Genomic DNA, 72,089 nt, shown 5'->3' with positions numbered 1-72,089 from the left:
GATCTTCCCACAGCAGCCACTAAAACCTTTCCTATGCCAAAACCAAAAATCAATATTCATCTCTCTGCTGATGGTGGAACAGAAAAGCGAGTAACCCATGGAGGGAAAACAAATAAGAAGAGACAGAATAAAAAAGTAATTTCATAAAAGACGGCATTCAAGATGGATTGCCCTTAGGCACAGGGTAGGACCCTAAGACATGAGTGGCAGTTATATGTGCGGCTATGTGCAGGGACAATGACACATGGATAGGTCTGATCCTGACTGTGATGAAATCAATGGGAAAAGCCTCCCTTGACTTCTATGACACAGGATTAAGCTCACAAAGGAATGGGCTTCTTGTACGTATAAATTTAGACATCTTTAATTATTACAGAAAAACACACTTCGTCCCTCTACAGGTTTTCATGAATACGCTTCTCACATCCTTCAAGGTTTTTTTTGTATGAGAGATCTCCAGACTTACATTGCTCAAATAGATGACACTTGCATGAAAAGTAATTGGACATGCATTCTTTTTGGTGATTTCAGTCTGTCAACATCTGTTTAGACTGACTTCATTTAAAATAAACGTTTCTTTTGGCAAATGTATTTTTGCCATCAGCTATAGTTCTTTAATATAATTGCAGCCAAAACTTGGACTTGCAAGCCTGAAAATTTTATAATTAAACCAAAATACATACACACACACACATTCAGAATAGATAGTGACAGCATACCCTGTTTTGTGTTTGTTTGGGGTTTTTCCCCCCATCCATTATCATGGAAGGATGTTACTTTCTGACACACACATGCAACAACGCACAGCTGTGATCAGCTCTGCCCCTGGACATGCATTCTGGACAACAGTTGTGAGAAATGAAAGGTTCCCAGGGGCAAGAAGGAAAAGAGAACTCCATAGCTCTACGCTGATTCATTAGAAAATGGCTTCTCCATGATGCTGGATTCTGCAGTTGAATATCCTCAAAATGAGTTTGGGTTGCACCAGCCTTTTTTTTTTTTTTTTTTTTTTTTTTTTTCCCCCCTCTTCTCTCTCCCCCATATTAAATTCTATAACCCAAAATAAAACAAGACTAAGCCAACTTGCTCTGTCAACTTCTATGGCGGACACAGTGCCTAGGGCTCTGTTTCATGCAGCATGACTGTCTGCATCACCTCCAGACTATTCTGAAAGTAAGCCAAAAGTAATTTTTGTTGCTCTCTCCATTATTTTCTTCAAGTCCACAATAAAATATGAAGATGAGACTAATTTTAAATACAGAGGAATTACTACCAGCAAATACGAAACATTTCACATTACAAATATGTTGGTTTTGCTCCTGTCTTCCCGTATGTGCCAATACTTTTACCTACCACTAGAGCAGCCTGCTGGATACCCTGCCAACTCAATGCAAAGCACACTACAAACCTGAGCTCCATCATGAGGAAGGGCATTTAGTTCATGCTCACTGTCTGAGGTGGCTGCAGTTCTGAGCCCATTACAGGACAGCTGGGCTAAAGTTATGCCTCTCAGGTTTTTTTTGGACTGAGACTGCAGCTTTCACATGAGCACATCCAGGTTTCTAGAGTGACTCCATGAAAGATAAATCACAGATGTTTAAAAAGTTTCACCCCAGACCCTAAAATTCTATCGCCTTACAGATACTAGCACACAAATCCCAGAACACATATGGCACAACACTAACAGAGTATCACTCAGCCACAATGCTGCACACCTATTCCAAACATATCACTGTCATGAGCACAGATCTGGAGATGTAGGTCATAGCTGTCCACAGGGACAGAATTATTTTCCGAGATCATTATTCCGCTACAGTTAGCATACAAAAGAATAGAATGAAATCAACTTCCTGTATAGTTTCCCTTTCCTGAACTTGGCTTTTCTGGTTCTAGGATTGCTACCGTTACTCCTGAGAATTACTAGCACATTGCTTATGCTTGATTTTACCTTTACCCTTTGCCTCCTGGCAAAATGTTGCAGAGAACTAAATTAACAGAATAGAAAATTGCTAAAAGGTCTTCAAGTTGTTTCTTTGAAACTAGTCAGCAATGAGAACCTTACAAATGAAATGATACTCACTTTCAGGAATGCCATGATCACGATAGAATCAAAACCAGGTATTATTTACAAAAGGAGGACCAGTTTATGATAGGCATCCAAGGGAATGCCCTCTCAAGGAAGAGAGGCTTGAAGAGTATATTCTTTGGGAGGGGAAACACAGCTACAAGCTTTCCCTATCCTGATAATAAATGCAGTATTAAAACATCGAAAATTTTTCCAAAACTACATTTAAAATTTATTTAGTGGGTAAAGCTTAATTGATCAGACTTAGTTCTTTGCAATTTAATGACACTGAGAAGAACAGAAAATTGGAAGGGCTGTAAAACACTTACCAGACAACTGTAAAGGTCAAAACAGTACATTTCACTCAGTTTGCATGGGTGTTATGTAACTCACCTGAAATTCTACTCTCAAAGCAAAAAGACTACAAAGGTGTTTTACAAAGTGTTCCTCCTCCCCCTCTCCGACAGTTACTAAAAGAGCAAGGGAGAAATCAGACTTGTATGGAATTAATTCTGACTTTTCTATTCTAAACTTTTTAAGAGTCAATGAAACAGTATTCACCTATTACAGCCCATCATCTCAAAAAAATGCAACCTCCGGGGTACGGCAGCTGTACTGTTTCTCGAAAACAAACCTCCCTCTGCACTCACCGGGATCATCACTGCTAACTCCATCTCACACACTTTATAAGCCTTCATTCAAAGCAAAGCATCAGGAAACAATATTTTATAGCAATCTGTTTCCTACTATCCACATTACATTTCTCTGTGTAACATGAATTTACCTTTCTGAACGAGAAAGATTGAACTTTTCATTAGTCAAATAACCTACCTTGCTTACAATTATCAAGCAAGATAGAATCGTCAGCTAGCTTTGTACCACAGATGTACTTGGGAAGAGAAAACAGATGCACTAATTATCTCTAGCAGATCCCCCATGAGCTTCCTATAGGACACTTCCATTCTCCGTGTAGCTCATGCCCATAAACCAGAAGCAGTGCAATATCCCTACAGGGAGTTTGTTCTCTACAGTTAATCACGAAGGAGTAAAATTTAGATAATAGCTCTTTTCATCACTATTCCAATCTGAAATAGATCCTAATAATGAATTTATTGCAGCAATCTACACTATTTTTATATTTTTAGACACAACTTCCGAGTGAGATATTCAAATTGTGGCGAGACAAACATTTACTTCAGCAGGCCCACCTTTGCACTGTGTGGACTGCTAAAAACTACAGATCATATTGAGGTAAGCATTAGGCCTTAACATGCTGCGATTTCTTTCTTTTATACTACGGTGAAGATTCAAATAGAAAAGAAACCTCATTAATCTACATATATATATATAGTACACAATAAACCTACTGTTAAACCAAAGGTAATAATTTTGCTAGAATTGTACAGAAGCAAAAGTCCAGTTGAAAAAAGAATAATTTGGATATATCCATGTGACTCAGTGATCTTAAAAATTTAATGTAGGGAAGAAACACCAACTCAGAACATATTTAGCCTATTCCACATTTTCAGCGAGGCTGGCCATCTCTTGATGTTTAAACTAGAGATGCATAGAACAAATCATAAAGCTACTTCACCAAAGCGAGGTCTGAGTTTTAAAGCAGATAATTAGACCCATACGTATAATCATTAGAAAGACAGAACTCTGCCAATACCAGGCTATTCAGATCACATTTCAAAGCAACTGCTTCAGGGTAAATCTTGTTCTAAATATCACCACAAGGAGACATACAATAGCATGAAAACCCTTGTAAACCTTCTAGAAGAAATACATGCTCAGGTGAAGCCAAACGAATTGAATTGCCTGGAACTCATTTTAAAAGCATCAGACTTCACACACATCCCCCTTTCTCATTTCCTAGTTGCAAATTTTAAAAAAAGATAGCCTTCAGATGCATTCTGGCAGCTCTGCTTTGGACAAGTTGCACTTTATTGTCTCTTGGACCTCTTTACTAAGATATTAATACAAACAAATGGCAAATCTTCAGACAGTAAACTTATTTTATTTCCACTTATCTCATCAGCAATAGCATAGCTCCCTGCTCTTCCTAGAAGATACAGTCTTCTGCTGTTTATGATTTTCTTATTGCCCCCTGGAGGGGTGGACACCCAGGTCTCTTGACCCAAACAGCCCTGAGCTTTGCTGGTTGGGTCTTGCAAAAGACCTGAATTTGGTATTGTCAAGCTCTTTCCTTGACCCTCCACCACTACAACTCCAACCTAACCTTATCAGACCTGCAGTATTATCACAGTCTCAACCTAGTATTTCATAGGCTTCCAGCGGATCTACTAGAAATACCATGCATTTCATGAAGCAATGATGTTGATGAACAATAGTTTGCTTTTTAATACAGAAAAAAGAAAACTCTTCTCATTGTTTCTGTGTGTTTGAGAAAAGGGACTATCGTTCATTTCAGTCTCATTCTCAGTCAAAGCCTAGATACATACCAAGTTGTTTTGCTTGCCTCAGTGAAAAAAAAATCCAGCAGGGTGAGCAGCCTCACAGGTTTGCTGGAGTGCAGGCCAGACAAGGTTGCATGCTGCCCTTCTAAGGCACACCGCTGCCAGAAGAGTTACTGCAGGGAAAAGCTGTCCAGGCACCAAAGCAGCATTAAATGCAACGTCAATAGTGAGCAGAGCAAGATAATGTTTACAGTTACATACCCATTAAGATGACACACATACTCCAAAAAGCAGACTGTCCAAAACAACATCAGCTGCCACCCATTGAATAATTACAAAAGTCTTCAATTAAGTCTTCAATTCTGTGAGTACATAATACTCCTTAAGGCCTCTAATGGATAGATTCAAAGAAGCAATCTTCATACTATTTTTTGCTGAATTTTTCCAGGAATGCACTGTGAGGCACCTCATAAAAATTGAATGTTTCAGCCCAAAGTGTGTCAAAGTTATAAGGAAATGGGGAGCTGTTTTACAATGCAAAGCATCTGACAACCATAACAACCTATTCTGTAATGTACACAAGTACTACAGTACAGCATTACTCCATCTCGGTTGTCTCTCTTTTCAGAGCCCAATTCCAGTGTCAACTGTAATGTGGCTTTTCCCAGTGGCAGTCCCAACAGGCAAATGCAAGGTGCTGCTTCTTCCATGGGTTGGAGTGCTGGGTTTGTGCTGATTGCCACCTGCCCTGTCAGTGCTTAGTAAAAAGGGAAGTAATTCAGAAGGACTTTACTGGAGTGATTGGGGAGGGCCTCACTGTAAGAACTGCCCTGACCAGGACCATAACAAACGTCTATTTCTGAAAGGAAGAGAGGCTATTTTGTAGGGCTTTGCAATTGAAGAAAACTGTACAGAGCCGCAAAGAGGAGGCCATCTGCTTCTACACCAAGAAAACACAAAAAAAGCAACAGAGACTCCTCCATTTATCATCTGCCTTCCCTATTTCATCTACTCCAATCGTACTCTTTCTTTCAGTATTAAGTGGGCTAAGTTTCAGCCACCTGAAGCTAGCCATAGGAACATTAGCTCTTATTAGCATATTTTACTGTGTTAATCCACTGTTTTCTGGCATGTCTGATTTTTTTGCTCTGCCCACAAGAGTTTGTGTCATTCTTTGCTTTATTTAAAATCTACTTTTCTGTAAATCGAGACAGGAGTTAAAAAGTGAAGGAAATAACACAGATTACTCTAAGTCTCCATTCAATCATTTCTGTTAAGTGACATGCCTGCAGTCCCTTAGCGTATCCATTATTCTAGCTTGAAATATGTTTCCCACCAGTTTAAGCTGCTGGTACCTTGCACAGGATAATACAAAGAAGGCATTACCCCGCAACAGGAAGTAGTTTAGGAAGAAAATCATTCATATGCAGACAACTGGGTGGGGACCATCATATCATAACTGCCCAATACATTCTCAGCACTACATGCAAACACCTCTTCAATCAAAAACAGCAGGTAGGCAGCCAACAACACTGCAGCTGAGGAAAGGATGAAAAAGTATTTAACAAACTGAAAGGGAAGTTCACATAGGCAGAAGTTGATTTTGGTCAGTACGCAACAATGTCCAGGATATTTCATGCTCACCAAGGGCAGCCACTATTGCTTTGAGAATGAGTGACCAGAACTACACCTCTCTGTCAGGATCAAGGACTTCCATGAAGCAGAAGAAAGAAAAGTAGAAACATGTCCTGCCAGTTTGGATTGCTTCAGGCACATGCTGTTCCATAACAAGCCAACAACTGTGTATTCATCTGCGGGGGAGAGTCCTGTGTCATCGCTAAGGATGGTTCAGCTGAAAGCACTAGGAGGGAATCTATTACTAGCAAATAAGAAATGAAAGAGCCACTGGTGTTGAAGAGAAACATTTTAAAAGGTACATGGCTTGTGAGTATTTTTGCAATGAAGGATCATGATTGCTGCATTTTGTAGAACCAAAAAGATTACAGTCAGTGTTGGTAGGAACTGACTGAGGGTCCTGACAGATGCTAAATGTGCTACATTTGAGGGCCCAAATACCCTTCCCAAACAAAAGTGTTTCTTCAGGCCTCCGCATGTGTGGATCTTTCACTAGACCTGCTCTGCTTCACATGCACAGCACTACATGAAGTGAAATAAAGATTCGATCTGCCTTCCTTGGAAAAAGGGGGACCTCTGTTACCCCGATACTTATCATTATTTTTTTAAAGCATAACATAATTGTGGTTTTTTCCTAAAGAAAAAAGCTTTAAGGAATTTACAATATAGACCTTTATTGGATACTATGCTAGCTTAAGCACGTTTTGCAAGAGAACAACAAACAACTGGCTAGAGTAACTGCATTTGAAGAAAAGAAGATGTAAGAGAGGTCTTTATCCAAAGAAAGTTACTGAAATGGTATTTTTCTTATTTCACGTGAAAAGCTTGTGTTACAATTTGCAAGGACAGGCTAAAGTGCTGTCTGAACTTTAACTCAATCTGACACAATCCATGATAGACCTTTTAATTTTTTTTTTATTTTTTTTTTTAAGTAGGCCACAACAGCAAAAAATGAGCAGAAGTTTTAGAATCAACTATTTCAACATTTGGGGAAAAAAAATTAAAATGGCATTTCTCAATTAAAAAGAAAGTTTACAGAATTTTTTCCAGTCTTATTTCTCACACACATGCACCCACACAATTCTAGTTCTAATGTTTTCTAATAGAGATGTTAATGAATAGATAGTTGCTTATTTAAAAGCATGATCAGAGAGTCCATCTCATGACTGCATCATTCTCAACTATAGCACTTAATCGTCTTGTATAAATACCAGTCATATTTCTCCCATAAGAACTTTTTCTTAAGCACTTAAAATTATATTACACTATTTAAATCAGAAGCAGAAAAATGTGATACAAAATGTAAAACAGTATTAGGAAGTGGCTGGAGAACAGTTGGTTTGCTCTGTATCTTATACCTTCAAAATGGAAATCTGAAAAAGAGAAAGATTGACTCATAATAGCAGTTAGTGAATATATAAGTAGGCTGCAATTAATTAAGCAGATATGTTGCTTTTTTAAACCTCCCTTCTGTATTATAGTCTTCCTTTTTATCTCATTTTGCTCAGTCCAACTCTTCTGACAGCTATTGACAGCAATAACCAAAAATACCACAGGTTTTCCTACAGAAAACTCTACTGATACTGACTGCTAAATCCAGTGGCGCATGTCAATTTGATGACTCACATCTCTTACTTCATTTTAATCTCCTTTCCTTTCATGTTGAGGACCCGAAGTTTTACAGTTTCATTACAGCCTGCTCCTTTGCCTTCTCTCATATACCTAAGACTAAGTAGGACAAGCAGAAAAAGCCCACAGTGGCTGTCACTAGCAGCATTTGTGCTGTTGTGATAGCAGGCTTTAACAATTTACGATTTCTGTAGAGCTTAAAAGGAAGAGAGACAGGAACAACTTTCAGTAATGCCACTCTACTTGCCACAGAGTAGTAAGGTTTAAGAGGGAAGTATCCTGTTTCCTCTTTCCTCTTGCTTTCTTCCCTAAAATGCTGAAGTCTGTAGAAATTAGAGGAATAGCCACATTCCCATTTTAAGCTGTGCATTAAACAGAACCAAAATAGACATTCAAATGTTAAGACTTGAGTGCTTGATATTGTGGTTTTTAACTTTCCTGCTCAAACAGAATGACTACACTTACATGTGGCCATGGTAAAGGCTGCTGTCATTTATGCTATTTAAAACAACCATACCAGTTTGGTTTTTTCATTAGTCATTTAAAGGTCATGCCAGTTTATCTTGTCATGTGTTCTGGTAGAGACTGGAACTCAATTTGGACTAATAAAAAGATATTTCTATTGTACATTTCCATTAAACATCTGCAGCTGCCTCTGACTTAGGTTGGGTTTGGATACTTAAACACAGGCATATGAACTCCGGTGTGCAGGCAGGCCTCCAAAACATCTAGTCTTTAAAATAAAAAAAACCCAAAACACCAAAAAAAAAACCCAAACCAAAAAAAACACAACAAAAACCAAACAAAACACAAACAGAAAGTTCCTAGAAATTATGCTACTTCTTTCAGGACTAGTAGTGCTAAATCAACTACTATGCACAGTTACAGTTTAAGAGATGGTGGGATCTAAAAATTTAGTCTCATGCTGGTTGATATTCTTTGACATTTGTGCACTTACACCTACAAATGTGCAAGTCTACAGTTGTAACATGAACCCAGTTCTCTTCTCATTCATCCAAATAAACGTGAGAGGGGAAAACTGAGTACATGATATACTAGCATATGGTATATGTTTTCCAAAAGCAAACCAAAGCTAGTTGTTCTAGGTACTTTGACATTTATGAATATAGTTTACTTCCTACTCTAAGTCCTTAAGTCAATGACCTGTATCATACAGCCACCTACAGCAACCAGGTCATCAGTGAACTTGAGAGATAAAAGCAGCATTTCTTCACAGAAAATTGGGTTTTTTGGTTTTGCAAAAGATTAGTGACAATATAATTAGCTTCTGACAGTCAAATTAATTCCAGTTTTTTTTTTTTTACTATGTTGCAATAAAAACCAACAAACTCTGAAAATGTCAGGTAACCATCAAGCTATATTTAACTACCATGTTTCACTTATGAGGAAACATCATTTGAAAAAACAGATGGTGTTGCTATGGGGTTGCCATCATTAGTAGAAGCTGTGGAAGCACACATTTGACTCTGAAAACAGCAGATATAAAGGACAAGAAAACTGTATGTCATATTGGGCATTTCCAGAAGCAAAACCATGGTTATACTAAATCTTAATTTGTTTCATTCCTCCACGGAGTAACATAGTTTTACTGTCAGGGTTGCTTGAATTCCTGACAACTGAATAAGAACTCAATCTTGCTAACCAATTCTCAGTTAATTTCAGTATTTGCATTCCTAGCTCCCTTGCTCCCTCCCACGAAAACCAAAATTATACGTTCACTTTCCCATGGATACTACATCAAATCATTTATGTAGCTGGGAGTCTATTGAAAATAGATTGCCATGCTATTTCAGGAACATGAACGCCACTAGCCAGCTAACATATTTAGTCAATGTTATTTAAATGTTATTTAAACAGCGAGCGTGGAATAAAAAAAAAAAGCTATGAAAATAAAGAAAGAGTATTCCACTTCATCCAAAGAAATGCAAATAGAACTGTAAAGATGTTTATGATACATGTCATTACTTGTATGAGGAGTTGAACTTTACTAAAGATGGACATCACACTAGGAGAGAGGCACTGTCTTATTTCCAATAATTGCTTTAAAACTGCAACAGCTAGAAATTCTCCAAACTACAACAGAATTTTCATCTGCTTAAGCATTCAAACAAATAACATTTCAAATTCCAAATTAGTACCAAAAGGGAATGAGAAGGTAATCACGGACAATATTTCATGAGCTGATTATATAAGTTAATCATAATTCAAGAACATTGAATATAATTTTGACACTACACTTGTGGATTACTTTGAGATTTAAAAAGTGATTGGTTAGATTTCACTTTGACCTTGCTTTTATTTCACTCATGTACACCTAGAAAAATAATAACAACCAGAACCAATCAGTTCAGCATCACTTAAAAGAGCACTTCCACAAAACTAATTCTGATATGCAGAAAGGACTGTGATTATAACTTACGTCAGAATTTCTCAGTGTACTAACACAAGGATGGACCTGCAGGAAAAGGCTTAAGCTCCCTTGAAAACCTTACCGCTAACATGCCGCCGCGCTACAAATTCTAGCAAAGTCAGATCAGTTGCTAGGAAAGATTAAAATATGGCAAACAGGAAAATCTCATTACTGACATAATGGCCTCATCATAGTTCAGTGTCAGAATCTTAGTAAACTTTAAGACAAATGATAGTATTTTATGTACAACCATCACCAAGGCAACGGGAGGATGGAAGTACTGAGCAAAATGAGGGCACAAAAGAAAAACTGTAACAAGTTAAACTGAATAAAAAACAGACCATAAAAAAATATCGATGGGATCCATCTTCCAAGTGTAATACAGTAAAATAAGAATGTGAAAGGTCATGTATTACATTGGAGAGAGGTAAATATGCTTTCTTTGGTAACAACAAATGTATATAGCAAGGAAACTTACCTACCTTCCTATAGACACCACACAAATCACTCTTCAAAACTTAAATTCTGAGGGTTTTTTTTGCTGTTGTGACAAGCCTGGTTTTGATATGGAGCAGAAGTTTCTATGCATTACAACCGGAAAAGTTTCCTTCTGTGTTTACTAAACATCTGGCACTAATGGCAAAGCAGATTAGATGGGTTTTTTTCAGTACCCAGTATCATAACCTTTGGAAGAGCCATTTCCACTATCAAGGGTATTTCCTTTATAAGGTACAATGTTACTTGTTAACCTAAGGTAGAAGGTGTCATAAACATTCCAATTTGCAAGTGAAAAGGACTTGGCTCAGTCCTTAGCCTTATATATCTAAGGTCCCTGGGTGGAACAAGTCCCCAAACCAAGTTGCTGGCCAATTTTGTTTCCATAGCTTCTTTCATGTTGTTTTGTAGAATTATGAGCACCCTCATGCCCTCATTCCTTCAAAGTGAGATGTAACTGCATTTTATTTGCATTACAGCTGGCAGTGATCATAAAGATTTTATACTTTAACGATAATGAAAAGAGTGCAAGCATAGATAGCTGCATGGAAGTAGAACCTTCTTGCCAGATACAAAGCCTTCTCTATGCAGAAGTACTATTATAGCATCTTTTTAAGCCATAGGTTACAAAGGAGACCAAGTAGCACAATTATTAATTTTAATGATATCATTGTGCCTAGCATGCAGATATCTTTCCAACATGCTCCAGATCATTACCACTAACCAGAGATTAGTGCCCATGACATTTTATCCAAAAAATTAAGCACGCAAACAGTTTCAGTCTACCTGCAAAAACAAAGCCATCCAGGAAATTATAAATAACCTGAATTACATGTTAGATCTGTAATAAAGAATTGTAAATAGCAAGTTACTGTAATGGTTACAAACTACCTCAGAGCATTCAGCCAGGAGTTGGTTTGTGAACAGTTTTTATAATTCTTTCAGCAATGAAAGCAGCAGCACCCTAGAAAAAGAAGCTTAACTTCAGAAGCCAAGTTAATGAATGCATACAAATTGAGATTCCTCCCCACACCTCTCAGAGGCAACACTTCCTGCTCTCACAATTTTATCATGACTCTCACTATTTTTAGTGCTTTTCTTAGAGTCTTTGCTGTTGGAATCACGCCTGACAGTCTTAGCATTAATTTTAAAAGAAAAGATTTCCACTCCCCTGCATCCTGAGAAAAGCTTGAAAGTGTGAAATCAGTGCAGCCTGCAGGCTAAAAAAACTAGAAAGAACACAAGAAATTCAGGCTGGGTTTTGTTTTGTTTTAAAAAAAACTCATGATTTCTAAGCTGATTCCTTGAGTGGCAGGAGCTAGATAACGCACTGACTCCTCATAGCTGATTGTCCACTGGAATCCCTCTAGGCACATCAGCAGTTTTACATGGAAAAAATACGCAATGCCACTTTCACTGCTCTTTCTATGCAGTGGATATTCCTACTCTTCAGAATGCTATTCCAGCTTCTCTTAAAAATCATACTTTTAAAGAAAATACTTGACCTTTTGAACTAAAAATGAATATTATGTTGCGCACAAACTATTTTTGGTTTACAATAAGATAATTTTCTTTTTCTTCTCTGAAAAGCTAACTCTTCTGCAACTAAAAGGATCTTGCATGAGAAGATAAAACTAAAAGTTATGTTACCTGCAAGAAAGGTGTAAACACAAATTAAGGAGGAATATAACATCAGGTTTCCGTAAGGGAAAGATGATGCTTTTACATTCGCCTTAAAAGAGCTAGTTGCTTTTAATCATACATGCACTTGGAATTTGAAAGAGAAATTTAAATAGATTATCTGCTTTTATCTTATGATTGAGCAGCTTTTTTAAAAAGCTACCACTAGATGGTGCAAAAGCTTAAAGAATTCATGAATCTACAGTGCTTCCCCGTGCCTCCTCCTTCCCTGCCCCCAATAAAGTGCACTCAGCAACAGCAGGAGGCAACACACAGCTGGGAAGCAAACTTATCTTCTATAATTTGTATTTGTCAAAACAGCAGTCAAAACTAGGTTTCCCCTAGACATAATAATTCACTCCCTTCTTTGGCATTTCTTTTAAACAGGAGGGAACAACAGTTGCTCATCTGAGCGGAAAATTGAACAGTCATGAAATTGCTGTGACTCCCTATGGCTCTATGACTGAGAGCTACCGGAGGAGGGAAGTGACCAACCACTGCAGACCAGGGTATCCAGAATGGTATTCTTGGACTTGAGAAACGCAAATTCAGCTCCCTCTTCTGCTGGACAGACTAACTCAGCAAACCTAAAAGCAAGTCTCTTAACCTTGCTGCATCTCAGTTCTCATCTGGAAGTAAAAATTATGGAGCTGTTTGTTAGTACTTGCAACCTCAGACAGATGCTGGAAGGACAAATACATTTAAAAATTATGTCATATTCCAGAACTGTGAAGTATTTTAGTATATGTATGTCCTGGTTTCAGCTGGAACAAGAATTCATTTTCTTCCTAGTAGCTGGTATAGTGCTGTGTTTTGGATTTAGTACGAGAATAATGTTTATAACACACTGATGTTTTAGTTGTTGCTAAGTAGTGTTTACACTAATTCAAGGACTTTCCAGCTTCCCCTGCCCTGCCAGGTGCACAAGAAGCTGAGAGGGAGCACAACCAAACTGGCCAAAAGGCTATTCCATACCATATGATGTCATGCTCAGTATATAAACTGGGGGGACTTGGCCAGGGATGAGTGACCACTGCTTGGGGACTGGCTGGGCATCAGTCAGTAGGTGGTGAGCAACTGCATTGTGCATCACTTGTTTTGTCTATTATTATTACTATTTTACTTTATTTCAATCATTAAACTGTTCTTATCTCAACCTACGAGTTTTCTCACTTTTACTCCTCCAATTCTCTCCCCCATCCCACTGGGGGTAGTGAGCAAGCAGCTCTGTGGTCCTTAGTTGCCAGCTGGGGTTAAACCATGACAATGTACAAGAGGCACATAACAGCTTTGGCATTCACTTTCCCTTGGCCTACAGTACTCTATACAGATGCATTTCGATTATTTTAAAATGAGCTATGACAACTTTCAGTAGTCTCTTACCTGCTACTGCAGCGATCAGACCCAGTTACTCATGAAATGCTTCTACTGTGCCCTCACCTTTTCTTTTAGGGCCTACTATTTCATCTTGTGAAGCTCTGGATTTTGAGGAAAGCCTGGTAGGTCAAATGTATTACTATGCAGCTAAAATGGTTAGTTATGCCTATCTTGGTGGTCAAGTACGGCTGGATTTTTATTCTAGTAATTTTGTTTAAACATTCATCAAGAGTGCCAGGAGCCATTTATTACGAATTAAGTTAAACTGATAAATAAAACAAAACATCTTCTCCAGTTCTAGATGCACAGCATAGGAATTCTGAGCTTACCGTGTCCAGCAGAACTAGAAGCCTGAAGTGTATGTTATTCCAAACGTCATGTTTTATGGTCATCAGTAAACAGATTATAACTGAAGTTAGGAGTAACATGCATTTAAGCCTATAAGAAAACGGAAGGTGTTGGGTAGGTAACATTAGAAGTCAGTCATGTAGATAAGGTAAATTTTCTATCAGCTAGTAAACGTCAAATAGACGATTTAATTAATCAGGTATGTGAGAACACACAGAAAGTACACACCTTCATTTCACAGGGAAGAAACCTCCACCCAGCCATAGCTACCCTCCACATGAACCTTAGGGAAAGAGGGGGAAAAAAAAAAAAAAAAAAAGGCTGAGTAGCACATACACCTATGAAATAGACCAGGAACTGCTACAGGAACTATGAAAAATCCCCTACAGAACATGCAACTGGAAGGAAGAACACTAGTTTAGAAAACAGGTTTGAAAAAGAAAGAAGACTGTGCCTAATACACTAACAACTAAGACCTGAAAACCAAGATAACTGAGAAGACTCTTCCCACTGTGGATGCATCATGGGATAAAAATTCCCCCAGGAGACGACAGGACCTCCCCTAAGCTAAGTTAAAACTTTGGTGGAAGTATCATCAGGGTGCTCACATGGGATGGAAGACATTCAAGCTTGTGGCTTTCACTACAGCAAAGAACATTTTTTGGATATAGACAATGCATTTAGCTGTTAAGCCTTTTACTGCTCTGAACACATTTACTCCACTTTACACAAAAAAAAAAACAAACCAAACCAAAAAACCAATCATCAAGTCTGTAACTCTTTGCCAGATTGTCAAAGGGAAATGGAACAACCTCAGAAAGGTACCACAGGATTTATTAGAAATTAAACTGCCCAAAGGGATAGCAAGTGTGCCCTTTTCCCCCTGCGCTGCACTAAACAGAAGCGTGTAATAAATATGTCAGCAATATAAACAACAGACATGAATATAGCTGCAAAAAGATAGAATGAAAGTCCAACAATAATCCAGTAGCTTTATTATTCATGGGGGAAAATGTATAATAATAATGATTATAATAATAATAATTCAGTTACAGACAATTCCTTTTTCAAACACAATACAAATTCTTTATACAATGGAGTAATGCAGCTATATAGTTACTAAATAGCTTCACTGTACAAAATTCAGAAATAGTGATGTAGCCTCTTTTAGTTGGTACTATTCCCATAGGAAGTAGAAGAGAATCTCTTTTTCATTTAAGGATGGCCAGAAAACAATAGAAATAAATATCAAGGGCACATCTACACTACAAGGCCTTTACTAGCATAGCAAGTGATCTATGTCACTACTATTATATAAAGAATGGCCTGTATCACTACATCAGAGTAGCTGTTGGCCAACCTCTGTACTGAGAGGCAGTTTATCCTGAAATGAACCATTATGCCACCTCCTTAAATACCATAAGGAAAGCTGATCTAATCACATACTTCTGTGCTGGCAAAATTATGTTTACACTGGAGGGTTTACTAAGATGAGGATTTTGCCAGGCCAAGCCTAAACTTAAGTTCACACAAAAGCAACTACTCACTATGGTTAATCTTCATCCCAAAGTACTCCTAGGGCACCTCCCTAGCTCAGTACACTTCACTTCCTCTGAGATGGAGGATGAAGCCATTTCAGCAAGATCTGTGCTTTGTAAGATGGTAGATACTCTCAGCATCTAAACTGGATGAGAATCCTGTTCTATTTACTCCCCTTTGCTTTCCTAACAAAGCTCCTGCCACTTGGTTGCAAATTTGGCCTCCATCCTCTTTGTTCTAATGCTGCTACACACATAGCAATATATTCTTATTGCAGACAGGGCCACTACACAGACTAGGGGACCAGTTGAAGAGAAACAAGGAACAGGGGACTCCAGACCCTCTGAATCCCAGCCTCAGCTAGCCCGTACATCCGCTGTGGGAAAGTCGTCTTTGTTGCTCTGTGAGCATGAATGCTGGCAGTTCTCTTTTGAGGCCAGGATGTTGCTTTAAAGACCAGCGACCAGCTGACAGAATTTTAGCTTAACTGCCCCACCACAGGCGGGATGACACTTGTGGCCATTCTGGACAGCAGCAGGGTGGGACCCAGTCTTGCAACCTAAGAGAAGCTGTATCAGAAAGCATTTCATGACCCGCAGCCCAGGTCAACCCACAAGGAATTACATGCAGCACATTGGAACAAACATAGGTCAGAGACTGTGGCACTTGTGCTTTTGCTGGATCCCCCCATCCTCACAGCAAACACAGGATAGCAGGAAAAACAGTTGTCAGTTTCATTTTATATAAGCCACTCCTGAGATATCTGCTGGCTGATAAGCAGCTATCACAAAAGCAAACAGGGAAACTCCAGATGAGAAATGCAATTTCCATGGGAGCCTGTGCTTTGCATAAGACTGAAAAGAATGAAGAGGGGTCATAATAGAGACTACCATGGTTCTGAAGGAGACAGAGAATTTCAAAGCCTGTATTGTATATCTAGTGTTCTGATTAAGTTCATAGATCCTAGTCAGGGAAGATACTGCTGCACATTTTTCAGCAGATCTCTTACATTTGCAGACCTGATCCCGCTGGGTGCCCAAGAATATTCATGAGTCAAAGTGCCAATCTAAACGAGGAAGATTATCTTTACAATTAAGGCTTAGGTACTCACACGGCACCTCATACTGTAAAAGAGATTACATAGTGAAAATACTTAACTTCAGAAAGCCCTGTGAGACATGGAAGATCAGTTCCACAAAAGGAATATGAAAATGAAGTATGAAAAAAATTAAATGACATTGCTTTTCACCATGGCAAAGTCTGCCACTAAACATGAAATTGAATCTTACTCTGCAAAGTCCCAGGCTAGCACTCTGAACATCCTTGTCTTCTCTGAGGCAGAAATAGTCTTTTCTTTTTGCTTACCTTATCTCTTTATTGTTAGAGAGAGTAATAGCACTGGAAGAATACTGAAATGTACATACAGATTGGACCCAAGCTGCACCTTCTCTCAAAATACTAGCTTCCAGATTAGTATTCTGTGAAATCTACAGGATACTTCATTGAAAGATGGCATGACCAAAATTTATGTCAGTCATTAATTAGGATAGAGCAAGATCAGACAACACAGCTATAAAAAGAAATCTGACAAGCATTTTCTCTATTAACAGAAAAATATATAACTTTTAGACTTATAGAAGTTCAGACTTTAGCTTAGTATATGTGCACACTTGTGTTTTACTTGTCAGAAGCGTGGACTTGTAACTGCTATCTAAATAGACATCAGAAGAGGCAACTGAAAGGCTTCCCTTATCCTCACATGCACACACTTTTTTTCTTTTTAATCCAAAAGTTTTCTATTTTCTAATAAAAAACACCACAAAGTATAAGAAAAGATTGAAAGAACTGAAGGAAAGTGTAATCTGTCTGAAAAAAACTTCATTTTAGTTGTTCTAATAACTTTTTCTAAGTATAGGCATGAACTGATGAGCTCATATGAAAAAAAGTATTTCTGGTATATTCCTGTCTGGATTTCAGTTAAATACTTGTGAGAGAAAACATGTGGAATGCAGAGAAAAAACAGTCTGTTGTCCCTGTCCCTCCTCCCCCAAAAAAGGCTTATGTAACCCTGACTTCCAGGTCACTGAAATAATCTGATACAGATAAGTGAATATATGAAGAATATAGTCTGCAGCTGCTGACTGGCTTCTTCATCAAGTTGAAATCTTGACTCCTTCTCTGGTATGACTGCCGTCATTACAGTCATCCTTTCCACTGCTAGCATAGACAAGAGAACATGGAATAAGCAGATCTAACCTTCGTTTAAGCAACAGGTGAGTGGGCTTGTTTCATCCAGGTAAGTACTATGCTAAAAGCCATGGCGTTCTTTAGAAGAAGAAAAAAAAAAAAAAGACATTAAGTTATTCTTGCATTACTAAGCAGGCACTTGCCCAAGAACATTGTATTCACATATTTCAAAAACACAAAACATGTTCTGTAGTAATTTATGATTCTGCAAAGCGACAAAAACTAATTAATGTTGCCTACTCATTTCATAGAATGAATTGGAAATCTGCAAGAGAAAATACACCTGGTTTTGCTTGAACCACATGTATACAGTCAACAATAGGATTTAACTTAAAAAGATAGCCAGATTACTTTGTGATTATTTAAAAACAGTGCTGCACAAAGCAAATAAATCCACCCAGAACGTGTAATGTATCAGAAGAATTCTGACACAAAGTTGTTCTTCCTTTCTAACCAGCAGTACTGGTCTTGGTGATTATTTTAGTCAGGGATTATTTATTTTTTCCCCTTGAAGAAAATAACTTCCTTTTCCTTTTGTTTCCAGTAAAACTAATGCATAAACTCAGAAATTGCCCCACACTAAAAGGAAGCTAGAGTCCTGTGTCTCAGTAGGAAAGAGATTTGGACAGATAGGAATGTGTGTATACAGAAATCAAAGTCATACTAAGGGAGAATATTCAAGGACATACACTGACAATACAAAAGTTAACAGGCAATGTACTATACATAGCTTCAGTGTTAGAGGCAGTGTCTAGTTCAAATAGTCATTGAGAGACAGAACAGGATTTGTTGACTATGGATGAGTTCTCTCTCATAATACTTTCGTACTCATGCTACTCAACAGCATATTGGAAACCCCTTACAGGCTACAAAGGAACATAGGGAATAACTAGATTACGTTTATATTAACTAATAAGACACATACAGCTTTTTCACCATAAAAGAGTGTAATACAATCGACTGTCACATCTGACACTGCTCAGAAGAGGCATATTATCTTTATGTTAAGTATATTTATATGTACACAATATAAAATTATTTAATTGAAGTTCAGAATTAGCAACTGGCAGAATGTCTCACACATTATTTGAATCATCTGCTGGAAACAATAGAAGAATTTCAACTACAGTTGAACTCTTCACCTACAATTGAAGAACAGGGCTAGCGCCAAGGGCACGTAGCCAGTTGCCTGAGCTGTATATTAACTTCAGTTTAGTTAGTAATACAAGTTGACAGTGGAACAGTATGAGAGGCAGATCCTGCAATATATACTGCATTTGCCAGATCCCCTAACTCAGCTGGCAGACAGAAGCTCTTGATGGTACAGCTAGTAAGTTGGAAATGCTACATCTACTTCAAATGGGTCTTTGTCTAATTTAGTCCCACTATTTAGCCCATTCACTTGGTGTTGAGGGTTGCAGAGATATCCACCACCACTGTAATTCTGCCAATTTTTCACGGATCCTGAAGTTGAAAGGAAAAGCAAGCAATGCTAAGATGACTCAGAAATACACAGAAATTGCTTGTTAACAAGTGTAACATGCTTCAATCGTACTTTCTTGGGGGATTTGAAAATAAAAACTTTTTTTTCTTTTTTGGAAGATTTGTATCTTCCCCTCAGCTTTATTCGCCTTGCACTAAAAATGCTAGAGAAACAGTTGTAAAGTGGGACACATGCACTTTGCAGGTATTATTTTATCTACATTTGTAACTTGGCACTCCATCTAAAAGTCTTTTGACCACATCTGCAGTTTTAAACACATTCAAAAAATTAGTAGCAAACAGAAAACTGATGGCATACAGATAATCTGAAATTAATCACTAATGGAAGCTCCAAACACAACTGGAAGTCAAAGAGTTAGACAAACAATTTACATCCATCCCCTTATAAAGGAAGGAAAGAAAAATGGACTTCTGCTGTCAGCCTTGAAGAGAAAATCTCTTGTTCAGTCTTACCAAGAAAACTCTATAGATTCCTGACTATTTAGTGTTTGTTACGGGTTACTTTAGTACCTTGTTTTGAAAAATAACACATTTTTCTAACCCAGCATGCAGCTCACCCCACCTGTGATGGAGGTGACAGACAACTAATATCTGCTCATCTCTCCACATGCAGGACTGTTGCCTTCCTCTCATGTCTCTTCTCTAACTAATGCCTCTCCATATCTTAATTTCTGAATGTAAATAACAAGAATTTTGAAGCTTACAATTCTGACTATACCAGAAATAGTGTTCAGGCCCAGAGAGGCTGAGTAGAATCACTGCATGTATGCACAAAGTCCAACAAGACTACCCACCCAAACCCAGTGTTTAGCTTCTCACTGACAGAGACCATACATAGCTGTGGGTTGTCCAGTCCTACTCTACCTCACCTACATACCCACTGAATCAAAGGCCTCACTGAATATTAAGCACACAGATTTCTCTCCCCACTAGGAAATCCATGGCAACTCTGTAATTGTGGTTTACTAGTAGCTAGGGGGTTCTCTTGTCTCTTTGTCTATAGAGGCACCTCCACTCCCTCAAAAAAAAAATGAAACCAAACAAGCCCCTCCCCCCAACCCCAAAAAATAAAAACACCAGAAAAAAAAAACCCAACCAACTAAAAAAACCCATCAGGTAGGAAAATATGCTGTAGTCCCTGAATTCCAGTGCTGTAACATGATTTAAAAGGCAGTATAAAAATAAACAGATGACTAACATCAAGAACATTACCTATTTTGGTGTCTGCATTGATTAAAAATTGAATTGATGCAACACACTCAAATACATTTCTCACAGAAACACTACCTATCTGAGAAGCAGCCAAACACATAACTTCTTTTTCCCACTACTTTGCATAGCCACAATGGTTTTTATCCTTCGCTTCTTCAGCTGCACCCCTCTTCTACATAGAGTATACATGTAGGCATATATGTACAAGCTAGCGCAGGGCTTTTCTGGGATTCATTTCTTCATTCATGACTAAAGCTTTTTCAATGAGTAAATGTTTGTCACTTCAACTTCCCATTTCATGAAGAAGTGGCTTTGCTTGATTAAGCAAGTCACTGCTGCTCCTAAAACCAAAAAATTAGAGAATGGCAGACTTTTCTCTAGTCTAGCTTGCACACGAAAACTCTGTTATCAAATCCAGTGGTAAAATATTAGTGCTGAAGCTCAACTCGGGGGGGGGGGGGGGGGGGGGGCGACACATAACATGTCAGAAAAAATACCTCTCTGACAGCAAGTTCCTTATTTTTTTAAAACTCTTTTCAGAGTTTTTTTTTTTTTTAAACTCTTTTCAGACTGCATTGCAATCACAAAGATTGTGCATGTGTTTCAACAACAACAACAAAAAGCAGGACTTGCCTCCTCTCTGTGACATACACATAGTTGTAAACTGCAAGAAAACACTGATGGAAGTCTGTATTATCCACAGAAACTGTGTGAAGGGGAAGCTGGACAAGACTACAGAACTGTAAGAGTACTGCAAACTCACTGTGAGTCAAGGAGTATTCCCCTCAAAAGCTCAACTGTTTGTTGCATATTGCCCATATTCTTGTGTTTTTCTGCAGTCACTAATGCAAGTTTTCCTGATTACTGCTATCCTAGAGATTGAGCACTGTCTCCTCTATGAAAGAACACAGGGTTCTCAAGTGTCATTAGCAGGTGACAGATTCAAAACTAAGAAAACACAACGTCCGATAACACACTCTGCTGTGAAACTCTGCACACAAGCCCAGCCATCTTCTGTGGTCCATTCCCTCACACACCCCCAGCATTCACAACTCTAAAAACAGTATAAATATGGCAATCACAAGGGAGAAAGTGCATCACCTATTGTTCTCTACTAATCTGAGGTGAGAACACACATATCAAAAACATGTAATTCCTTAAGGCCTACAGGCATGCAGCATCATTTTCTAAGTAAAACCTGTTCATTCAGGCACACAAAACCTTTTCTGAACCCTGTGTGTGGTTTTGCTGCATTTTTATCTCAGACATTGGCAAGCATTTGCTTTAACATTACATTTGGTCACTTCTGGTAATTCAAAAAACAGGAGAGTCAGGTCTTGCTGACTGATAAAAACTATCATTTTGGTTCCTGTTAGAGTCAACTGTATTTTCAACATGCTCCAGTCAGAAGATGAAGTAATGGCAGAACTACCCAGATACAAAGACTGTAGTTCATATCCTCCTGTATGTGAAAGACTTCTTCCTCTTGTTTGGTGAAAACAGTTTAGGCTGTGATACGTATTTTTTATTCAAATGAACACAACCACAAACATCACATTCACTGATCCAATTTTCTGCTACGTGCTAAATATTCATGCTAGTAAGTACAAATATGCCTGTCAAGTCTCAGCAGTAAAACCATGACAGTATCACTAGTCAGGCTTAGGGTTTCAGTTACACTCACTCCCTTACAAGAAACAATATAAAGCTGTATTTAAACAAAAAAACAAACAAACAACAAACCACCAAACTATTGACTACAGATAGCCTCCATTTCCTCTTGTCCATTAGCCATAATGGCTAACACTGTGTGTCAGCAGCAGATGGACAACGCTATCAGTATTTTGGCAATTCTGTCCTGCAGAGGCATGGCAGAGGGCATCATGCCATAGCATCAGTCAGTATTTATACATCAGTGCTAGGATCTCACCATTTTAAATGCAGAACACTGTAGCCCTTTTTGCTGTATTATTTTCAAGTAGTTTCTAGAAGATCATGAACCATAACCTTCCTGAAATAAAGGAACATTAGTACTCTTAAAGAACACATTGTTTCAATATGTAATCTATTGTTTGCTAAAATACACCCTTGCAAAGCGTGGTGGTTTTTCGTTGTTGCTGTTGGGTTTTGTAAGTCTAACTGGGGGGGTGGGAGGGCAAACAGTTCAAACTTACCACCTTCATTGAACGCAGCCTTTATTGCCCAAGAATTGCTCTATGATTAGTCAAACACATTTTCCAAACATTCTCATCTTTTATGTGCTTACATATGGCAAAGTCTTTCTAGCCTAAACTTTTTTACATATATACTTCAGGAATCTTGACAGAGGAAGAAGAGGGGTATGATTTTAGTGACGATTCCAGCAGCTCTTCCCTGAAACAACCTGCAAAATTTCATCTCAGTTGTGACTAAGAAAATGGCCTTATAAGCTAGCTCAGTTAACTCATGTGAATCGATTTTTAACTGAAAATATAATTTATAGTACCATCTCACTCTTCTGCAAGCTGCCTAATAACTAGAGATGCAAATACCTATTGGAATATATATTTTTATTCCATAACCTTAAAGACTTTGGCTTTATGACTTTCACTTGCCATGACACAGTCCAGAGATAAAGTGATTAATTGCTATTCATGACAACAGCACAATTGTTTTAAATAGGTGGGTGAAATGACCTGGAAATACTGTTCATTGCTGCCAATAGACAATACCAAAGTCATCTAAAAAACCAGCAGAAATGGCTAATCACTGAAACTTTCTCTCATTCAGGTATATGGACTATTCCAACAAGAGGAGTTAAGACTGCACATTTTTTAGCTAACTAATGACTGAGCAAGCTAGAACTAAGCGGTTCAGTATAAACTACTGAAATTATCCCTGTTTGATGTAAAATACAACCCCTCTCCACCTGTCTTCAATGGAAAAAAAGTTCTTAGGTTCATATACCTCAGTTAAGATTTATTGTCACTGCTTGATATATTGTACTCCAACACCATCACTGCTGAACACAGAAGAAGCAAAAAAGACTTCATTCAAGTTTAGAACTGAAAATAACATGAAGACAGGGGCATGCCAGTGTTGTATCTTTTAAAGAATGAACTACTACTCTGCTTCCCACCCTTGAATTTGCAGTTAAGGTGTTTCCCATAGACCTACAGTTTGGTACTCTTGCAGGGCTAACTATTGACCTAAATCAAGTGCCAAAATCATAAAGAATGGCATTTTCTTATAATCAGAAAATAAATGTTAGAATGTTAAAATGTGATGTTTGGTTTTTCCCGTCGTGTGTCGTTCCCCCCCCCCCTCCCCAATAAGCTTACTAAGTAAAAATACATATGCTGCTCTTTGATTTACGAGTCAGGAAATACTGGTATTTAGCACTACCATAAACTACTTTGTTCACATAAAGATATGCTGAGTCGTGCTCACCTGCAAGCACTGACAAACACAACCTTCAGTCAGCAGCCATCAACATTTCAGTCTTTCAACAGTAACTGCTCCTTAAAAAACAGTTTCACCTTAGGCCCCTTCTGTAGGGGCAGGACACCGTAGCCCATAATAGATGCCAGAAGAAAGATGAAATTCCTGCCTGTCTCATTCACACTACTTGTACAGAACCGTTCCACAATCCAGGTCCACATATTCAGGCACTTCTCATTATTTTCAAGTGGGACGCTCAAATACCTTAGTGGTTCTAGACCTCAGTTGCTTACCTACTGTACAGAAAATTTATCTTATGCTATTGCTATCTTTTTCCCTGGAGTTAGTTCACAGCAGTGTGGAACAATGTCCATGGACAGAGAAATACTATGGAGACATGCCACAAACATGGAAGGAATGAAATAACAACCAGTAAAAACCTTAAGGATTTTCTCTGACATGAAATAAGTTTAGCTAATATTTCTTCCAGCTTTGTGTGAGAGGAAGCAAAAATGTCAAGTGTATAGATTTTTAAAGTGCGAAAAATAGGAAGCAAATAGATCACCTGAAGTAAGGATAAAGTAGTACAACACTCCCCCAAAACCACTTTCCCCTCCCCACCCAAAGCAATTTCATATTTGACCATTGCCGTGTGGCAGGTGGTATGGCAGAGAAGGCAGGGGGACTCAAACTACTGTAAAATACTTGGGTTTCTTTGCAGAATAGCAGCCAAAACAAGGACAGCACTGCAGGAACCTCAGATGGAACTGAATAGCCCACAATTCTAGAGTAAGAATCACCTTTCCGCTGCTGATTCCTCTTGTGGCTTTGTTTATACTGCATTTCATGCGTGTGAAGGTAAGAAGTGCTCTGCATGAATCCTACAGGCACTGAAGGAAAATTTACTGGACTCGCTAAGCCCAGGACACACCGATTCAGCAATTGGATAAACTTCCTCCCTGAAGTATTCTTATCCATCTGTGGGACATTCAAAGGGAATCAGATTAACTGTAGCTCTAAACATATTCAGACGCATTTCTGGGCAGCCACAGAGACATGAAAGAAACATATTACATTACACAGAAGCCTTGGACGCAATCCGTATGTTAGCCTTCACTCTGTGCATAGATATCATGATGGCAAACTCTTTATTTATGACCAAAACAGACTGCACAGAACATTGATAAATTAATACAGTTCTACCATACAAGAGAAACACTTGAAGTTCAGAATACTATTTAGACAGCTGCCAACAAGGCAAGAAACAAAGCTAACATGTTTTTAAGGTTATTTTTTGTTCACATAAAAACTCTCTCAGTAACACTTTTGTCTATTTCAGGAAGTCCTTTATCTGTTAAGAAATAATCTCTTCCATAGGTTAGTTATCATGGGTTCCTCATTGTGAGAAATGTACAAAATTAATTTCATTCTTTTTGGTTCTTTATTCCTATGGCCCTGAACTCCTCTATCATCTATCTAAAAGAGTTTTGTTTGCTGTTTTGTTTATATTTCACATGCTGTATGAAGCAATCCTTTTGTAGAAACAATGAGGCATGAGCTAATGTATTTATTATCCCCAGTATCACTGTGTTTTCTTTGTGTTACATCCTTCAAGAAAAATCAGGTTATTTTCTTCCCCGAGGACACAGTCCAGTTTCCAGTGCTGGGCACAAGAGTCAGAAACAGTGCCAGTTTTAAGAGTGGTTTAATGGAATTTTTTTTTAAACACCTTTACCAGCATCATCCCACTTACTTGCCTGTCTCTTCTGCAATCTCCATAAGGTGAGTACGCCTTATTCCCCTATTTTGCTGTACTATACAAAATGTGATTTAGGAAACTCATTATACCTTATCAACAGAGTTCAGCTTTTGTGTAAAACATCAGGTAATAACACCCTGCTGACTGTATGTCAATTATGACTATCTGCTTAAGCTTTCTTCAAAGCCATACTCACTGTTACTCCATACAGTCCAGCTATATTGCCTTGGATAAAAGCAGAAATCCTTCTCCCCTCCAGTAAGATTTCTACAGAGGTCCAGAAACAGCAGAGCAATGAGCCTGCAACTGGAAGGTGATTAGCATCAAGCAGTGCTCCGTTACAAAACAGGAATTGGTATGCGTGCTTCAAAAATGATCGTGTTTTGATTTTTTACTTACTGTATGCTGCCTTTTCATGTTCTTTCTGAATCATGTCCATGTAGTGGCAGACCCACAGGTATCGCATATAGTGCTTTCAAACCATTTGTCACAAACCAGCAATCAAGTAGAATTCTAAAAAGAAAATCGACATCCAACAGTTTCCTCAAAGATTGACCTAATCTCTAATTAGTCATCAAAATGACCAAAAATGATGCTAGTGCAGATGTTGTACTAGTAGCTTGTACAGATACAGGTTGACCTGTTATAGAGTACAGGACTGAGCCACATAATTCCATTGCAATTAAATGGAAAGAAAACCAAAGCTAAAGTCTGTAATTAGACAGTTTTCAATTTCAAAAAGCAAAACCTGCATAAGACCATGTTCATCATGTTAAAGTTTTACAGGTAAGGTGTACACATATAATACATATACATTTGCATAAGGTTTATTATATTTTGAAACCTCAAGGGTTCTTTGTTCGCTTCCCCCGCCCCATCCAGGAAAGCAAGATGTGCCAAAGACTCCATGCAAAAAGAACACTGAACTTTTGGTCTCTGGAGATATATAATGGGACAGTTATCATAATGTTTTCCAAATGTTTGTCAGTAATTTTAAAACTATACATCTTAAAGTAATAATAAATAAGTAATAAATAAGCCAAATATGATTCTATGATTTTGTAGATAAGTATCACAATACCTGCACAGTCAATACAGGAAGTATTGACACAATACCACCATAGTCAATATAGGAAGTATTGATTAAAAAAAAGAACAGTTCTTTTGGAAAATATCCATCTCTACTTGACACAAATAAGAAAATCCCCTATGTGAACACACATGAAAAAAGTGAAATGCAGCTCTTCAGAACAGAATACTATATTTTATTTTAACACAAGGTGTGTACTTAACAGCAAATTACGTATAGAGTATATTTAGGAACAATTTTACTTAATTAGCAGTCAGTGAGAGTATCGCTAATTTTGTTTAATGATACTTTATTACATAACCAAAAATTACAGGAAGATCAGAGCCAGCCCTAAGTATTTTTAGATGCGGGCCTGCAAAATAATTTTACAGGCCTCATGCCAGTAGGTATTTCTCATGTAACTAATCCATATAACTTTGGAGAGAACCGGCAAGCTGATTCTCCATAGGTTTAGGTTACCTATTATCTATAAACCTGGATAATCATCTACATGTCTTTGACATGTTAACTATATCATAAATCATCTTATAGCTGTAAAATATACTAGCTGAGGGGGAGGGGTTTGTGGTGCCCTGAAGTAAGCAGCAGCCAGTGAAGAGAAGCCCACACAGGAGCAGATTTTCTGACAGAAACTGCTGCCTGTGGACGACCCGCAATGGAGCAGGTTTATCTTGAAAGACTGTAGCCTGCATAGAGGACCCACACTGGAACAGTTCACGATGCAAAGTGCATTGCTTTCTGATTATGGTTATGCCTCATGCACGTACTTCCTTCTATTGAACTCTTCACTATTTAGATGACATGTAAAAAACAAACAACTATCAGATACAAAGGTTAAATGAGAGTCATTGTGCTGTGAATATAAAATTCCTCCTGTTGACACAAACGTCCTGGAGAATACAAAAGTCAGCTGCAAGCTAGTAATGCCTACAAAGCAGTTAGCCAATGTAGGAGAAACCACATCACAATGCACACTATGCCTCCAAATGAATCAGCAGGAAACAAGGCTCTCTTCTGAAAACTGAGATGATATAAAATACAAAAGCAGCAGAATGATAAAGACAACAATGCCCTGATAACTTAAACGTGGTATTATAGCTTAGAGATGGCGTCCTTCAAAATCACTACAGGCTGGTCTGTAACAGAATGCACAGATTCCAACTTCCAAAAAACAAACAAACAAAAAAAAAACAAACAAAAAAAAAAAAAAACAACAAAGACTACTATCAAACCATTTGTGATCAAGAAGCTAAAAAAAAAATTCTCAGCCCACCCAAGCAATGGGGTATAGCACACAAGATTTTTTTTGTAGCACGTACAAGCCTGGTCTCAGATATCTATTTGATTAGGCTAACAAAACTTACTACTTCCATATACTTCTTAAAAGTCATGCTAAAGAAGCTGACAGTATATCCAAAAATCCTTTCTTTACACACTTTAGTAACTACCACTTCAGGCTGATTCCTCAAAGTGAGTTCTGTTTGTCCCTCTTTATTAATGCTGCTTTCCCAGGGAAAACCCTGTTCCTTCTACAAGCTAACTGTGTACAGGTGAACCCACCCAGACTATGAGCCTTGCCATCACAATCATCTAAATTTCTACCAGGTGCTTCACCAGGTGCAGCACCATCAGCAAACAATCACATAGTAATTTTTTTTGCCCTTGGAGAAGCAAGCAGAACACACGTTTCTTCTCCACTCTCCAATGCATTTATCTGAACCACAACCTAAAAATTGTGCAATTAGGCGAGTAGGTAACAGGTCACCTTGTGATGATGCTTTTTATCCCTTAACAGGAAAGCTAAAAAAGCAGGAACTTCTGACTTGATATGGCTTATTAAAATGGAAGCAGGTACAAAAAGGCACTAGAGAGATGTGGCACGTAGACTTATCAAAATTGTTTTAACTGAGAGTCTTCACGCTGATGAAGAACTCTTCATTCTTTGATATCAACAGGGGAGTTCTGGAAATTAATAGAAACACCAGTTTGTCTTATGACAGCACAGTGATCTTTAAGCCATGGCCATCACTGCCAAACATCTGAACTCCTCTCTATGCCATTCCTTTGCCATTTCAAATATAAACAACTTTAGAGGGTTGTGTCCTGTTGTATATTTCTGCGAAAAGCATACCACAAGAATCTTACATTGTGTAACTTCTCACAGATAGTGTTCTGCAAGATTATTATCTAAATACGATTAAATCATCCTCCTCTTACATTGTAATCTACTGTCATATCTCCAGGTTATTGGAGATATGACTCTTTATGTAAGTGATCAGGAGGCTGCTAGTTACCCTGTAGACAGTGCTTGCACTACTGTATCCTTACCATAGGACAGTTGTTTTACTCTCACTTTTAAACAGAGTCACTTCTGTATTCATTGAGACATGGAGACGTATCATCATTAAACAAAGCCAAAGCCAGTGATTCGAGCCCACAGTTTAAAGTGAAGTATTTTGGAAGTTACAGTTACACATAAGAATATCAATATTAACAGGTTTTAATCCCTGTTTAGTATGGAAACAAGTTCTCAAGTCTTGGACTTTACCAACAAAATATTATTTTGTGTAGGCTAACATTTCTCTCAGGGAAAAAAAGCAGCTTTGCTGAAAGCACACTGTTAATTATGTTTTATTTAATTCCATTTTCATGTGTCTTTAAGGATTAAGTTATTTCATCATGAATATGCAACAGAAAGAAAAACAACTTTCTGCATGGTGAGATGTTAGCATCTGTATTCTCTTACATAACTGAAATGTCAACTATGTATCTAAACCATCACTAAGGACGCAAATTAATTTTCACGAAGGTTTTTAGATGTATACATCTTGTCTATAATACATACTATTCATATCAGACCCATTAGATACCAAGCTTCACAGAAACTGTAAAGTTTGCAATCATAACCACAGCTCATCTGCTGTGGCTATGCAGCAGACCTGCTTAGCAGAGAATAAAGCAAATGTTTAGTTGTGTTGATCATGTGGATTACCACTTGCTGTTAAGAGAATGCATAAAGAATAATACCAAAGCACAGGAAAAATTGGCATGCCAAATAACAAAACAGTTGTTCAGAGAGGGTTGGTCAGTACATATAGTGTGGTCAACTTAGTGATCAACTGATAACTACCATGGAGGTTTTTCAGATTTTCAGCCAAGTGTTTAGCTGGACATTTACATTTCATACTTTCCAAAGGAGACAGTTTTAAAAATTCACCCTGAAAGTAGGCAAGGAAGATATTTCAGTCAGCAGAGGCATAAGCACTTAAGACTACTTGGGTTTGCTGCGCTTTTTTTAACTTGAGATGAGAGCCTATATATGAAGAGCTATGTACCACAGAGTAGATGATGTGTGGTCCTATGGCCATGCTGCTAACTGTAGAAACCTTCAAAAGTTTCAAGTTTCTTGCACTGAACAAGTTCAAGATGTTAATGCTAAGTGACAAACTTCTTCCAAAGAAGTTTCATATTGATGAACCTGTGACTAAGTTTACAGAATGCTGACAAATTAATCCAAAATAATTTCTTTCCTTACTCAATATTGGGCTTTCCTTGAAAAAACATTTACTGTCAGATAAAGTTATCAACAAAGATAACTTTTCAAAAAATAATTCTCCATGTGGCTGATATTTGTCAATGTGTATGACAGCATTTTCAAGCAGTGTATTACTCCTACAACATATTCTCTATCTGTTCATGCATGTGATTTCAGGCATTGGCCAGCATACAGTGAAATAGAGCAGCAACTTGCTGTCATTTCACACAGTGTTTTGGGGTGTGGGTGTTTTTTTTAGCTTTTGGCACTGTTCAGAGATGGAATACACTGTTGGCTTTAAGAGTATAGCTGAGAACACTGAAAACACGTTTTTCAAGTCTCAGGTTAGACTTAGCAATAGTTGACTCTTAACAAAGAATTACAGATGGTAAAAATGTGATTAAAGAGTTACAGTTCCTTTTCAACTTCCTGAAAAACACCTTTGGGAAAAACACCACTGCCTTTCCAAATCACACCACCATAATTTTTGAAATATTTATCAAAAATGCACAAAACTGGAAATAACTATAGCCCATTTAAGGGCTCTCATGTGGAGTCATCATAGAATCATAGAATGCTTTGGGATGGAAGGGACCTTTAAAGGCCATCTAGTCCAACCCCCCTGCAACTGGCAGGGACATCTTCAGCCAGATCAGGTTGCTCAGAGCCCCATCCAGCCTGGCCTTGAATGTTTCCAAGGATGGGGCATCTGCCACCTCTCTGGGCAACCCATTCCAGTGTTTCACCACCCTCATTGTGAAAAATTTTTTCCTTGTGTTCAGTCTAAATCTACCCTCCTTTAGTTTAAATCATGTTTTCAGCATTTCCCCTGGGATTAAGAATTTGAGGATTTCTTCCACCACACTGTTAAAAGGCACAACACATACGGAGCAGCTAGAACCTTAAAGTAGAAACGACTGCTTACAATGCTATACAATATGTAAAATATGCTCTTTTTCCTAGTCCATAAGCAGTGGCTGTATGAAAGAGGATACCTGCGTACTGAAATCAGAGTACAGGATCAATATAAAGACATTGCTTTAGAAAAAGAAAATCCCGAGACTACAAGAACTTGCCGACCCTCAATACAATACTGCAAGGATACAGTCTAGCAGAGGTGACCTGGAGGGGAAGAGCTGCTTGGAAGTGCAGAAGATGCACCAAGAGGATTATTATTGTCGTGTTGCAAGAGTTTCTTGGAAAGTACCTTTCCCCAGATGCTTTGAAATTATTCAGGTGAAAGAGCCCTGTAATGCAAGCTGAACATAACTTAGAAACAAATTTCAGGAGCAAAGTACACATATAAATGAGACGAATGTCTTGCACTGAGAAAGCAGCTGGCCCATCTAGCATCTTGCTTACATTCCCCAAGCCTGTTTTCCCCATGTTTCTCCCAAGCACATCACTTTGATACTTAGCACTGCCAAACAGACAGCTGTGCATATGGGAAATAGTATATGTATCACATCACTGCCTTTCATAATGCCTATTAGCATTTCTGGACCACAGATGGCTATGACAATTATGTACTGAATTGGGTAAACCAAATAACTCAACAAATAATAACCTCAGTTTTGAAATTGGGGAAGTAACTGCTGCTGTTTTCTAGAACCCGTGCAGAACTACACTTAAATCAACTGTCCTCATTCCAGCTGCAGGTTCTGAGCGTTTGGTTCCTTGATATATCTGGAGAAAGAAAGAAAAAAAAATAAAAGAAATACACCTTTGTTTGTATCTTAGAAAACCCATCTTAGATATTTTGACTCATCATTGAAACTGTTGAAACTGGCCCTTTTTTACAAATGCGGGTACCAAGTACGACGTTTGGTTCAAACCACAAAGTGGTTCAGGATGACTGCAAAACCTAGGGGACATTATTTTGTTCAGTATGGCACAAGGCATATTTTAGTCACTTGCAGTTATCCTTCTTTTTCTATTAAGTGATACTTAGCCAGGATGTGCATGTAGGTGCATACACGAGGTCCTGACACTTTCCACCAATATTCTCTCACTCCTTCCTTTAAGTGGACACTTTGTGGCATTTATTTATAAACCGTGGCATCTGCCTTCACCCCCTGCTTCCACTGTAGCAGCAGAGATTTCACTCCAACATCTTCCTTCACTAAAGCTCAAAATGGTCCAGGCCAGCAGAAAGCTTGCTGCAGCTGGGCTTCTAGACTATAGTGTTATTGCTGTCACTCCCTTGACCTGTAAGCTGGAACTATCGGAACACTGGAAAAGCCGGTTAGATCCCCAAGTCATCTAGTAAAGCCTTTTTTAAAAGCGTGTTACATGGGGGTTGCATTCTAGAGAATTTTCCTTGTGTTACACGCTGGACGGGGGTAAGATGAAATACCTTCTTTCAAACAGCCGAACAAGATACACAACCAGCTCCAGTGCTGATAAAACCAAATACGGTCACGCCACGGGGAGGGAGGAGACTTCCTTTCATTCACCTGTTACTCACCTGCGGTTACACCGCGATCGCCCTGCCACTATTTCAGCACTACCCAGGAAGCAGGCACCCGCAGCACCGGCTCCAGCCCTCAGCAAAGCCCACCCAAGAGGCACGGCCGGACCCCTCGAGGCAGGCGGCCGCGGGCGGGGGGTCGGGCAGCGCTTCGCCCCGCGCGGCGGGGAGGGCGGGCCGCACGTGGCCGAGCGGCGCGCGAGGGAGCCGGCCGTGCCCGCCGCGGCGGGGGCATGTGGCCGTGCCGCCGCACCCCCCTGCCGGCGCGGCGGCGCTGCGCGGCGCTGCTCGGCTCCCTGCTGCTGGCCGCCGCCGTGGCGCTGCGCAGCGCCACCCGCCCCTGCCCCGCCGCCCACCCCCGCTGCCGCCTCTACCAGGCGCTGGAGCTCTCCCCCGGCCGGAGGATCAACTGCTCGGGGATCGTCCGCGGGGAGGAGAAGGCCATCCAGGAGGCCCAGCTCAGCAACCTGGAGGCTGGGAACAAAAGGGATTCCCTGACGCCCGGCGAGTACCTGAACATGACCAAGGACTGCAGCAGCTTCAAGGAGACCCGGCGGTTCATTGAGTTCCCGCTGAGCCAGGAGGAGGAAGAGTTCCCCATCGCCTACTCCATGGTCATCCACAACAAAATAGAGATGTTCGAGCGGCTCCTGCGGTCTCTCTACGCACCCCAGAACGTCTACTGCGTCCACATTGACGCCAAGTCCCCGGCTGACTTCCAGGAGGCCGTGCGGGCCATCGTAGCCTGCTTCCCCAATGTCTTTGTGGCTAGCCGCCTGGAAAAGGTGGTCTATGCCTCCTGGTCCCGGCTGCAAGCCGACCTCAACTGCATGCAGGACCTGTTGCAGAGCCCTGTGCCATGGCGCTACCTCCTCAACACCTGCGGCACCGATTTCCCCATCAAGACGAACGCCGAGATCGTCCGTGTCCTGAAGGTGTTGCAGGGGTGGAACAGCATGGAGTCAGAGAAGCCCTCGGCCATCAAGCAGGAGCGCTGGCTGTACCACCACGAAGTGGGGAAGTTCATCGTCCGGACAGCCACACAGAAACTGCCGCCACCCCACAACTCTCCCATGTTCACGGGCAGCGCGTACATCGCGGTCACGCGGGCCTTCGTGCAGCACGTCTTCGAGAACCCCACGGCGCAGCAGTTCCTCGAGTGGGCCAAGGACACCTACAGCCCTGACGAGCACGTCTGGGCCACCCTCAACCGCATGCCCGGCGTGCCAGGTGCCATGCCCCAGAATGACAAGTTCCAGCTCTCGGACATGAATGCCCTGCCCCGCCTGGTCAAGTGGCAGTACCTGGAGGGTAACACCAGCAAGGGCGCGCCCTACCCGCCCTGCACCGGCCAGCACCAGCGCGCCGTCTGCGTCTACGGGGTGGGCGACCTGCCCTGGATGCTCCAGCAGCACCACCTCTTGGCCAACAAGTTCGACCCCATGGTGGACGACGCCGCCATCCAGTGTCTCGAGGAGCACCTGCGCCACAGGGCCCTCTACGGCAGGGGACTCTGAGGAGAAGCCGCGAGACCCTCGCCAGCACGGAGGCGAGGCCAGCCGGCGGCGCCTCAGGGGCAGCGGGCGGGGCCGGAGGCCCGTGGCGTGAGGCGAGAGGGGCGCCGGCGCATCACCCGCGCTGGCGGAGGGATCTGACCGCGGGGCGGCTGGACGGCCGAGGACGCCCCCCAAGGAGAAGTGGCGCGCGCAGAGCGGCGCGGCGCGGCGCGGGAGGTGAGGCGGAGGGCAGGGCTGGACGCCCCCCCGGGCGGAGGGCGCCTCGGGGCCCGCCTCGGCGGAGGGAACGCCCGGTGTTGACGGGCGGGAGGGCTCAGCACCCGCTGCCCTGCCCCCTCCCCTCCGCTGAGCCCCGAGCCGCGGGCCTCTCCACAGAGACGGCCCCCCAGGCAGCTCCCTAACGGACCGTCTTAAAGAAATGGGGTAGTATATTTTCCCGTTCTCCTCCAGTCTGTTCGCGAAAGTGACCCCAGGGCTTCTTGTAAATAGGTAGGGCCAGGTTATAGTCCACGGTGACTCTACATCCTGGTACAAGCAGAGCTGAAACTATAATTAATTTGCATGTCTACAAATCACCTGACAGGCCACCTGCTGCACTTGCTCAGCTTAACACCTGGCTGCTGCTTTCTGTCAACAGCCATTAGCCATAAAAAAAAAATCCTTCAATAAAATCAAATATACTAAAATAGACGGCTTTGTGGTGTTCTGTAGTCCTCTGAGGAGAACTGGGTGTGCTCCTAGGCAGAGCCATTAAACCAATTAACCCCTCTGCGCCCCACTTCCTTATCTGTAGCACAGGGAGAGGAGATGTTTATGTAGTTAATGGTGTGCAAACCTACATTTTTTCCTCTCATTTTCCCTCCCCTCCGGAAATGAGATTTTTGTGAGGAATGCTTTTGGTAATATAATTGCCATATCCAGTAGTGTATCTATCTGGCCTTTTAGATGAACAAAACATTCATCCAACATGTTGTTTTCTTAAGTTTCTAGAAGCTGAAAGAAAGATTTGTGAACTTACGTATTTCACCTACATGTATTTTTCCCACCTTCTCACATTGAAGCCAGACACTTTCCATGGATCCAACAGCTTTTCACTACCTATAATGCTGAGGGATTAATTCAGTTGCCTTTGTAGTACCAAAAACTTCCAAGTAATTTTTTTGTCAGTAAACACTCTCACCTTTATAAATTCGAGGTCTCCGGTGGAGAATTAGCATTATACAAACAACATCTGAAGCAATGCCATAGTACCAGGCTACATTTAGATGAAGACTACAGTCACACAGGTCTTTAAAACATTTATTTAAATAGGATGAGAAGATGAAGTAACTGACGTGAAAAGGTGTGTCATTGCAATTTTGTTAGACATTTTAACGTGAACTTGGTTGTAAAATGCCAATTTTTAAAATGCCATGGTGATTTCAAAGCAAACCATAGGCAAAAAATACAACTACTGGCAAGAAAAGCTCTCAAACAAATACCCAACATATCATCAGGCATTTGTTTATTCAAAAACAGCAGATAAAGTAATAGGATTGCTGGTCCCAGTAGGAAACTTTCCAACTTAGGTAAACAGACATTTGCTACAACAGAGATTAAAGCTTTGTGCTAACCTGATAGTAGCATAGAAAATTTAAAAATGGTTTCAGCAGCAAATTCAACATTGAATAGCAAATATCTCCATGTCTAGTACATTTTTTAGAATAAACAAAACTTCTCAGCTGATTCAGGGTAAGAAGTCATCTCCCAACATAGAAGACTGCATCTAACCACTGCTGCCTAATCTAATTTTGCTTGTTGGAGCTCTTTCATTTACTTTAAATTAATACATATTAGCCCAAAATGGTAAACTACTGCCAGTGGTTCATTGGGGTACTGGGATACGTTCAAGTTTCTGGAATAAGTCAGGCAGAGCAGGGTCAGTGCGTTTCTGACTATGGCAAGGTGCTGTCTTTTCCCTTGGAAAATGGAGAAAAAGGTCCATATTCATGGAGAGAAAAAAAAAACAAAACCACAACATACTTCTCTATTCTAAGGAATCGCATCAAAACCAAACCCATCCATGAAATGGATGTCTGTAAGAAGATCCAAATAATGTATTTCTCAAAGAACCTTCTGAGCACCTACAAAAAGTGAAAAGGTGTTTGGGGGGTGGAAGGAACCCAAAATAGTGACAGCCTGTTGAAAGAGGGACCTCTCTGTTATTTTGCAAATATACCTGTAAAGAAAGATATATACTTAAAGGCTACTTAGAGATTTGTTAACAGTGATTTTTATCCCCTTCACTCTGTAAATATGTTTAAATTCTTCAGCTGTTTCTTCTCTCAGAAATATGAAGTATTGCTTGTACACACTATTTAAATAACGGTGTTTCATCTGTTATTGGCAGGCACTGCCCTGACAAAAAAAATATTACAGATGGAGAGACAGAGACAAGTATTTAGATTGGGGGTGGGGGGAAGTGCCACTTCAAATCTGTTCCATGGTAAGTCTTTTAGCAAAGTCAAAATAATTTTTCTTTTAATGTTACTTGTTGCTCTTCTTGGTTAGACCTGGAGACAGAGAATCTAAGCATTTATCCACATTTGAAAAAGCTGGCCCATAAAATATGAAGGCCTCAAGTGAAACCAGCATACCAAAAAAACCAGCTTGGCAACGCACTAAGAGGGACAGCAGTTACCTAACAACATAGCCTACACAGCCTTCTCCATTCAGAGATCACGGATTTGTATGCAAATGAATGTTCTGGCATTATTATCTGGAGATGCAAACAACTTGTAAACTTTCACATCCAATTTTCTTGATTCAAAGAAAATTTTCACTTTCTGTTGGTGTTATTACTCACAATTTATCTCAGATTGTTTGGTTCCAAAAACAAAGGCATATCTTAGGCAAATTTATTTTCAACTTACCCTCTCCTTTTAGTAGTGACTTAATTTTTTCTGAAAGAATGAGACTACTCCCAAATTCAGAAGGTGAACCAAGACAAAAAGGTTCTTACAAAGGAATGTTCTCAGCATTTCATCTTCCAAAGACATTAGAAATGTCAGATTTACAAGTGCAGCCACACATCAAAGCAGTGATACAGAAAATAAAAAAGAAAAAAAAAAAATTTACATCTCCTTACCATTACAAATGATAATAAAAAATATCACTCAACTCTAATACAGAACTTTGTATTCCAGAGATCTCAAAGTATCTTAGAAATAAAACAGCTAGCAACTTAGAAAACTGGCAACAAGGCACAAAGAAAGTATGTAACTTGCCAAGGTTAGTTGCAGAACTGAAAAAAGAATAAACTTCAGGTACAGTAGGACAAGCTCTAGCCCAAAGTAGCATTGGCATATCAGAATATAGGATCACCTCCAAAAAATAGGTTAAACCCCATACAAACTTCACCAGTAAAATCTTGGGCTATCCAAATTGGAAATATAGTCATATCGGAAATATTAGTGTTAACTTTGTCTAGTGAGAGGAAGAAAATCTACTTCTGACACTTCTGTCTACAATCAATTGTTAACTAACAACCTGAACTTTAAATAAACCGCCAGTTTTTTAAGGAGGAAATATGTTACAGATTGCCATTTATCTTTCAAGATATGCACAGGAAGAAGGTGAAACTATAATTCTGAAATCTAATAACAATTTTTTTTTTTTTTAACTCACCTGACTTTCATTTACATTTTATTTCCAAGTGTTTTTCACTTTATTTTTACAAGAACATCCTAATGTGAGCTGAAACTGGCATAATACATATTTACACAGCAGGTCCATGACCAGCTCTTCTTAACTCTAGCTAGGAGGGTCTGTTTCCTTCTTGCTTTGTTTTTCCTTCATACTCTATGATCATCTCTGAAATGTCCTATAATAAAGAGCTGGGTCAATTGAAATAAATTCAGAGGAAACCAGGTAATAAATTCTGAACAAACTAGAAACAAACATGACCTATGGGAACAAAATATCAGTAAAATATTTGCAGTCATGAGTAAAATCGATTCAGAGAACAGGGCTAGGGTGTTCTTCTTCTTCTGACTACAACAGCAGTGACCCTGAAACATTAACTAGACTTTCAGTGAACTATTTTCCACTTCCTTGGAGGGTACAGGCTCTTTTAGCACAAGGTAAAAACCAAAATATTAATACATCTGTGACTTACTACCTACTAAGCCATAATGGATAATTTATACAGTAAATTTATCTTTGAGCAAAGCTATTTCCCTAACAAAGATCACCATTTAAGTTACAGTGAAGGAGAAGTCCACATCTCCCAGTACAGTCTTATTAAAGTTAAAATGCTTTTTACCATGCTCCTACTTTTCTTCTCCGCTGCCGCCCCTGGAACTTTTAGAGTACAGAAAAAGAAAACCAAGTCATTAGTACCTTAACAGAAATACTACCTCCTCAGCTGCTGAGATCCTTAAAAGTAAATATCTGTGTTTTGAGTACCTCATCTACCTCATTGTACCTAGTCATTGTGTAAAAGTACATAATGCTCCTGATTAAACTTGTCTTCTGGAAATTCATCATAAATTCTTCCTGCTCTACACTTTCCTTTAATTTGTGTCTCTCTGATAACATTTAAAGTCAGGTATTGACATCCCTGACTGAGCAAACAGCTTACTTGAGATAACATCCTGGTTTGCGGACTTAGGGAATTCACAAAATCCTTTTTCTTGGAAGCCATGTTTAAACATAGGCAGTCACCCACAGCCACTTCTGTATTGGTGTTTATTCTTTCCTTTTCTTCACTTTCTTTTAGTTAATTTACTTTCTTAATAGAAATATCCATTCAAGGTCATGGTGTAAAGGTATTTTACTTTCCCTCTGCTACTGATAGGTGGAAGCAACTGTAACCTTTCTGAAGAAAATCAACAACAACAAAAAACCAAATAAATGAATCATTCCATAACACTACAGGCAAGGAAGAACCAAACAGGCAGCAGCAAGTATGCTGATGCTGTAGCAAGTGAGATGGTTTGTCTTCCGCTGGATATCAAAATATCTTAGTATAACAAAAGTGCAGTTAACGCTTAGGTCTAAGTTCAATAAATCTTCCAAGACCACAAAACACATTAATCACAAAATAAAAAGGAGGAAGAATATTGGCACCAGATTCCCTTACCTTCTCATTGCTCCTCTCTCCTTCAGTGAGCTGAAACAGTCTCCACAGAAGTAGCAGATCCGGGGCCTGGACAAACACCATCCCAGAAATATGGTTAGAGCCAAAAAACAATGTGTGCTGCCAAACTAGTGTCAGAGCTTGTGTTGACAGCTGTGAGGTTTGCAGGAATTAATTCCTCCAGAAGAACAGGCAAGCTTCTCTTCTGCAGTGAGCAGGCAGCAGTCTTCATCCTGTAGGCAGATATTCCCTGAGGTATCACTGGAGCAATTCTAGACGTCAAAAAGATTATTCCCAAGAATTATTTACACCTCAGTATGCCTCAAGAGCTGTTTTCTAAAGAGATGGCAGTGGTAACAGGGTAAATAGCTCGTGCTGAATGGCGAGTTTAAGAAAAAAGGATAGTTTAGAAACGATGACAACAACAACCAAACAAGAGAAACTAGAGGCAAGCTAGGAACAGAGTATTTCCAAACAATATTACAGAAAAAAGCCAGATAACATTGGAATACCAGACCTGTGTGAGGTTTGCTTTAAAAGCTTTAGAAACCATAAAGCAGCCATTGTGTTGTTTTTTCACATACACAAAAACAACACTAACTTCTGCAGTTTTCAACAGTATATTTACTGAACAAATAAACACTGAAGAAGTGGTACCTGGAGCTTCTGCACTGTACCATAACCGTGTAAGGAACAAGGCTGCCAAATGCTTCTCTGTTGCATATGCACAGATTGCCCTTTGGCTCTCGGGGACAACAGACCACACGAGCAAAGAATAGCATTGATCACAAAAGTTCAAGTACTCTTTGTGTACCCAGATAAACTCAGTAGTCCATATGCATCCAGCTTTGAATTCCATGTCCTAGAAACATCCCACAGACGCAAAAATGTCAGATACGTGCATTGCTTAACACTGCACTGCCACAAAGGAGATGGAAGATGCATATGTAAGCTAATTTTAGGAACAATAAGTAGTCAAACTTGTAACAAAATATTTATTTTGTAAATTAAATACAGAGTACACAGAAAACAAGGATTCTGCCATGAGAGTGGAAAACAAGTGGTTTGCAGAACAGCTTGATGCATTTGCCATAACCAAACAGAGCTAGCTTATGTTACCAGAAAATTTTAAACAGTGATATTAAAACATGAACCAGATGTGAAGTAAAGTTTCTAATACCACCAATAATTAGCCAGGCAGCAGCACTACTAAAGGTTCAGAGTACACATTTGCCTTTCTTTCCTTCATTTTTTATTTTTGTTTGATAACTTCTCTCCTCCTCTTGTTTTGTATGAGACCTCAGACTTCCAGCTTGAGAGAGGAAAGGAATGTCTAGATTACAGAAGCATATGTTCTGACTGCCCACTTATTCTTACTCATTTGTTTGCTGTTTCACCTAAAACATGCCCTTACTCCCCATTTGTGCACACTTTCTAGCCTTTCACACAGGCTGAATCACACAGATAGCCTCAGCACACAGTCCCTTCATTATCACTGTGCCCAGGAACAGATTGCTTCCTGTCCCCAACCATTCCAGGTGCTCCAAAAATCTTTAAAGCCTGTTGTGCATTTCCGTTAAGACTACATTATCATGAGCAAAAGGAAAAATCTTAGAACAGTTCAGAAGCATCCATAACATTCAATGTGTTTTTCATCTATGTCACTTTTTGCCACTCACTTAACTCAGGCTAAACCACAAGCTAATAAAGAACATCAGTGTCACTTAAGCATTTGCACATTCTTTCAGTACAGTAAGACTTGGGTACAGAGCATTTAAATTCCTTTCAGAATGTCCATCTCCTTTTCAAATGCTTCCTTACAAGGCAAGGCAATATTCAAATCTCAGTTTTCACACTGAATAGGAACCACCAGATGAGTAGGGTATACAATTCAAAGCATTACTGTTATGCATCAGCACAGGGAGTATCCCTTCACCTTCTCCTTCCAAAGGACCAAGTCTAGAACTTCAATGGGACTATCACTTCTTTTTTTAAGCAAGTCAGTAAAGCTGTCCTGAATTATGAACATAATCATTTCTGGTTCCTGTTCACATTGATTGGAATTTCACGTATCACTAAGTAGCAGACATCTTTGTCAACAAAATTATTTCTCCTTTCATTTGTAATTTTTCTTAGTATAGATATTCATTATATTATTTTCTTTTTCAGTTAAATATTTCTTTTCCTTTCAATTAACAGGTAAGGTAGCACTAAACCTGGGAGTGCTAAAGTAGTAGTATGCAACTATGGAAACACAAGAGAAGCCTGATAGAGGAGTATCAATGAAATGTAAACATAAATCTATTCCACACAATAACCTCACATCATCAGTACAATTGTGCTTCTCTATTAAATTTGTTTTTAATGGAAAAATGCTGTAGTAAATATTCTAATGCACACTTAATTAGAACAAAATCAAATATGTAATTATTTGCATTAGGAGGGAGTCCGAAGGCTACAGAGAACTGGAGATGGAGGAGTTTCTGTCCAGAGATGGGAAGAGACTGCAGAGTTGGAGGTAGGAACAGCAAACCTTTATACTAGTAAAGGCTGAAATTCAGTTTACCACATGATTATTAGAGAACAAAAAAATGTTTAAACCTAGAAGATTGAGTCTGATGTAGAAAAAGAAAAAAACCACAGTATGGATATACATTTGCATCCTTTAAGATAATGACCTCAACAGATACTTATTGTGCTGTTCAAATGAGAAGAATAGTCTGTTCTTCTGGTTTCAAAAATGGTTACTTACCTATTTGCAGTTTGCAGCCAAGGACGTTTCGCATAGATACAAGACAAAAAAATTAATGGTAAATATAATACTTGGAACAGTCTAGCAAGCAAGTTTGTGAACTCCTTTCTCACTTGGAAGTGAGGGAAACAGAAGTTAACCAAACCCCAAATATATATCCTTTGATGTCCAAAGGTAGGATTTAGAGAACTGCAACATATCAGTCTGGAAAGGTATTAGAAGAGATACTAAAGCTTTATTACTTTAATTAGTAGACTCAGCCACTGACATGTAGAGAAAAGTTTCAACGTGTGGATTATGCTCCAGTTTCGGCAGAACCAAAGATCTAGACTGATTTGAAAACAGTCACCCCCTGACTTTTCTTCTGACAGTCTCCAGTTTCTAGTGGTCTGTAAGTAGCCTACTGTCAAAAATAAATGCTGCTGAGGCAGCTAGCATTCCTATGATCACAGTGGAGCAGTCACTGCTGTTAAGTCAGAGAAATGAGCTGTCAGTATATTATATTCATATTTCTAGAGAAGAAACTATTTTGAGGGTTTCTTGATTGGAGCTATTTAGAGGAATGTGTAAGTCTAAAAAGAACAAAGTTATCCATTCGATATCTCAAAATTCATAGCTCAACTCTTTCACTGAGATCCTGTTGGCCAGGTGTCCAATTAAAGGTATTCCACATAAATACAAAAAACAATTAGAAAAAACATCAAAACAAGCAGCACTAACATTTGTTGAGAATGTAGTGCAATCTTATGAGACTCAGTTAATTTTTCCAATTTGATTAGCTGTGCAGTAACTTTTAATACTTGGGTTAGTGTATTATTAGCAGAGGGTACCAAATGGACAAATTTATAGATAGAAAGATGCAGTAATAGACAAATATACTGGCCAGCATGAGCTGCTACGCTTTTGTTGATGTCCTCCTCCATCATTCTGACACAGCCGTTTCTTGCAATAGTAATCAGTGCAACCATACTCAGAACCCTGTAACTGGAAGACCTTTGCATTTGTAACATTACTCTAAACACATTTAGACAATATTGAGAGAATATATTATATTAATGATCATTTTTAAACAGATTTTTCCAATGATCACTCATTCACAAGTTTTTAAATAAAAATTTATTACAGAAATTATTTTGAACAAAAACAGCAACAGCATCTGTTGTAATTAAAAAAAAAAAAAAAAAGTAACATTGTATTCATGCCCTATAAGGTGAACTGAAGAAATGCTACAGATATTTCTTCCACTGTCATTCTGTGACGCTTTCTAGTATGGATCAACTCACATCTGCATCACAAGAATTAAGTATGAACACAGTCCCTTTCCACGCTTCTCTCCAGAAAGTGCTGCATATTAACAGAAAATATTGCAGACAAACCACAGTTCTATTCATTCTGCAGTATTGGAACCAGTGTCTAGGAAAGAAAAAAGAAAGTGTAAGTAATACACAGCCCCATTACAGTTGAATATAAATTAAAGAGAACGAATGTCATTCTCTACTACCTTCCCCAAGCTCAAAAGCATTCCCCAAGCATTTTAGAACATGTTCTGTACGTACCTAATTCCCTATGCTGCTACCAATGCAATGCATTAATGACTTGTGCTGTTTCACTTCAGTTAGCAACATTGAAAAGAGCCAGCACAAAACTTCCAGGTTGTGCACAGCCATCATTTGCTATTAAGGCATTAAAAATACAAGAAGCTTTGCTCTAACTTGTAGTGATACACTAGCACTTTATTGCAGTCAGCCACAAGCACATCTGGCTAACTCACACGATCTACCAAAGAGAAAGGGTTTTGCACATCCAGTAGCATAAGCTCCTATGGAGCGTGGGCTATAGTTTATTATGCATTTTCAAATAGATGCAAGAATGAGCATGATCTTCATAAAACAACTGAGAGCAATTCTCTGTTCTGAACTTTTGTCAGAAGCACCAATTAACACCAGGGCGATCTGTGGTATTACTACCATTACTGCTTTCTTGTTCTTAGAGCTATGGGAAAAATATGTAACTTGGATATGGAGAAAGACAAGTCAGTGTTTACTACGTCCCTTTAGCAAGTCAACTTCTTGTGAGGGAAAAAAAGGCTGTAATGTTAATAGCAACTTTAAGTCACCCAGTTCTTTAAATCTTATCTGCATACTTCATCAAGAGTGAAAACGATTAATACTTAGGAGGTAAGGTTTCCTCTACTAGCTATAATAAGCACACAAAAAATAAACAGAGTAAGATTATATGCTCGACTAATACCAGAAGTTGAGCAAACAGTAAATTCTGTCAACTCTAGAACTACAACTTGAAGTGACCACTGTAATCATGCCAGGATCAGGAAGCCACAAAGAACCTATTTCAGAGGTCTAGGGTATATTTAAATAAAGCCTTTTGTATTCTCAGCTCTTCCTTGTAGCATCACTCCCCGGGAATGAAGCAAGTGGCACCATTTCACACATCTTTAGCGATATTCTGCCACATTGATAGTTTTAGAAGTTATAAACCAGCTTGCCACAAAAGTCACTAAATGACTTTTTCCAGTAAAGGATTTCAAGGAACGCTGACAAAAGTAATCCAGGCAAGCAGATAGGGAACATAAACTCCTGTAAGCAGTCTATGTACAGTGGGCCTGTTGAGCAATACATAAATCTTATCATATGATTTGCAAATGCGAGCATAAGCTTTTCATGTGCTTGGGTCCCCTACTATCAGATCCAGCAAACAATTGCTTAGACAGTTTTCTCAGACAATTGCTTGCTCAGACTGATGAAGCACTCCTTGAATTCAGTAAAACATGGTGCTGTTCTAACAAACAGGTTAATACTAGAAAAATCACCGCACAGAAATTCAATTAAAATTACTTCCAACTTTCTAATCGCTCTAGTAGTATGTACTTCCCAACACAGGTGTACAGCAGTCTCTAACACATTCCTATTTCAGTGCTTATGAGTTAGGGAAGCATTTAGCTTGCTTTTGTTTCATTTCTCACGATATGTAAAAAGGGAGTGCAGAGCCCTACATTTGTCTGAATAATACAATCAATCTAGCTTTAATCAGACATTTGGTCAAAGCTTTCTATAAATGATCAAGTGTCTCAGCTTATTTATATCATATTCCATACTTACTTTTTCCATCACATGCTACAATTTTCACTTTATCCACTTTCACAAGTTCAGTGACCTCCCTAAATTCAACATCATTCAGTACAAATGTCCATACGTTGTCACAGAACCTGTATGTATTCAGAGACCCCTTTAAAAAGACAAGAGACATTTTCTATAGGAGGCATCCCAAAAGTAACAGAAAATATGATGTTTACTATCTACTGAACTACGTACCTTCTTGAACTAGGTTTGCCATAAAGCAAACTGTGAACCTGAATGCATACAGACTTGGCAAGCAAGCAATTCTGAGGGAAACTGTAGTTTAAATGCCCTCCAGTGGCTGAAATTTTCAAGACCATGTAGTGACGTTATAGTCTATCCAAGGGGAAGCTTCACAGGTACTCTCAGAAGTTTTATAACTTTTCTAATGCGTATAAAGAATCAGTATCAGAAAAGATTTCTTAAAACTGGGGCCATAAGAAAAATCAGTTACAGCAGTGATCATAACAAGGTGTGAATTCTGCAATTGTTTAAATAAACTGATAGTTTAAATAAAAAATCATGACAAAACTGACCTATGTGACATAAAGGGGATATCCCTCATGTTTGATGTATTACGGAGGAAGTTGATATGTAAACCTTTTGGCCTTCATCTTCACATATTTTAAACTAATACTCTTGAACTTAAGCTCCAAGTAACTTTTTTTTTTTAATTTATCCACTAAACACATTCTGAACAGTTTTCTATACCATGTTACATATACAAAGCAAGTTAAGTGTTAAAGAAGTTATTATCTTTTTAAGATATCTATAGGTTTAAAAATCTAAAATCTTAAGAGCTCACTTCATTAATGCATTCTGCATAAGACTATAGAGGAAGTATTAGGACATAAGTTAACAGGACAACTGTTTCGGGTTTGGGTTTTTTCCTCAAAATTACAATCAAGTTGACATTTAACAATTTGCTGGCTATCTGACATTAATTAGGGTGTCAGGCTGGGAAAAAAGTCCAAACTTAATTTTCTCTGATACCTACAGAAGACAGCTACAAAAATGATCCAGTAACTTGCACAAGGGTAGATGTACAACTCTCTAGTCTCTTTTCACATTATAGATGTGGCTGAAAATCTGGCCACATCTCACTTCTGCTAGGTACAACTAAGAGAAGCAAGTGTCTCCCTCCCCGTCTGCAAGACAGTGAGGATGGCAAAGCTACCCATCAAAGCATTTCCCTCTTCCTCTTCCCCTTCCCGTTTTCATCCGCCCACCAAATCTGTTTCTGATTTTTGCATTCCTTCAAAAGATCCCTGGCAAAATAAGATAACAAGCCTTACAATTGCATACAGAATATACATGTAAACAGTCATTATTTCAGAGTCAAAATGGACCTTTGTAAGTTTTTGCTTAGAGCACACCGCTTTTAATGACATTCTGCATCAACGCTTAGTTCCTGTACCTCAGGAAGAACTTTTATATATTGTTACCTTACCCTGAAATTGACTCTGTTCCTGACTCGTTGTGCCAGTGCCGAATTTATAGCTTTATCAAACTGAAGTAGCACCTGAAGGGCCAGCTGAGGCGTGATTTGCTGTGACTGAAGTAGTTTAAAAAAAAAAAAAAAAAAAAAAGTTTTGAGTTGTTTCAAAGTAAACTCAAAAATGCAGTAAAAATTAGAAACATCAAAACAAAGTTCACACGAAGCAGATCTCTAGAAGAACAATTTACAGAAGTATTATGCTCCTGTGCTTACTTCCTTTTTCTTATTTTAACTCTTGAGAATTTTTGTGCTACACAAAGATTTCTTCTGATAAATATTCACTGGAAACAACCACAAGAGCAAGAAATCGATTACAGTGTTCCAGATTAATCTGGCTGTTCATTTACTGGGTCACACAACAGGGGATAATGCCACTTACATAAAACATTCTCCTTTGTCTCGAATGTCAAGAAAAAGATTTCCCAGGTGAATGGAGTACCAATAGCTTTTGATTTCCATCAGTAAGTTTTCCAAACGTTGGTCATAAGCACGCCGATACAGCAACCACAAAGCCGTTTTAATAACTAACTTGGCTTTTTGTTAAGGTCATTGCCCAGACGCGAAAGCCCACACGCACCTGTATGAGCTCATCCAGGCTCTCCTGAAGACTGTTCCCCAGCGTGGTGTTCCTGTACAGCTGATAGGCCATGGCTTACCGAGATGGGCCGGACGCCTTCCTGACCATCCACGGCTCTGGACGCCTGTTACGCCCTGGCTCGCGTGTAAACCCCCACCCCCCCAAAGAAAAAATCTAAAAACCAGAACAGAGCCCTCAATGTACAACGCACACCAAGAGCAAACAGAGTTTGGAAGATCATCCCGCAAACACTGGCCGACGACTAAGAGCGCTCAAGAGCACAAAGCGCTAACGACCGGCAGGAGCGCCGGGCCAGGCAGCGGGGAGGGAGCCGCGCCGCTGCCGCGCCGACACCGCCAGGCCTCTGCGCCCCACGGGCACGGGAGCGGCGCGCCGGGATGGGGCCGCCTTTGTTCGCCGCCCGTTCGGCTTCCAAACCGGCCGCGGCCCCGGCCCCGGGCGCCGGGAGCGCGCTCAGGAAAGCCGCCACGGGAGCTTCGGGCAAGCGCCGGGGACCGCGCGGCCTCGCGCCCCGCCCGCGCCGCCCCCCAGGCTGGGCCGGGCCCCGCCGCCGCCGCCGCCCCGCCCCGCCCGCGGCCCCCGCCACCCCGGGGGAAGGCGCCCCTCCCCGCACCGCAGCCGCGGGCGGCCCCGGCCCGCAGCGCGCGGGTGGCCAGCCCCGCCGGCGCCGCAGAAGGGGGAGCCGCGCAGGCAGCGCCGCGCCGCCGGGCCCGGCCCCGGGTACCCGCTGGGGGCAGCCCCCTGCCGCGGCCCCAGCCTCACCCGCTCCCAGCGGCCGGAAGAGGTAGGGGCGCCTTCGCGGCCGCCCCGTGGCCCGGAAGCGGAACGGGAGGGCGGCGGCTGGGCCCGGCCTCACCCCGCCCCCCGGAGCGGGAGGCCGCGCTGCAGGGCGGGCGGCCCCGGGGCGGGGCGCCTCTCAGGGCGGAGCGGAGCGGAGGGGAGGGGAGCGGAGGGGCCCGTCCGCCGGGGGCAGGGGCGGGAGGGCGCCGCGCCTGGCGCCCGGGGAAGCGGCGGCGGCAGCAGGCCGAGCTGCGCCGCTTTCCCCGGCGCGGCCCCCGCCCCCTCCATTACACACCGAGTTAGTGCTGCAAGAGGCCAGGGCTAGCTTTTTGAAATTCTGTGGTAACAGAATAACAGGTAGCATGGCTGTAGTGCCGGGTTTAGGTTTATTTTAACACAGTGACTGAAATCCATTTTCCTCGAACGTGATACTCCACCCTGTAGCAACTGCCAAAAGCCTTCCAAATATTCAAAATAATTGTTAAATTTCACTACGACTAGCGAACCGGTACCTACAACACTTTGGGAACTGAATTTCATGTTTTTGAGAGGGAATTGGCGGTGCATACAATCACAAAAGACTCTCACATTATCAATACATTCCTAAGCAGTAAAATAAAACATTCAGACCCTTTTGCAAAGGTATGTATCGCATATAGCATTTATTTCCTAATTAAAAAGTTTCCCGTAAGTATTAACAGCTAGCACATTCAGAACTGTGTTTATCACATTGCTCCGTGACACCTTGGAACACAAACAGAAAACAGAAGCTCATTTAAAAAGAAAGGATCACAACATTCTTAAGAGGTAGGTGAAGAGTCTTGTACTTACATAGCTTTATATTAAAGGGGCAAAGGAAAATGGTCACATCCGTGAAGAATATTCATAGTCAATTTAAGCCAGTTATATCCTCTATGGTTCACAACCTATGTTTTTGCATGACTACTGCAGCTTCATTTTGTTAAACACTGCGCATTTCCCATATCACACATATCAAAGTTTACTGATACTAACAGACAACAGCTTAACCCTTCCATCTACCATTCAACTGGTAGGCACCCTACTGCTCAGGCATTTCTTTTTCATAAAAAGACTTTGTTCAGATGACTGAATAAGAAACACTGCAGAACGGCAGAGCCACTGGGAAAGTAAGCATCTGTCTTCCATGAATATTTTTTGTGATTATTAACCTGGAATTCCTTGTCATAAATATTAACTAGCAGCTGAGCAAGCTAGAGTAAGAAATACGGTACGATAAGGACTTCTTGAAAACACTCCAGTAGCTTCTCCTCAGGTAATTTTCAATACGGGGGGGGAAATCACTATGTTTAAATCTGAGTGATCTGGGCAGTCCAAATTGCAAAACTGAAAAACAGATCTAGTTGAGCAAAGAATAGCTTTCATTTCACTGATCTCAGTCATGCTTGAAGGGAATGATTAAAAACTGTAACACAACTGCACCCTCTTCACAAATGCCCTTTTTTCCCCCGTTAGCTCAATACAGGGACCAAGCTGTGATAAGGGAAACAATGTAGTTCAACTTACAATTTTGAAGCTAGGAAAGCTGCGATATCTGTCTTTCAGAACATGAATATTTAAATATTGCTTATATTTCAGAGTGCTACTCTGACTAAAACCAGGTATCCTTAAAAAGTGTAATTAAAGCACTTACTTCAAGCGTCTCCGACAACCAGTCGGTGAAACAAATCCTCTAGAGAATGACCTGCATCCACAAGGATTGAGTAAGACTTTTTCACTGAAAGCTTTGTAAGACTTCTGCAGTTACAAAAAGCACGCAAGCTATTATCCCTCTCCCCTCTGTTCCTCGTATGAGGCTTTTCTGAGGGAGACTGGAATGACTTGAGAATTAAAGTCATCTCCAAAGACAACAGCTTTTGATAAGAGATGCATTTAAGCCTTCTTTCTACATAATAAATTTCTACATAATAAATACTGTATAAATCCATAGGATACACAGCCAAGAATTTGACACTGGAAGAAATACACCTTTCACCAAGAAACTTATTTCTTTGTGACAGATTTAGTTTAGAAAGTGCCCATTCACGATGTAGTTCCATTATTTTCTCTTAACTACAGACATTTCAGTGGGTGACACCAGTGAAGCTGACACATGACTAGGCACCAGCGCCACCCTCTCCTCCCTATGACACGCTTCAAGGCCATTGCATAAAAGACTCCATTACCACCAACACGTAATCTAATCTTGAAGTCTGACACAAATTAACTGCTGAAAGGTTTTAAGCTGTCATTAGAGCATTTAAGTGTATGATGCAAACTTGCTTAAACATGCTAACAAATACAGGCTATATGCTAATTGTGTGCAATTCAGAATATAACTACTCTTTCCCAGTACAAAGTTCTTCGCAGCAAGAAGTACTGTTCTTCACTTGTTCACTGAAAATAAAGGAAAAAATACGCTAAACTGCATGTTATGAACAAGGTTACATACTATTCTAACTAGTTCTAAGCTTTTTGGAACCAAAAATTCTCCATTTTAACCTCCCAGAACCTGACTTCAATCTGCTTCAGCACTAACTCCTTACACATCCCTCTCCATTACTTTCCAACAGAACATGGCTTTGCCATACTACACAGAACACCAAGAACATTCAAGCAATCTAGAGTCTACTCACATCCGTTTTTAATTACACTTTCTCCAAAATATCTTTGCCACTTCTGAACACTTGTCCTGTTGCAGAAATCAATTTACAAAATGTCACATCCACACACAGAGAGGCCACTGGCCCAAATATCTCTATTTCAGTTGCACACATTAATAACAAAAGATAACTAACAACTTATTACCACATATATATATATAAATAATGAGACTTCCAAATCAAAGGTAAATTAGTGACTCATGAAATTATCTTTTCTTGACAGGGCTCAAACTGTATTCTAGCAACATGAGTTTTACTTTTAGAAGGAAGTGCCACTGAAAGGTGAATTCCCTACAATACTGTATCTTATCACAAAGTGATTCAGGTTTTGAAATAACTTTTATTGAAGTATGACATTCCAAGTTTTCATGGTTTTAAATATTAAAATATATTAAATTATTTCATAGAGTTTAAAAAAGATAAGTTTGACAAAAGTTACCCATTTGTGTTCAAGATAACTTTGGGACCTCTTTGCTTTTTGCAAACATCCACCTCACCATTAAATGATGAGCTACAAAAGGTCAGAGAGGCATAATTCTTTAGTACACCTATTTCTCAGGCTGAGTATCTTTAGGGACAGAAGAACTGTTGTGCTGTATATTAATTCACAAAAACTTACACTAGAGAAATAAACCATTAGGTAAGCACATACACATTTCCAAAAGAAATAGTACTACTGCAGCATGAAACTGTAGAATCACTCAGCCACCAGGAAAGACAACAATAACAATCCCATCATTTGATAGCAGGGCCTATACAGAGGACTGGCTACTCTGCACTGCACTATACACATAGGAAGCAACGGGGCATACAGAACTACAATCCTTTCTCTAAGAATATGATTTTACTGAGAAAAATATTGTTTTTTTAATCAGGAAAAATTTGAAATGAGATGATCAGAATGCTTAGTATCTAGCTTAGGACCCACACAGAATCAGTAAAAATCAGGAAGGTTTACAGGTTTGCATGTTCATATACACTGCACTGTGAAAGTACGAGAAGTAAACAGGCTGTAAGCGTCCAATTGACTGACTGGAACTTTACATTAATCTGGGTCAACATTGAAACTGAAGCAGGAGTTAAGACAGCCCCAAAGAAACTGTTCACATTTGTGTTCTGCTTTTAGGGCAAGATCCAAACCTGATGAAGTGGATGCAAGGCAACCTGGAATTAGCATTGCCTGCTGAAAGAGAACATCCTGCATATTAATCTCTTTGAAACTGTGATACACAAGCTACTATAATAAAAGTACCTAGATCTTAAGATGAAAGTCTCTGAATTGCAGACTGAAACTCCCAGAGACACGGGCAATTTGCCCTCATCTGACATGAATATGCTCTCAGGGTCTATACATCTATCATTAGAGACAGTAGATTAATTGTTAATTGGTAATAAGTCTTGACCATGGAACTATCTTTTGACTGCTATTTATCAGTGTCGAGTAGTAATCTGGTTGAACGCAACCTTATGTTTTTACCTAAGAGAACTGTCTAACACTAACTTTTAATATAATTGAGAACTGATATTTTTGGTATTAAGACAAAATTGTGAGCACAATAAAAACCAAAAGTGAAGATTTAATACATCTGCTACAATATTATATTGCTCAACTCCTGAATGGATTTCTTTGCATGCACCTGTCCTTACAGGTAAACAGCAATGATTATCAAAAGATGTTACAAACTTCTACAACCTACCAATCAGTGCATTATTGTTGCCCTGATAAACACTAGTTATGTGTCCAAGAACACCTCTTACACATACAAGTTTACCACCGTTGTGGGGAGAAAAAAAACCAAACAACTTTTAAATCACTTTTTTTTGTGAAGTGAAATTAGTGCTGGTATCATGTGCCAAACTAAGAGCTTTCAAAATGGATGTTTCATCTACAAGGATGACACAGGTAGCACAAGACTCCCCATACCTCTGCAAACAATTGATACTATGGCTAGAACATCCATGGAACTCCCAAGCTCTACTGAGCACGACCAGAGTTCCTCCTGGTGACAACCGATATTCATCCAGGAAGAACTGCAATGAACTCATTTCCTACTGGTAGCCGAGATAGCCTTGATTTACTGAAGCAGATTCTAAACTCGCTACTTAAATTGAGAAAGGTCTGATATCTTACCAGTCATTCCAACAGTTCAGCTTCTATTGTGGCTTAGGGTTAAACCCTTTGGCCAACAGACTGAAGCTCACGGAACTGCAGTTCTGTATTCTGAAAAATGGACTAAAAGACACCAAAGCTCAAGCTCACTCTAGTGAGGTAAATGAGTACTGCTTGTATTAGGTATGTGAACAAAAATAAGGATCTCCACACTTGTGAAAGACTACATTATGTGATTGTTAATATCCAAACAAATTAAGGTTTCTGTGACAATGAAGAAATGCACTTGACCATTTACAGCAAAACAGATTTATACAATAACAACAAGTAACTTATGGCCTTGTCTACCTGCAAATGAATTCCTTCAGCAGGTACACACAATATATTGCTCCGTCATAAAAATATATATTATCTCTTTCCTTTAACATTTAGGTATATAAATATTTTACTGAAGAACATGCATCATTTAGATAAACAATTGCAAGAACATCCTCTGAAAACATAGGGTTCTTTGACATTTAGCAGTATAAAATTATTACATAAACATAGCTATTAAAGTCAAGACAAACCAATACAGCAGTAAGCAGTCCATTGTGTGCTAGTCCAAAGAAATTAAGCACCTTTTGCAACAGGTTATATAATATATACACACACAAAGAATGCATTGTAAATGGAGCAAAAATAGCATCATTCCATCTGCATATTCTTCAGTCTTGTTTGGACTCCAAACTTACTGTTCACTTTTCTGCTCTTGTTTTCCATTCAGCTCTTGGTCGACTCTGCTTAGCAAAGAAAGCAGTAAAATTAGAACTATGTTAAGAAGTAGTTTAGTTTGATAGCTCATATATTAAGCAAAAACTATTAATCTTAACAGGAAAACACAAAGCTTTTACATGGAAAAAGTTTTAGTAAATAAATATTAAATTAAGATTTTTATTGGATGCAGTCACAACAACGCTTTTTAAAAAAAAAAAATCTTGTTTTCCTACCTCCCCCTAGAAATTAATTAAAATTGTTAAGAAACCATTTAAATAACCATAGCATTTGAAAGGAGGCATTTGAAAAGTGCAAGTGAAGTTTGACTACAGAAGAAAAAAAAAGCAGGTTCTGTGCTTTTATTAATGAATGCAAGCAGGAATACAAGTGTACAGGTAACATGATGATACCGTCAAGCACTACTACTTTGATGAATTCATACGCTGCAGAATACAGAATTACCTTTATTGTTATAGTAATTAAGCCAAGAAGGTAACAGCACTAGTTGAATCAACAAAAGTTAAGTGGCTCCTTAACTGCAATACTTTTTCTATTAAGTTCTAAGATTCTTGTAATTACCCAGGAAAAAAGTCACCATGACACTGCTAAAACTGGTGGGGTTTTGGGGGGGTTTGTGTGGTTTGGTGTTTTGTTGGTTTTGTGGGGTTTGGTGTTTTGTTTTTTGGGTTTTTTTGTGGTTTTTTGTTTGTTTTTAATACCTGCCTTGGGACTAGCAAACAAAACGTTGCTTTGCAGAAAGCAGTGGATAGTTGACTGTCCTGCACGAGATGTACTTTTCCTCTTTAGAGTAAGAGCAAGCTACAGTCTTAACTATATCTTCTGGAAAGTAAGTTGTACATGGAGGTAAATTAATTTTAAAACCAACAGTAGTTCCAAAGTGAGAGAGGCTAAAGCCAAGTTTGTCTTCTAACAACCTAATTGTCTAACCTACCTGTCCAGTCGCCCAAACTATAACCAGGTAGTTTTTCAAAGTGATAAAAACAGTGACAGCTCTTCTAGGCTATGAACCCATAAAAAGGGGAGGCAAGTTGTTGGTTTGTATTTACTTTTTTTTTCAGCTGTAAGAACTGAACCTAGTACATAAGGATCCAATAAGTCTGGAGCAGTGTTGTCTAGAAGCAACAGTCCTAGTCAAATACCTGTTCACCTGCACAGCATGCAGCTGCAGCTCATCCCTGTCCTTACTGCAGTATCGTAGGAAAGCATGTTTTGACACGACTTATAGGACTAAGCACAGAAAGTGTAAGAAAATACGGTAAGCTAATGCAAACAAGCTCTGCATAAACATACAGCTGACAATATAAATCCATAAAGGTATATCATATTCTAGCTTCCAAAGTGACCCATACACATAGCCGAAGAATTCCTATTGCCATCCTCAACAAATTTAGTAACTAAACTTCAAATGCATCTCCTTTCCCTCATTATAATACATAATGCCTACAACTGCTTTCAACCTGATTAAAGTCTCCGTATCAAATAGTGCCTGTAATCTCTCCTCTATACGTAAGTTTCACTTAGGAACATACTACTGTTTACAAAAGTAATAGTAGTATAATTGATGATATTGACAGGGACTCCAAAAAGTCCTTGTTGTACTGAAGATTTTAAAAAGTTTTCACATTACTGTTTGAATGTCTCAGGTTTGCATTCTGAATACAATGGGCTTTGCCATAGAATTGGGCCAAATTATGCACCCTGGTGGGGGGAATCAAGCGGAACTGTTGTTCAATATGTACTGAAAGGGTTTCTTAAATTTGACAGGCTTAATTGGAATAATTCCTACAGAATGTTCAACACTTGTCACTAGCTTTACCTGTTAGCTTTCAGAAAGAATTTAAACTCCTTTTAATCTCTCAGTGTTTCTCCTTATGTCCATTACCCAATTTAGACAATAATCCTCCCTCAATAGTTATGCACACACAGGAAGAGTAATTAAAAAAAAGCAAAGGTAGCAGCAAAACCTTTTAGAATGTTTGTTAGTGACAGCATGAAAAAATAACATATCCATTCAAAAAATTTCATGAGCTGCTGGAATAGCTTAAATAGTTAGCAGGAGACTGAAAATTAACAAAATGAAAATCCAATGTTTATTAGCAAGGAACATAGGCACTGCAAATACAAACAGCACTAAAAATACTAATTTAGATAGCATCTGTGCAAGTTAATAACGAAAAAGGTAGTGAATACCAAAAATACAAAATACAAGATTCAATATTAGAATTTCTTCCAGAGTTGCATCTCTGCTGATGCATAGCTACAGCTTAGCACCAAAAAAAAGCTCTTCCTTCAGACATCACTTCTTGTTAGAAACAGTGAAACTTGATTTAATCGATTCATATAGAAGCACTACTTTTGCCTCTTGAAGATTCAGTTGAGAATCCAGGTATCCCCTTAAAAGTGAACATCTCATGTAATAAGAGCAATAGAGTCTATTCACAAATATCTGTTTGAACATCCAGGGTGAGTTCTTTTAGATGATATACTGTACTTGCAGGCAGTATAGTTACTTTCATGCATAAAAACTTAGTCACTAGTGCATGTTTATATTTACAAATGCTTATTCCTTTATGCAAGCCAATAACTGGGAGTTAGTTGCAGTGCAAATTGTCTTATCTAGATGCAACCCTAATCAAAATATGAATATACCTTTTCTGTTTCTTTCTAAACTTTTCTTCTTCATACCTTGGTAAGGAAAAGTTTGATTTCAGTAAATATAACATACGAAGGCCAAATTCAACAGAAGCTGCAAACTGGTATTAGCATCAATACAGTTTGTAGAAACATACCAAGTTTTGAAACTGATAGAATTAAGGAAAAAAAATATATTGTACCTCCAACATTTATAAGCATTAAAGAAGCAGCATTAAGATTTAGTTACTGTAACACATGAATTCAATACAACTTCTTGTACAGTATTAACATCCATCACTAAAATTTAAAGTCTGTATTCACAACAGTTTGAAGTCAGATATAATCCTCCACAGAAGTCTGACAATTAACTCCATAAGTCAACCAAGTTCAGCCTTTGCAGAACAGTTAAAGGTTCATCAGTACAAAAAGGAGTCTTTCAAGACTTAGAATGACAGTCTTGTATGAATATTTATTCATAACACATCCTTCAGAAGCCCCAGTGAAAAAAAATATTCTAAAGATAGCACAAGGCTGCTTCAGCGTTGTCAAGTCTTTTCTCCCTGGCCCAAGAAAACTGTGTTTTCTCTAATTTATAAAAAGTTAAACTGTGCAGCTGATACCAGGTAAATGTTTGCTGCAATAACCAGCCATTTGCCGGCTGGGGGGTGGGATTTGTGGATTTGTTCAACATGGATGTGCCCTTCTGTCCACCCAGTGAGACTATGCCATCTTTCCTTACGGAGTTCTCAGTCTGTGATCACCTATTGTGATGTATACTCTATGGGTTTTGTATGTTATACCCTCTAATAGGCTGATCAATTTATCATCAGAATTGTTAGTATTTTCATCTGGCTTTTTTTAAGATCCAAGTTTATAGTTTATTACTGCACCCACAAACGCTGTTGATAAAAGTATCATCATCATATTTGAGAGCAGAGTTGTGCTGACATTAAAATGGATATTTATATCTGGAGGGAAGGAAGAGGAGAAAACCAAGGACATTGATGCTGCCTTCACCTCTTCACCAAAGTAGTTTTAGAACTGTTGTAGGTAGGGATTCAGCATTTTCCACCACAGCTCTTCTTTTAAATGAAATCCCAACCCAAGTGATATTTCACCACTTAACTTATTCCACATTTTAGCACGAACACTGAAGATACTATAAATAACTTCAGTATCAAGAAGCCCAGAATTTCTCACTCAGAAGCCAGTTTAGTATACTAAAGGGTAGAACAACTGGAATGAGGCCTTGTCTCTAGAAGACTAATTCACACACCTTAACGTGGTAATTAAGTAAGGCACTATTGGTGAAAATCCCTACACATTACCATTTTGACTACCCATGCTACTGCATACCAAACTGTAGTTAGCAATGTGGTCAAATGTGGATACTCCTCCTAGAGACAGCAATGATCTGAGATAAATTAAATTTTATTAAATGCAAAGTACTACATTCAAACCAGTTACTGAATACAATATATACCGGTTCTAAAACATGATCAGTGTAGAACATGTTTGAATAATAAAACGTACTGTTTTATGCATTCTGGGATGCCAACGTATTCCATGGGGATGAGTTCAGCTAGTTCTGCCAGGGTAAAGACATACCTAATTTTTTGGCTGAATTTTGAGCTGTGGAAGAACAAATGCAGGGCACAGTTACAACTTAAAAATTTTCCAGTAGATCAATATTAAAACATTTTTTGAAGTTTAAAGTAAACAGTTAGGATTTTTTTTTTTTAAAAGAAATAGCTTCCAGAGTATTACCTAATAAAAGGTTTTGTGATGGCCAGAAGTGTTCTGATGAACCAAGAAGGATGAACTATGATTAATGATTTCAGATTTTTCCTTAACCTGAAGAATTCAAACAGTGGACATAATTACTAGAACAAAAAGGCAGCACGACAACAAGGGGTTTTTTAATATATAAAAGTACGTTTTTGCAAGCACAACTGTCACATAAATGTAGTATTCTGACATTCCATTATTAGAAATTACCATCTGCCAGGAGAAAAAAAAAATACCACACAACTGTATAGTCCAAATTTAAGATGTAGTATCAGTTTCACAACAATGACAAGGAAATAACATTCCAGAGAAGTTTCTTTGAATCTTTCTACACAACTAATGATGAAGTGGTTCACAAAGGGACACACCCCCCCCTTATTACCTTATCATGTTAATACATGAAGTTTTAAGGATATTCTATGTGGTAACTGTAGTCAGTATTCTAATACTATTATTTTCACAACGACAAAAACAACACAACAGAAAAAAAACCAGGCATGCCTGCAGCATTACTCCACATTGTCTAGCTTAGGAAGAGGTTTTCAATACACCAAGCAATTTGCTTAATTAAACCTTAACCAGTAGGTACCAGACACCACATTAAACAGCAGTTTTGCCTAAACATGTGTATCACTGAGCATGTGAATATTGTAAGAAAACACTGCAAAGCTTCTTACCGTCTATCAATTTGCTGGTAACATTTCCTAAGCCAGCCTAAACTTGGCATTTTTCTCCGTGTTGTTGCACCATTCAGGTAAACTATCATATAGTTCTCCGCTACTAACAGCTCTAAAGTGCCAATTACATATCTGCAGAAACAAGCAAAGAAAGCTTTTAAGTGAAGATCTGTGGATAGTAAAGCAAATCCTAGTAGTGCTCAACTATATTTAAAAAAAAAAAATAGAGTTGGCAAGAGTGTTGAGCAACATCTAAACATTTTTTTCCTTCCCCTGGAAGCAGATGTAGTTGCTTTTCTATTTGTTACCTTTCCCTCACCTGGAACATACAAAGCTTCATTAAAAAAAGAGAGAGAAGTCATTGCCCTTACATTAAAATATGAAGTTTCACAAAGTGAAATTAAGACAGTATTCAGAGGCAGATGATGACTTACTTAAATAGATTGTCCATTAGGTATCTGTAGTTAGGCTGGCTGCTTTCAGGCATAAAGCAAACAGCAAACACAACAATGGCATTTAACCCATCACCATAATAACCTAAAACCAAAGAAAAAAGCAGCAATAGTGACATTGACTACATTTATACAAGGTCAAGCACATTCAGTACGCTTTTTCATTATTTACCTTAAAGAGATTTACAAACATCTATTCTACATGGACGGATTCATACAGTTACAGAAAACCTCAAGATTTCTTTTTCAAGTTTGTCCACCTCTAAAGAAATAGCTGAAGTTGATGTAAATGAAATGCTGTGCCTACAATCAACATCTCAGTATAGAATCTCAGTATATTTAATAACATTTGTTACAGTCAACTTTTTTTCCAACCTAAACTTCACAGACTGTTGGGAAGAGTCATTAAATTGATTTATGCTTTAGTTGATCTACAGTTAATGCTTTCTCTTAAGACCAAAAAATTACACTGGTAGCACTGACACTGTAGAACAGATAAGTACATCGTATTACATATGTGCGTGTTAATAGCTTCATCTGAACTTGTGCACATTTAAGGGTCTTTTCCAACCTTAACGATTCTATGATTCTTGATTTTGGAACTTTAGTTTATTAGGAAAAAACATTAAATCAACCATATGCCTTAATACTGCAACAAATGAATCATCACGTGAGTCTTCATGCCCCAAGGCTCTTCCTGTGCCACCCCAACTCAGCTTGAAGTAGTTTCTCAACAGTTCCCCTCAGCACATCACTAATCCTTACCACCATGACTGATAACTTTTTTATATGGTTCAATTGCCTTCATGTCCACCCTATGGTCTTGGTCTCCAATCCTAAACATTCGCCACCGTCGACCATCATCCTTCTCCTCTGCTGCAGTGTATTCAGTAAGCGATCCTTTCCTAATTACATCAGTAGTTTTTGGTTTTGGAAGATCATCTGCCAAAGTTAAAACACATTCAAGATCCATTAACAATACTATGTACAGTGACAATCAATTAAAACACAGGTTAACCACTTTGCTATCTAATGTATTTTAATACTCTTTAGTTAGTCAGACATATCAGCTGACTTCGTTCCTTCAGTCATTACAAAACAGGATCTCATGGGTGTCATATATTTTATCAAAATACTCTGTGTTGGCAGTTATCCATTGACTGTAATTTTCTATGTTAAAGTACATGACAAATTTCCATTCATGGAGGAAGCCTATTTAATTGTAGGCTTTCAGAACACAGACCTTGATGGATCTCACCAAAATAGCCAAAGTGGTTAACTCCAATGATAATTACACAGCTTGCTTGATCACAGATTTGCATAAAAGCAGGATTTAAAACATTGACAGTACCTCGCAAGCAGACATGCAGGCAAATCTATTAGAAATGAAATCTAATTCAAATGTGCGCAATCAATATATATGAAATTTATGCTGAAAGGAATCTGGAAAACAATTTGCTCCAATTAAATTATGATTCTTGACGTTGTTGCATAGACCTTACCCAAAGCGAGAAAAACCTACTGCAAGTTAGTTGTCTGTTCCCAAGACAAAGCTGTTAATTGAAACTATCCTTCCAGGAAAATGAAGGCAGCAGCATTAAAGGAAGAAAAGACAGAAACCCTTTTCAGCCACTTTTAAAAACAAGGCACAAACATTCGGAACATTTCCTTCGCATCAATGCAAAACTAACCCTAAATACCAATTCTTCTTCACTAAAATGATGAAAATCCTTTTACACAGGTAAACCCACAGTCTGTTGTGAAAACTTCACCTGCAATATGTCTTCAGCTATTTAAAAAAAAAAAAACAACTCATTCTAAAGTGTTTCTTTCTCCATTTGTAAGTATCTTGGAATGAAGAACAGGTAGTGTTTCATATGTAACAGTGAAAAGAGCTTCCTGTTTACTCAGGAATTAAAATTATTTTATTTCCAGAACAAAAAAAAAAAAAAAATATTGAGTTTACATGTTTACTTATTAGAGACATTCTTAGGTCATGAAGTTTACAAAATTTAAAGACTCCAACTGTTTGACCGACACAACAGTTCTTGGCTTACATAAAAGGGCCTTAAAACATAATTAAACTGCAAGTTTAAAACTTTTGCTTTAACTCCTGCACAGAACTTTTTTAACTCAAAATTTGTTAGCATCTCCAGGTTTTGCCTATAAGAATAAGATGAAGCATCTATTCATTTCTTAAAATTAAGATCATTACTAGTGTGGCTATAGCTAAGTTAACTTCCTATCATGTAATTTCAGAATTCCTTGACACAAAATAGAGGCTCTTCTACCACTTCCAGTTGATCCAGAAAGCATGCAAACTCTAAGGCTACTGACCTTCTGCCATTCTCACCACAGTAAGATATGAGATCAGGTGTTACTCAATATTTTTAAAAATAGCATTCAGTCCTCCTTAAATACAAAGGCTTGCAATTCATCCGTTTCTGACTAGCTAAGCTATAATCTATATCCCTTTATATGGTTCACCTCCATTTAAAACTGATCTATAATACATGTAAAACACCTTTGATTTCCCCCCACCCCAGGTTGGTTCTTAAAAACATACTGCAACAGAGAGCATTCTTCCATAACCTCAAGTCTTACAGGTGTTTAATGACATTCATCTAAGTTTATTTGGAGTTACAGCTATTACTATGTTGCCTGTTTACTAGTAAGTCGAGGTCTGATTTGCTCTTTAAAAAATTCATTGCACCTATTTCCAATTTCTAATCTAATCACTCCCTTTATATTTTTCCTCTTGTAATATTGAGTCATAGTTATTTCCCACCTGAAAAACTGTTGACCTGCACATAAGAAAATTGAAATATTTTAGGGCATGAGACAAAAGTAACAAAATACTTACCTTCCCATTCAAACTCATTACTATTTTCTGAAGGAGTATCTAAATCATCCAAATCAATTTCTCCACTCTCATCCAGGTCATCAGACAAAACAGATTCCTCACTGTGATCCAAAGTTAAGCTAATATCTGGAGCCATTAGTTTCTTCCTCACTTTGGTTCCATTAACCTCTGTATTTAAAAAAGCAATTTATTTATTTTCAAAGCTAAAGCAAGTTTAGATAAGCATATTAACAAGGCAGAAGAGCACAGTGCTTTCTCAGAATGCATTGTAAGTTAATGCCCTTAATTTAAACGATGTGTCTTTGAAATAAGAATTAAACACAGGGTGAAAAGAACAGCATTTGGCAGTCAAAGTTCTGAAGTCCTCAAGACCCTAATTTTACATGATTGCATACCCACTATGATCACAGTGGTAGACCACCATCCTCCATACAGAAGAAAAACCTGAAGTGCTGCCACCACCTAAGCAACTATTACCCATGCTAGCTATATCAAAGTGTACCATGAGTTGTTCTAGATACTACACTAAATAAGTCTTGCAAATAATGCAATAGATTCATGTTTCTAGCCCTTGTTTTTATTAGGTATTGGTAACATCGTAACCATCTTTGATGAAACAAAAAATAATATACAAGCTGAAAAAAAAAGAAGGCTGACAGACAACACAGGACAGAAAATTAAAGAAGCTATTAGGTGAATACACAGCATGCTTTGAGACACAAGGCAAATACTTGCACGATTTAGACAGTGGTTGAAAGCAGGGAATAAAATAAAATGACTGATCCAGCAATGGAAATGCCACAATTAAAGCAGACACACAAGATCAAAAAAATGAAAAAAAAAAAAATCTGTATTATTTCCCCTCTGACCATTCGGACAGGCGACATTCTTAAAAGGCCACAAAGGTCTGAAATTTGGAGCGAAAATAAGGTAGGCCCTAACTGATGCACAGAAGACAAATAATGAACCAAGATTTTAAGACAGGTCAGGAAGTGAGTGCAATAATTCATTTTTGTCCAGTATTATCTGGATAGGTCTGTTCACAGGGAGGATGAAGAGTCTCGTATTTTATTCCCAAACCCTTTTCTTTCAAGACAAGATGTTTATAATACCCTTCACATACAAAAATTATATTCAGAATGCTGTTTCCTCAAGCCTGATTCAAAAAAAAAAAAAAACCACACACCACCATCAAAACTCCCCCAAAAACACCCTCAAACAAAATGGAGCTTTAAAACAGCCATCTAAGCAGGAAGCAGTTGGCTTGAATGGATTGGAATGTTCTTACCAGCTTCACTTTCTGTTCCAGCTGCAGCCAATACATCTGACTCAACAGGATCATCCTCTGGCAGGGGCCTAGTGCACAAAGTAGAAATTATTGTTACAAAACTTTTTTTTCCCTTTTTAAATAGCCAGCTAAACACCAAATATTTAGACTTACGCACCGCTAAAAACAACACCGTGGAATAGTACTGAACTAAATTTACTTATAGCCTAAGTTCAAGCTTTCAATAAACAAAGCACCACAGTAGCAGAAAATTCCTTTACAGCATTCAAGCTACCATATGTTGATGTGACAAACACCAAAATACTGGTTGCTGTTAGTGTGTGTCATCCTTAAGAAAACTTGTCATATTCTTGCTCGAGAAAATTTGACATTAAATACATTACAGAAGTAGTTTAGTCACGTTATTACAGAATGCCTCTGAAGTCAGCTGTTTTAGTTTCTTTGTAGGCCCAAGCATCACTAACAGTCTTAACTGTTAAAAATTTTGCTCAGAAATGTTGCTTAATGAAATATTTGGGCCTTCAGACACTGGTAATAATATGCAAACAATATAGTTGCAAAAGATTACCACAGAAAACAAACAACCCCAAACTTAGAAAATTTTCACTTTAGTAACACTGGAAACTTCAACAGTGGCATTCCTGTATTGCTTAACTTAGACATGAACATGAAGTGATCCCTTTCCAGACCATAAAGAAACATGCCACAAAACCCTTTCAAGACTACTATATTAGTGGAAATCGCTTCAAGATTATTATTGAGTGTTAGTTCACCAGGAAGATAAAGAGGTAGCTTATTCTGGATGTTATGCATTTAATTTGAAGTACTTCAAAAAAAATTAAAAACCTTGGAAAATCTTCATCTTGCCATTCTTCCTTAAACTCAACACCTTCCATTCTCCAGCCAACTTGAATTGCTAATAGAGACTCCTGATCAGCCAGAACCTCTTGTCTTCAGGACAGCAGGCTAAAGAGGAACTGCAGGAACATAACAGAAGATGGTAGTTCAATACTATTGTAATTCCCATACTTGCAACACATCCTTTCACTTATCACCAAGTTGAGGTATTATGCAGGGGAAAAGAAAGAAAAAAAATAGGGTAAAGTTTATCATTTGTTTCCTTCCCCCCCCCCCATACAAAACTGCTTATGGAATAGTTTATCATACAATAATTTAGGTTGGAAAGGATCTCATGTAGTCCAACACCCTGCTCAAGCAGGATCAACCTCTCAGTTAAAATCAAGGCCCTGAGCAACCTGATCTATCATTTAGGATTACACCAGTTCACTGCAAACTGTAAGAAACCTGACAGCTCTCTAGGTTCCATAACAGATATTCAATAAGTGCATATTTTGAGGAAAAACAACCCAGATGGTCCGATCTAAAATACAACCCAGTTCTTAAAAAAAGCCAAACACTTTAAAGATAACTATTTCAGAAAGCATTTTCAGAGAACTCACCCTGTGATGTGCAAGTCAAGCTGTGTTTTTTCTGGCTCACCCATCACCAGCAACAAGGAATCCCCGATAATGGAATATAATAAACCATTCTGCTCACATCCAAGTCCAAGCCAGTTGAAGCTCTTGGCTGCGTTGGCTCTAAAGATTGGAAGGAACAGGCAAACTTCTCAATGAAGATGTTAAGAAAATCAACACTAATCAAAACAGGAAACAATTACATTTTTAAATGCAATGAAGCAATCAACACAGAACACCAGTAAGTACAAAGTTTGAATGCAACCTTACGGCTAATTAAGCCAGAGAGACAATTTATTTTTCACATGGCTAAAAAGAAACAAGTTACACTTACTGTTCTGTAGGATCACCTTTCATGACAAATCTCAATTTCTCTTCTCCTGAGCTGATTACAACCACAGACTGATTTTAAAACGTCCTGCAATGCTTAAAGCTACACTACACAAGCTGATTAATAAAAAAAACTTAAAAGACCGATTTTGTAAAACTGTACTACTAGAGGCAAATTAAACACTAATGACCAAAATTTAAGCTTATTTTACTGACGTTTCCCTGCTTCCCTCACCCAGGAAACTGAAATAAAATTTCTAGAAGACAGCAACCTCATTCCTCTTAAGGGTCAGACTCTCCCTTGTTTGAATCATTCAGCCCCTGCACCGCTCAGTTGCTGGCAGTATGTGCCTGCGCACACAATCTCCAAGAAGTTGCCCCCAGCAATTGTGCTCCCAGCTCTCCCTCTTTCTATTTGTCCTTTTTGACTAACATGCTGTTTGGAGTAGTTTCTTGCCGCTTGCATCATATGAGTTTCCTTAGAAACATGTCCTCTCTTTCATTAAGATGTTGCTATTCTCAGCATACAGTTTCTCCTGGGTACTAACCTGCTGAGTGTTTGCAACAATGAATTTTAAATATTTGCTTGGAGATAAGACCATATTTTGGTCAGCAGTAACAGTGAATACGCGCATAGTTCTTTATGCATTTGTTTCAGGACACTGAGATGAAGCACAAGAAGTTTCACAAGGTACCCTACGCAGTCAAGAGAATACAGTGGTTGCAATCAGTATGGAACGGACCATCTGATGCAAATACGCAGTTCACTGTAAACAAGCAGACACTAAACCTAAAAGAAAATTTAAACTGATTACTATATTCTGAAGGGACAGATGAAGAAATGAAGAAAACTGACAGCAAAAAAAAAAACCCAAACCACAAACCAACCCTATCCCGGTGCTAGTGGCTATAAGATGCTACTCTTGAGCTTGCCTGCACTGCATTCGCAATACAGTTCCTACAAGACAGTTCAAAGTAGGGTTTTGCTCCAAGACTTGAACAGTTTTCTCACCACACTTCTGAAGAATACCAAGCACCAAGTAACATTTATTAGTTTCAGATGCACAGCATTTCAGTGCAGAAGCAATTCCTACCTGCATGTATTTCATTACATTGAGATAAACTTGATACACTAAGACAGGCACAGCATTTAAAAGTTACTCATGCTGTAATCAAAGTTTAAGACACTTTTACAAAACACTTCTCACACTACTTACAGAATTCTCATCGAAAACCTCTCATTAAGGCAGATTTGAAAGCAATCATTTGCTAAATAGCACATAGTACAATAACAAACAACTTACAAAGCAAGTTCCAAGTTCAACATCAGATAAGCTTGAATTTAGGTTTTCAGCATCCTACTTAACATACAGACTAAGTCGTTGTTTTGGATGTTTTGACTTAAAGTCTCATGTACAAAAGCACTATCATTTGTCAGCTAGAAGAATCAGAAATTAAGGAGGAAAGGTAATCCCAGGAAAGTTAGAAAAGTGCTGACTTTAAAGTTAACTACTGACTAATTTTACATCACTAATATAAATGCTTACAAAGCAGGGGAAAAAAATCTGCTATTTCTGCTTATACAAACTAAAGCAGAGTTTACAATAGTCTTCCTACAGCTGCTGTGGTGGTGCTGACATCTTCTGTTTTTACTATGCCAAAGCCTCTTTTTAATTCAGTTGTAAATCACAGATCTAAAAGCTTAACTTGAAAAATGTAATATATTGTAATAATGCAAGTATTTATTAGTCTTGTAGAAGAAAAGCAATTAATTTCTACCTGATCCTAGCACTCTTCATGGCCAACTCAAAAAGTCATGGTTTCTGAGAACAGCAAGCCTGATCATTTTTACTCTCCATTGCTCATTACTTTCCATTTTACTTCAAGAGATGGAATTGGAAGATTGGGAGCTATCTAAAGGTCAGAAACTTCAACACATCAAAGAACATCTGGATGCAGGATTGCCGTGTGGTTCTGCTCTCTTACTGGAAGGGATGGACTTTGGTGCTCAACAATGCCTTTTATACTTTTAAGTATCTCAACAGGCAAGTTACAATATTACAAAAAGAAAAAAAGTATCACAAGGGAACACATCACTAAAGCCCACTACCCTTCCACTACAGCTAACGAATGGATTTCCATTTCCAGAACACCAGGTTAAACCTACTTAAGTTTGCATCTGAAGAGTATTACTGCCTGCACCAGAAGTCAAACATCAGTGTTCTCATCCTTTTTCCTGGAAGGAGAGACAACTTTCCAAGTTCTCTTATTAATACTGAGCTGGCTTAGTTGGTAGGTGCTGGAATACCAAATAAAACAGCGTTGAGAAGCCTATTATAAATTGCCATTTTTTAAAATTTAGTTTACAGCTGAACAGAGACTCTGATCTTTTCCAGATACTTAAAAAAGAAAAAAAGACAACAGAATGCATGAGATCATTCTATTTACAAAGTTAAAGACCCCTTGCAAAAATTATTTTTTAGGTTTTTACCCTTGAGTTCTCAGAAGAATACACAAATAAACAGGAATTACACGTTTATATGGTCATATCTGCCTATCCAATACAAAGATCTATATTCAGTCCTTGATCAGCACCTCAGCATTTGAAGTAGAACAAATATAAACCTAATTTTGCAAGACAATTACAATGATGAGCACACTACTGACCTACATACCTGACCGGCAAAGAATAGCGTGCTGTTTCAGTCTCAGAAAGAAATCAACTTCAAAAAAGGTTAGCCTATTTTTTTCTACATTTCACCTTCACTGTTTCAACAGAAACATTAACTGAGTGTTAGTTAAATGAATTCCAGGTTCCAGGCATTAAAGAGGTGCCTCTAAGAGTATTTTCCACATTTGATTTTACAGCACGCCAAAAGTAAGGAACAGATATATTTTCTGGTACACACATCCCCATGGTGCAGCTCACTGTAATTTCTAAATGTTTTTATAACCCCATAGGCTTTTAGAATGTGGCCACACTAGCCATGACCCCAGGAAACACTTTCCAGATCTGAAGATGGACATCCAAATGTTATCACTTTCAAGTCTGCATAATGAGGTAACGCAAGGAATTTCATTAATAACAAGTCAATTCTTCATCTCTTTTTACTTCGTTCTCACAGCATCAAAGCATGGAGAAATCAGCTAGCTAAAAGAGAAAACTTTTGAAAACACTCTTGCTTTCATCTCCAAGGATACTACTTAAAACTCCACATTCAGAGCACCAGAAGAATCTGCATTTCTGAATCACTGAGATCCATTTAAAGGTAAATACTAACCTGTCAGACAACAGTCAAAAAGAATTTATACCCTGCCTAAATACAATCAATATTCCTTTATAAGATCTAAATATGCATACAAGTTAAACAGAAATAATCAATTACTACTTAGTGTATTACATTAGCAGCTGAAAATAAGGAGGAACTAAAATAAGAGGCACTAGAAAGCAACCCTAACTTCTGCGACATAGCTCTACGCTGTGCTTTTGCTAAACCCACACCGGGAAGCGTTATTCCACTCACAGCCCCCACTCATTATTCAGCCACACGGGGGTGGGGGTGGGGGGGGGGGGGGAAGAGTCTCCGTAACTGAAGACAACCCCCCAGCCCCATTCGTGAGAACAAGGCTGAAGCCTGCGCTGCTCTGCCGTGACAGCCCTACCGGGCCAGGGGAAAGGAGCTTCCAGCTTAACGTTTCGGGGCGCCCCACGCCTCCCTCCGCCGCTCCCAGCGCCGACCGGAAGCCGGACCGAGCGACGCCGGCCTCGCGCTCTGCGGAGGGAGTCGCGAGCTCGGCAGCGCGGGGCCGCATGTCACGGGCGCGGCCTGGCCGCGGCTCTCACGCCTGAGGCGCAGGCGAGCACCGCCCCGGTAGGGCCCACAGCGCCCGAGGGCTCCTGACTGAGTCCCGCCTCCCCTCCCGCACCGGCGGGCGGGCGCCCGTCCGCGGCCCCGCCCTGCGCCCGCACAGACCGGCCGGGCCGCGGCCACGGCTCAAGGCTCCCGGCTCGCCGTTATCGCCCCCTCCGCGGCCGTACCTGGCGGGGGAGGGCGGGGGGAACGGGACGGGGCGGGGGGGCCGCGGCCTCGCCCGCGCCGCCGCCGCGGAAGGAGCCCGCACCGCTGCGCGCCCCTGCTCACCCGGAAGCGCATACGCCGCCGGACTCACGTGACAGCCGCTCCGCGGGGCTTGGCGCACCCACGCACATGCGTAAAACAACGCCGCTGCGCCCGCCCCCCGGGCAGTTGGCGCGTGCGCACTCCCTCCTCGCACGCTCGCGGGGCGGGCTTCCGTTGGGAGCGCGCGGGGTGAGGCGGGGCCAGGCCGGCCCGGCGTCCGTTGGGAGCGCGCGGGGCGGGGCTCGCGCCGCTGGGAGGGCCGGCAGCGGGGCCCGGGCGCCGCCAGGGGCGGCCGCCGTCCTCTCGGCCCGGGGCCGAGGGGCGCTGCCCGCTTCCCGGGAGCGTGGGGAGGATGAGTCCCGCGGCCCGGGCAGCCCCAGGCGATTAACGGCGCCGCTGCTGCCCCTGGGCACCGCCGGCGCCCCCCCCGCCAGGACGGGCGCTTGTCGCAGGGGTGTTAACCGAGGGGTCGAGTCCTGGGCCGCGGTAAACGGGACGCAGAATGGAAAATATGAGGCCCGTTCACCGAGCTCTGTGTGCTAGGCTAGTGTGCTGTGCCTGATGCTTCAGGTGCCGGGAAAGTAGGAGACGACCATCAGAAACCAACGTGGAACCTTCTCCATGAGGAAAAAGAGAACAGATAAGATCAGTTACTACATACCAGCGAGGCAGCAGTAGCAGAGTTATTGAGCAAAAAACCTGAATCGCCACATCGTTTGAAATTATAACTTCAGCTGTATACATATGGCAGCAACGGCATCCAAAATGCAGTCCTCCTTCATGACATAATATAGTGATATTACATATGCACAACAGAAGCACAGGAAGTTAGATAAATCTCATTTTCATCTTTTTCACATACCTAAGAATGGTAATGGTAGTCAACATTACTAGGAGGAGGAGGTCAAGATGGAAGGAAGGTTTTGGCTAAGGTTTAGAAGTCGCCACTAACACATTGTCATAATATACAGACAGCTACTAATTTGATCACAGCTAATTTATTGCCCAAAGGTGAACAATGCAACAATAGCAACAAAGTTTGTTTTATTGTAGTGTAGGAAGCAACTGAAGGAACTTTGAATAAATGTGACAGATGTGGAGAAGTGTGGAAAGAATTAAAAAGCGATATAAGGGGGCACAAAATTAATGGAGGAAAACACAAGAAAGAAAAATGCCACTAAAGAAAAGCAGAAAGCACAGGCACCCCCAACCAGCAAAGGTAAAATCTACAAATAACAGGGAAAAAAACAATTATTAAGGTAAATTAATTAGAGCATTGAAAATGTATTTATAAGAATTAGTACCACGCGCACCAAATGGCCTGAGGCCTGTAGGCATTGTAACATAAGTTTATCAGATAATAGTTACAAATGTAAGGCAAGAGCTAGCTTAAGTATAAAGAAAGGGTGTGTAACTACTGGTAGGAGAAATACAGGAAAACAGCGAGGGGAAGCAGCAAAAAGGAAAAAATGTTGTATCCTGCCACCTTTGCTAGGTCACCGTTTTCTATTTGTGGAATTAAGAATGCCACAGAATATAACCAAATACCGCATGCTTAAGGACATTATATTTTTCTATCTGCTCTCAGGTGCACAGCAAACTTACTATTGTACCTACTGTGGAACTTTCTATGCCTGTAGCACCCCAGCTTCTAATAGTGAAGATCTGATCGTGTTACTTTTGTGATCAGTTTGTAAGGTAGTTGCCTAGGTATTGAAGACTGAATGGCAAGAGATCTCAGCCTGCGGATTCGGAGTATCTGCGAACAGTTGGAATTATTCCAGAATGAGCTGGGTCTAACTGAGCTCTAAAGATCAAGGGTGTCTGTGATTCCTAGAGGGGTACCTCACATTACAGAAAAGAGAAGTTCCGTTTTATAGGCTGCTCAGTTAACATGGATCAAAATTTATCTGTTTGGTGCCTGAACACGCCCCCCCCCCCCTTATTTTATCAGCAAACTTAAGTTTGCAAAGCATCAGAGTACAGATTTTGAATCAATACTGTTTTATTCTGGCTTAGATAAAGTAGAAAATGAGATTAAATTACGATGTAGAGAATAATTTTATTACCCAATAGATAATCTTCCTTGTCTTTCAACAGAGCAGTAATAAATAAAAGGCCACCATGACTTACTTATTAAGTCAAAAGGTTGAAAGTTTTCCAGCAAATTAATGTTTTAAGAAAAATTAAGCATCACATTAAATACTTTTAATGCTTTTCTAAATGTGCTTCAGTTGTTGATAAACGCAAAACTGTCTTCAAAATGCACAAATGTCTTCGGTAGGACACCAACGCCAAACTCGTGTCATGATGGTCAGCAAAGTCGTGCAATTTCCCGTCTCTTACACGGGGTGGCACAGTATAGCTGGAAATCTATCGAGTGTTCAAATGTAACCTAGAAAACAAGCAAACAAGAGGTCAGAGCCAACTACCAGGGAATGTTGAATAATTCTATTTTTAAACATCAGACAATTGCAAATATAAGCAGATTCTCACATGAAAGCTTTACGAAAGAGAGCAGGCTTAAAGGAATAATGCTCCGTCACATGAATGTTGTCCTGTACATGGGAAAAATCAACTGTTACACAATTTCGGGTCTGAAATAATTCACAATTAACCTTTAAATAGAAAATAGTCAGA

The 72,089-nt window shown here is 39.4% G+C and overlaps 3 protein-coding genes across 11 annotated transcripts; 1 reads left to right on the top strand and 2 right to left on the bottom strand.

Moving 5' to 3' along the window:
- Positions 1–33,088: 33,088 nt before the first annotated feature.
- GCNT3 (glucosaminyl (N-acetyl) transferase 3, mucin type) lies at positions 33,089–34,372 on the top strand (the record flags this gene model as incomplete). The annotated part of the gene is made up of 1 exon (XM_082322046.1): positions 33,089–34,372. One exon carries the CDS (start codon positions 33,089–33,091, stop codon positions 34,370–34,372), a length of 1,284 nt encoding a protein of 427 aa, XP_082178172.1.
- An 8,763-nt stretch (positions 34,373–43,135) lies between these two features.
- Positions 43,136–48,315, bottom strand: GTF2A2 (general transcription factor IIA subunit 2). 2 transcript variants are annotated; one of them, XM_082321170.1, is made up of 5 exons: positions 48,236–48,315; positions 47,453–47,586; positions 46,828–46,932; positions 45,360–45,486; positions 43,140–43,656 (listed from the first exon to the last, which is right to left on the bottom strand). In XM_082321170.1, exons 2-5 carry the CDS (start codon positions 47,522–47,524, stop codon positions 43,631–43,633), a joined length of 330 nt encoding a protein of 109 aa, XP_082177296.1. In that variant the 5' UTR covers positions 47,525–47,586; positions 48,236–48,315; the 3' UTR covers positions 43,140–43,630. The 2 variants fall into 2 exon arrangements, with proteins under 2 accessions (XP_082177297.1, XP_082177296.1); XM_082321171.1 differs by lacking the exon at positions 48,236–48,315 and having other exon boundaries at positions 43,136–43,656; positions 47,255–47,992.
- Positions 48,316–48,900: 585 nt separating this feature from the next.
- BNIP2 (BCL2 interacting protein 2) lies at positions 48,901–69,551 on the bottom strand. Of its 8 annotated transcripts, none has more exons than XM_082321160.1 (12): positions 69,471–69,551; positions 64,984–65,121; positions 64,370–64,500; positions 63,524–63,591; positions 62,236–62,403; positions 60,138–60,314; positions 59,355–59,457; positions 58,921–59,052; positions 58,223–58,309; positions 57,989–58,087; positions 56,471–56,506; positions 48,901–53,823 (listed from the first exon to the last, which is right to left on the bottom strand). In XM_082321160.1, exons 3-12 carry the CDS (start codon positions 64,417–64,419, stop codon positions 53,775–53,777), a joined length of 969 nt encoding a protein of 322 aa, XP_082177286.1. In that variant the 5' UTR covers positions 64,420–64,500; positions 64,984–65,121; positions 69,471–69,551; the 3' UTR covers positions 48,901–53,774. The 8 variants fall into 8 exon arrangements, with proteins under 8 accessions (XP_082177286.1, XP_082177285.1, XP_082177288.1 ...); XM_082321159.1 differs by lacking the exon at positions 69,471–69,551 and adding an exon at positions 69,368–69,434; XM_082321162.1 differs by lacking the exon at positions 69,471–69,551 and adding an exon at positions 68,992–69,176.
- Between the last annotated feature and the right edge of the window lie 2,538 nt (positions 69,552–72,089).

Source organism: Platalea leucorodia, assembly GCF_965183815.1.
Source record: "Platalea leucorodia genome assembly, chromosome: 9".
Taxonomy (NCBI): Eukaryota; Metazoa; Chordata; class Aves; order Pelecaniformes; family Threskiornithidae; genus Platalea; species Platalea leucorodia.
Note: the sequence above shows the minus strand (reverse complement) of the source record. Positions and strands in the feature narration are given on the sequence as shown.

Coding starts and splice junctions, on each gene's coding strand:
- GTF2A2 (XM_082321170.1), bottom strand. CDS start 47,524: ATGGCCTATCAGCTGTACAGGAACACCACGCTGGGGAACAGTCTTCAG. Junction 45,487..46,827: donor GGAACAGAGTCAATTTCAGG/GTAAGGTAACAA, acceptor GTCTTTTTAAAG/GGGTCTCTGAATACATACAG. Junction 43,657..45,359: donor TGTAGCATGTGATGGAAAAA/GTAAGTATGGAA, acceptor TTTCTTTCCTAG/ACACTGGTTCCAATACTGCA.
- BNIP2 (XM_082321160.1), bottom strand. CDS start 64,419: ATGGAAGGTGTTGAGTTTAAGGAAGAATGGCAAGATGAAGATTTTCCA. Junction 62,404..63,523: donor TGGAACAGAAAGTGAAGCTG/GTAAGAACATTC, acceptor TTTTAAATACAG/AGGTTAATGGAACCAAAGTG. Junction 58,310..58,920: donor TACCAGCAAATTGATAGACG/GTAAGAAGCTTT, acceptor TGAATTCTTCAG/GTTAAGGAAAAATCTGAAAT.